A 72,089-nucleotide genomic window follows, 5' to 3' on the forward strand; every position below is an offset into this window, starting at 1 on the left:
GTGTACGGGAAGGTGTCGTCGTTGAGTGACTCTAGGAGGATACAAGATGACTTGGACAGGATTTGTGATTGGTGTAAAGAATGGCAGCTAACTCTAAATATAGATAAATGTAAATTAATGCAGATGAATAGGAAAAAGAATCCTGTAATGTTTGAATACTCCATTAGTAGTGTAGCGCTGGACACAGTCACGTCAATTAAATATTTGGGCGTAACATTGCAGAGCGATATGAAGTGGGACAAGCTGTAATGGCAGTTGTGGGGAAGGCGGATAGTCGTCTTCGGTTCATTGGTAGAATTTTGGGAAGATGTGGTTCATCTGTAAAGGACACCGCTTATAAAACACTAATAGGACCTATTCTTTAGTACTGCTCGAGCGTTTGGGATCCCTATCAGGTCGGGTTGAGCGAGGACATAGAAGCAATTCAGAGGCGGGCTGCTAGATTTGTTACTGGTAGGTTCGATCATCACGCGAGTGTTACGGAAATGCTTTAGGAACTCGGGTGGGAGTCTGTGGAGGAAAGGAGGCGTTCTTTTCGTGAATCGCTACTGAGGAAATTTAGAGAACCAGCATTTGAGGCTGACTGCAGTAAAATTTTACTGCCTCCAACTTATATTTCGCGGAAAGACCACAAAGATAAGATAAGAGAGATTATGGCTCTTACAGAGGTGTATAGGCAGTCATTTTTCCCTCTTTCTGTTTGGGAGTGGAACAGGGAGAGAAGATGCTAGTTGTGGTACGAGGGACCCTTCGCCACGCACCGTATGGTGGATTGCGGAGTATGTATGTAGATGTAGATGTAGATGGGATTCTGACGTCATACTAAGGCTATTCCAGTGTCCCAGGTCTTGGATTCTGACATAGAGTTGCACCAGCATGTTCTAGTTGCCATGTTCCTTGTGCACTTATACTTTATTTTTTAAATTTTCATTTACTTTCTTCAGTACTTCTTCCTCGTAGAAGGCGAGAAACAGTGGTGGTAGTACGCAGTCGTATCTTAGAACCTTTGAACAGGAACATGTCTGTATTGATTTTCTAGATTCATTATTCCCACAGGGGTTTTGCAGATGTCGTACATTATTCGTTTGCCTCAAACTTGTAAGGATTGTGAAAATCTTATTCCGCTTTAAATTGTCGTAGCGTATCTCTAAGTAAACAAACATTACGTAGGTATCCCGATCTTTATGTGTGGTCCTATCTGCTCGTCTGTGTACCTAACGCCTTTAATAAGCTATGGCGCGCCGAGAGATATTAGAACATGATGTGTGGGCAGTTCTGACTGCGTCAAGGATATGGTTTCTCTGTGACAGGTTACGCTGTGTGGTCTACGTTTACTCTTCGATACATCCTAGTGTTGGATAAATGTGAAGGAAATATGAAATTGAATATGCAGAAAGGGATTTGTAATACGTTCTACTTCTACAATGTCGTCCGCAAAGGGCAAGGAGAGCGGTAATTGGAATATGCGAAGCAGCAAAGCGCCGTTAATTTACGGGCAGTTTTCTGGACGTTCTCAGGAGTCGGCGGTAACCAGACGCATAAAAAGTGGGGCATTGGTATTCGAGGTCGGCGTGGTCCTGAGGACGTGATCTGCACGGGAAACCGGCGGCCCACCGCCCGAAGTGAAAAACCGCCGGCGGAGCCGCGAATTGCCGCACGTGTCGCGCGCCTGCCAGCCCGCAACCCGCAGGGCTGACTCAGCCGCTCGCCGACCGCTGCTGTGTTCTGCTCTGCTCCAGCGGCTCACCGCCGGCTGCTTTCGCATCGCTACACGCCTGCGCAAAACCGCAGTCCCCAAATGCACTTCCTCATGTCTGCTCGAAGCAGAGGGACCGTTCCGCTGTATGATTCGCGTTGTGGCCTGATTAACATCTCTCCCTAGATCTGCACTCTGCAACCCATTCTAAACTATCTTCTATTTTGCTACACAGAATCGACTGAAGTAAAATGCTTTGCAAACATCACTTAGTAGTACTGTTACCTGATTTGCGTCGTTTTCTCGATATCTTGAGAATACTTAAACAGCATAAAATTCAAATTTTATGATTTTTTCCGCATTTTACTTATAATTTTCTTTGTCTATCACATATAAACGACATGAGTTCAAAAATTAATATTCTCGACATAATAATATCACTCCTGGCCAATAATTTTAAATCAGAGATGTTACAGTATACTTATTCCAGTACTTCTAGAAACAATACTTTTTTAGGAAAGAAACTTTAATTTTGGTTATTGTAAATACTTCCGTGATTATGTTTTAACAGTCAGCAATAATAATAACAATAATAAAACCGAATTTTCCTCAAAACTGTAACTGATACTTATATTTTACATTAAGTTGTATAGGTTGCCCATTCTTCTTCACATAGCACCTGTAGATTCCATTAGCTATAACTCAATACATTTTGAAGTAACTGTACTGACATAGTGTAAGTTAACTATAGTTTTCTTGTTTTATTATAACACCATACAAAAAGTCGCCTGGTATACGTGTAATCTGTTACTAATTCTAGTGTACTATATGACGTATTTGTTGCTCCATTAGTATTGTTTCATTTATAAACGGATGGGCACGCCTCATTAAAACGCCTGACTTAATCTTTTATAGTCCGAACTGAGTACTGTAAGTTCTAATATTGTATGTGGTATGACGTATGATGTATGAATTTCAGTCCGCTACTTTTAATAAGATAACGCATGTGAAAATAATTGAGAATAATGTACATAATATTCCAGGGAATATGGAGCTAGTAGCTTACCTAATGTTATCGACCAACCACAGATAGCTTCCAAATATGTTCCGTTATATCTTAACAGCTGTGACTGTACTATGAGATGACATATTTCCGTGTCGGCTAATAGACGTAACCATGTACAATTGTATATTGTTTTTATGCCACATACACACAGAAGTAAGACTTATTCATGTTGGCATGTACCATCGATATATTAAAACGTTAAATGAAGTTAGAAGCTTAAGATTCGTAAGTAACTTGCGTTCTAAAGTATACTTTTGTGTGAGAGCATATAGACAATTGATGTATAAACAAGTGTCACCATTTTCGAACGTATTACAGGTGCTTGAAAATAACGAAAGGTCGAAATTGGCCAATCGCATAGATAATACAGTCTACCTGGACCAGTTTTCATTCCCATAAATAAAATTTTAAAATAATGATAAAATAATAATTGCGCCGGCGTAAACTGTCGCCACTACACTGGTAGGCAAAGATGTAGCAAGAAGACCGATAGGCGCTGGATTAAGTGCACATATTAGGAGAGAGGCCAAAGACACACTCGCAAGCAACACACTGCCAACGTCCTCTCGATCACAAGTATTTGGATCTCCGCCGCTGACAGAAGGTCTCAGTCTGAGTCAGTCTCAGTCTCAGTCGATGGCAGTCGCTCAGTCACTAGGTCACTGACTCATCCTAGCTTGGCGTCTGTCATTCATCACATAGTGGGACTTGTACTTCACCAGCAGTGAGACTAACATGGACTGTTACAGACGAGCTTTTACCACAACACAAGGACGCTGTTAAAGTTAAGTAGTAGCTATCGGTTTAAGTAAATAAAGATCCCTGTTAATACATGTGTGCAGTTGTGTTATAGAAAGAGGACACTGGTCATCAAAAAACATCCTCTCCCTTGATCCATATGGTATAAGACTCAACAGTGTCGACGAGGACACTAAAAAATAATAGTGATAGTGATAATAATACTCCAGAGAAAGCCAGCCACACCACTGAAAATCTTCAAGAGACTAAAACCGGACTCTCAATCTCTTACGAAAAAACCTCAATACATAGACTCCAAGAGCCCAAACCTCGCATGAAGTCTGCCAACATAACACATCTTAAACACTTCAGGTACCTAGGTGACGTTATTGAAAAACCTATTAACGAAAGAGTAGCTAACAAAACATGCGCAACTGTGTAAAGCCCAATCAATCACCTGGAATATTTACAACAAGAAATCGTTGTCTATCGAAGCCAAACTTCGTCATTACCACACGGTCGTTCTTACAGAAGTGCCGTACTCTACAGAGATGTCTTCATTAACTGCCAACGTCAAAGACATTGAGAAAATTGGAAGATGAATACTGTGAAAAATATGTGGATGCAAAATTCGAGACCATAGATGGATGCTCAAAACTGTATTCACTGACTGAGCAGTCCGTCTTAGTTGCTCGAAAAATACGTATGAAGTTCCATGGTCATGTAGAACGAATAAATGTCTCTCGTGTCACCAAGAAAATCTTTTACATCATCAACAGAATCCAACAATCGAAAACTCTTTGGTTGGTAGACACCCAAAGTGACCTCACAGGAATCGGTATTGATCCACGGGCGACTACATGGAGAAAATCAGTACGCATAACTTCAGTCCCAAGAACCGAACAGGAAGAAATTTGAAACTTAAAAATGAGTGTACGCAAGAGGTAAAGCCAGTGCTAAGTAATGGAGGTATGTATATATTGAAAAATAATTTTAACAACGAAAATTAAAAATAATACACAATGAAAAACGAAATATACACAACAATTCTGAATCAACATCACTTGAGTATGAACACAGTTTATACATCTATTCCACGCTGATAAGTTTATGTTATTTGTTTTAAATATCAGATGTAAGTGAAATTTTTTTAGATCGTGTTGTATACTAGTCCAGTCTATTACGTTCTTCAGCAGAGAATGAGGGTGTAGCATTGATCAGTGTCGTTACATGATAGTACGGTTTATAGTAGGAGTTGAAATAGTCCACACCAGGTTCAACGCGGAAATCTAACACTCTGGTAGACAATGAAAAACAGATTTATTAATAATAATACAAATTCACTCTTCTCCGTCTTGAAGCATAAACTCACAGGAACACAGAAAAAAATCAATCGAAGTTTCTACTGATAGTTTGATGTAAAGTTTAACTGTTTGCCTATAACGGTTAAGTCAGGAACGATACGATAGAGTCGAAGTCTGGAGGACCATGTGGTGAGACAACTGTCTCTAAACGCAGTAACGTTAAGAAGATACGAAAACCCTGAAGGCCCGAGAATCCAGAGGCCTAGTCTCTGAACAGCTGGCGGTTCCACATAGCTCCGAAAGGCAGCGATCCCAGGTTGACTGGCTGGCTGCAACTACCGGACAAGAGTAGCAGTGACAGCTTAAGGACTGGAGGGTATATGAATTGTGATTCTTGAGTTTCTCTCGGCGTATTTGATAATCAAATATCCACGGGTGTACTTCCGGTCTACAGTGTCCAACGGGCACAATATTTCGGCGATCATACATGTCGCCATCATCAGGTGAACTGACGGACTGAGGTCCTGTGAACGTGCCGGCACGGACATCCGTACGCTATGGCAGCTCAGAGGGAACTGGGTTCGGTCGCGGCGGCGGCCGAATTAAATACCCTCCGCCCGAGGCGCGCTCCCTCCGCTGTCCGCGCCCCGCGCCACGGTCGCGCGGTGGAACAGATTGCGATGACGTCGGAGTGATGGCTCTGTCCGCCATGGTCGTCACAACTATACGTTTGCTCGATTTACTCTTGATTAACCCAATCGCTGGTTCCCACGCCTTGCTAAGATTATAGCCACAATCACGGTTTATGAGGTCGTCATTGGTGCGAATTTCAATGGCCTTTCTAACAACGCTGTCCCAGTATCTCGACGTCTGTACCAGAATCCTCGTGCGTTCATACTCCATAGCGTGATTTTCCGACAAACAATGTTCAGCGACCGCCTACTTGCTCGGATACATCAGTCGAGTGTGCCTCTGGTGTTCACGGCATCGATCCTCGACGGTACGCATCGACGGAGGGTATTTAAATCGGCCGCCGCCGCGACCGAACCCAGTTCCATCTGAGCAGCCATACCGTACGGATCTCCGTGCCGGCACGTTCACAGGAGCTCAGTCCGTCAGTTCACCTGATGATGGCGACATGTATGATCGCCGAAATATTGTGCTCGTTGGACACTGTAGACCGGCAGTACACCCGTGGATATTTTGGGTATATGAATTGCTCGCAAACTGTTTGTGGCTACGTAATGTGGCCGAAGCAAATACAGTGCCATTTGGAGACTTGTTATTACTTTTGCTGTATAATGCACTTCGATTTGCTTGATCAGCCGTGGTCCGGTGCTCTCAGGCATACGAACCAGTGTCCTGAGGAAGTGGCAAACCCGATGGACTCTTATCGACTTTCATGGGGATGTGAATGTTGGTTGTTGCAGAGATGGCAGCCGGGAATGATCTGTGAGTCTTGTGGACACTGGGTCCTGAAGCTCGGGAGCCAGTGGCAGTGGCTGTGGCTCCCAGCCATTGTGTGGATGGGATCCAGAACAGAAAAAGAAGAGAAATCCTCTGCAGAGGGAACCTTGTGAGGGCATACTTGATTGAGTTTCTTGGGTGTGATCTGTCAGCTAGACTTCGACCATTGTCCTGACTAAGAAGCATGTGAGCTGGCACCCCAAGTTGGCGGCCTTTGAAGAGCACTAGTGCCCATACACACCCCTGAAGCGTGTAGCAGTGGTGGGTGATGGTGAGGATCTGAGGGGTGGGGGGATAGGAGAGTTAAAGAATGTGTGAGTGGTAGGACGGATTATGGTGAGCTGGGACCATTTTGGTTGACTCTTCCTACGGTGGGGAATAGAAGGCGGCGAGAAACAAGGCAAGCACCTCTTCAAGACCATGATGCTGGTGCAACTTCCCCTTCTAGGTTTTAAAGTTGCTGCTGAACATTGCAGACAGACCTTTGCAAGCTGGATATAACAATGCTGTGTTGCGGGGTCGGTGTGTCGAACCTGGGACTCCATATGGCAGAGCTGAAGCCGGGACCCATCGCGCTGTATTTTGTGAAGAGGCCGAGCAAGTGCAAGAGCGTCAAGGGGCTGTGTAGAGCGATACAGCGGTATTCAGTAACATTTGTTTATTCAAATAATGTACGGTACTCGAAGGGTGAAGCGTAGCGTCGGCGCGCCGCCCTCATGCTGTCCCGCTGCTACAGCTGGCTCAGTGGACTCCTGGTGTTCCAACGCCACTGCTGCCGTCATCAAGGCCACCCTGCTGGAAGTCGGCCGCGCACTCCCAGTCACCGCCCGCGGATGCGTTGCGAATTGCACCACGCTGCTGCCTGCGATTCCGGAGACTGCTACAGTCCCTGGTCCTCGCCGCCCTCCACCCTGTTTGGCCTGCTCTGTCCGACCGTGGGATGAAGGTGGGTGTACTGGTTACCCGTGGCCCTCGGGCCGCCTCTGCTCCCAGGACAGGACCCGCGCCCTCTTGGATGCTGTGCCGCAACTTTCCACTAGTGGCGCTTGCCGGATGGCAACACCCGCTGCCGTCTCCGGTGCTATTGCAGCGTTGCTGCGCCTCCCACAGCGTATGCCCCGCCCGGACCCTGGTACGCCAGGTGGGAAGCGAACGTGGCCCGTAGACTCCAGTGGAGCCGAGCCCCTCCCGGACCCGCTGAAGACCGCTGTCACTGCCCTCTTTTAGGCAGACCATGCGACCTCCATGTTCGAGGCTGCTGTTCCGTCCCGCCCCGGTGTTGTGTCCCCAGAGGCGGAATATACCCCAAACATGTAGATAGAAAACAGAATACAAGTTTATACAGAATATTTCACCATCTACTAAGACATCCAGTCGTGAAACCCTCAATGCACGTACAAGAATATTTTGTGAGGACACTGCTCCGCAAAACTTAAACTGGGAGCTATACTCCGTTCATATGCGAGTGCAGGCTTCTCGGCGAATTTCATATATGAAGTCTTCACGGGTTGTCAGCCGAGTAGCATCGTCGTCTCGTAGCAACGTTTCGATGGAATGCGTCTCCATCATCTTCAGGCGAAGTGTCGGGATATCACTCACTCACTCACTATATTGACGGGACTGCCTTGGCCCGAGGTGGCGGAGTTTAAGCTGTTTTGAGCTGTTCCTCCTGAAGTCCTCTCGGTTTGGAATGTTTTTCTTCGCGTGTTGGTCTGTCCTCTGGTTTCTGTGGCTGCAGGAGCTTATCTGCCGGCTGATTCCGGCGGCTTCTTCTTCTTCTTACTGCTTCCTGGCTGCCCGAATTCTATTTTCTTCAGGCGGGAGTAGTCCACTGGCGGCGTCTGTGTCCGGATGTACTTGACTGCTTCCTCAGCCATGTATTTCCAGTCCACGTCCGTGAAGATCGGGTGCTTGTTTATGAGCTCCAGATCTCCACGCCTGACGATTTCCCTCCCGTGCAGCTTCTGGTTCAAGGGTTCGCATCCCCAGTGGAAAGGATAAGGTTTGTGAAGAAGGGGAGGGGTGTTATCTACCGTGAAAGGGTAAGGATGATCACGATGGGGGTAGCTACCGTCGCGCAGGGAATCTGCGATCTTGGTGAGCGCCTCCCTCACACAGTTCTTGTTGGGGAGGCACTCGAACGGCTCTTCTTCTCCCTCGGTCTCCATCGGCACTTCCTGTGTCGTCTGCGTTTCCGCAGGGGGCCGTCTCCTTGTTGTCGGCGGTTTTCCCCGACTGTACGACCACCTCCCTAGCAACCTGCGTTGCCGCGTCGGCCAGGGAGGCGGTCGTTTGTGTTGCCGCGTCTACCCCCGTACAGGTGGGGGTCGGTGCCACGTCCGTCGTCATGCGACACGCGAGGTACAAGGTGACCCTTAGTTGTGTCGCCTCCTGGCGCGTCTCTTCGAGTGCCGCTCTCAGGGCCGCTCTCTCCTCCGCCATGGCGGATTTGAGCGCGGTGATTGCGTCCTCGTTGGCTTCCCACAGTGCTTGGCGGAAGGCGTCCACGTCGTATTGGTGGCGCAGCCCGCTTCCCCTACTAAGGCAGGGGGGCGGGGTGACCACCATTTCTTCTTCTTGCGCCACCTCTTCGTGTGAGGTGGCCAACTTCCGCTGCTTCCACGTCTTCAGGTAACTGCAGCTGCGCGCGTTTGCGGCGTGCGAGCCACCGCAGTGTACGCACAGCGCTGCAGTACCCCTTGGTTTGGTGCAGTTGCATGTGTCGTGCGGTTGCCCGCACTTAACACACGCAACCACGCCGTCGCAATCCTTGGCTATGTGCCCAAGCTTTTGACACTTACAGCACTGTAATTGTGCCACAGGCTTCCGCTTCTTCTTCTTGTTGCCGCAACCGTTGCTCCCGACTGCGTTTAGCAGGAGCTCCACAGCTGCAGCAATCTTGCCTCTTCCTCCATTCCTACTTCTCGGCATGGCGTTGGGCTAGTGGCGTTGGCGTGCGCGAGCGACGGTAACGATGTGAGCCGCAGCGAGCCGAGCAGCGGAGCGTCGCGTGCTGCTCTCATCTGTTACTTTCCCCTCTTTGGGGAAGTGTGAGGGGGAGTTTGTAGCCTCTCGGCTTTTACTCCCCTGTGAACGTGTGTGTGTGATTTTTCTATAGTTTTTATGGTGTCTGTGATAATGTGATGATTGTTGTGAGTGTGTCTGGTACTTGCCTGAGGTAGGCGAGAAGATTGGTGTTATGTGGGAAGGAAAAGGATTAGGGATTGGGTGTTGGGATTTTCTCTTCGACTTAGTCGTCGAAGATCGTCAGAGGGCGCTTGTGCTTATCGCGGGACATGTCGTACCGACCTAGGGAGTGGATGAGTGTGTTTCCGGATGTGGAAGAACCCTCATAGAAGGCCCTTGCCAGATCCTGGAAACGCCCTCTCAGGAGTGAGATTTCGGCTGCGGTGTGCAGGTCGTCTGTGGGGAATCCGAGAGGTAGACGCAGTGCCCTTCTGAGGGCGCGGTTCTGCAGCCTCTGGAGTTTGTCCAGGTGCTGCTTTGCCGCGTATCCCCAGACAGGGCACACATACTCCATTACTGGCCGGATCAGGGCCTGGTACACATTTACTGCTACTGGGCAGGGAAGGGAGCTGGTTGTGTTCAGGATAGGATATAGGATGGACATTCTGGCACAGACCTTCCTGTGGACCTCGTCTATGTGGGGTTTCCACGTAAGACGGGAGTCCAAGGTTACGCCAAGGTACTTGGCGGTTCTGCGCCAGGGGAGTTGGGTTCCGTTTAGGTGAAGGTGGAGGGGGGGGGGGGGGGACGTTGAGGAGGTTCACGCCTTCCGAGCCTGCGGGTAATCAGCATTGCCTGCGTCTTCTCAGAGTTGATGGTGATGCGCCAGCGACGGGCCCAGGTTTCTGTGTCATCTAAAACCTTTTGTAACCTACGGATGACCAGGTCCTTGTTCGCGTTTCTCGTGTAGAAGGCTGTATCGTCAGCGTACTGTGCAGTGTGCACGAGGGGGGTCGTTGGAGTGTCCGCAGTGTACAAACTGTACAATACGGGCCCCTGGACCGATCCCTGTGGCACCCCGGCACGAATACGCCTTCTGGTGGAGGTGGCAGTTTCTACTTTGACGGAGAAAGTCCTATTCGTGAGATAGCTCTTAATCAGCTGAACTATGCTCCCGGGAAACCCTTTTGTGTACAACTTGTAGAGTAGCCCTCTATGCCATACTGAATCAAAGGCTTTGGCTACGTCTAGTAGCACTATCCCGCAGTAGCCTCTGTGGTTGAAGCCCTCTGTGGCTGCTTCAACCATTCTCATGACCTGTTGTGGGGCAGAGTGGTTCTGCCGGAACCCAAATTGGAAATCCGGCAGAATTTGCTCTCTGGTAATATGTTATTGTATGGGTCTTAGCAGGAGGCGCTCATAGATCTTGCTGAGAGTTGGCAAGAGGCTAATCGGCCTGTAGTGCTGCGGGAATAGAGGGTCTTTCCCTGGTTTGTGTATCGCGACCACTTCCGCATGTTTCCAGCAAGCTGGGAAAACACGGGATCGAGTAATCTCGTTGAGGACGTTCGCGAGGTGTGTGATTGCTGTGGGTGGGAGATTTTTGACTAACTGATTAGTGACACTGTCGTGCCCTGGTTCCTTTTTTGTAGGGAGGGACCTGATTACTCTTGCCACGTCCTCGGGGACAAAAAGTATGGGTTCGTCCTCTGGGTCCTCCTTGGCATTGAGGAAGACAGTCAGTTGACGACTGACTACCTCTTCATGCTCTTCATCCTGGGGTTCTTCCGCTTGGAACTGCTTCTCGAAGGAGTCGACGAGGGCATTGGCCTTTCCACCATGGCTGTAGACCAGTCCCCGCTCGCCATGCAGTGGCGGCATCCTAGCGCGTCGTTTTGTAAACTGTATGGTCGCTTGCCATAGTGTATGATCGTCTAATTTGAGAGCTGTGAGGCGGTTTTGCCATTGCTGGTTTCTGTGCTCATTGAGCGCAACCTTCAACTCTCTCTGTAGACGATTGAGCAGCCTCCTTGTGGCCTGGTTTCTGGTTATCTTCCACTCTTTTGTCACTCTGTTCTTATGTCGAATTTGAGCTAGCAAGTGTTCCGGGAGCTGTATTCGCGGCGGCGGGCCATCCCTTTGTGGAGGGGTGGCCTCTTCTGCTGCCTGCAGGATGGTACCTGTTAGGTCTTGTAGCGCTTGTTCTACTGTTTCGGCGGTAGGTGGCGGAGCGCGAGCGATATCAGAGGCGACAGTTTCTTGGTATCGCTCCCAGTCTGTACGTTTGTACGACGTCTGGTACCGTGGGAGTGCTACCCATTCTCCCACATCGACCTCCAGAATCACCGGGTTGTGGTCGGAGGACATTCTGTTGATTGTCCTTGCGGCCACAAACCCTGCGATCCTCCTAGTGAGAGCTATGTCTAACACGTCGGGCCTGCCTCCATTTTTTGGAAAATGTGTGGGCTCGACTGGACCCCATGTTTCGAAGTGGTGGGTGCGCGCTAGTTGTTGCAGTTTGGCGCCTGCTCTGGAGGTTACTCTTGAATTCCAATCAGGATGTTTGGCATTGAAGTCTCCCCCTATTATGAGTTTGCCTTCAATTTGCCCTAGAGCAGCTATGTCTCCCTCATCTATCTGGTCATGTGGGGGTCGGTAGACTGCAACAATTGTTAGGGGTCCAGTGGCAGTGGTTACTTCCACCGCCACTGCTTCGATTTTGTTGGTAGCTGGTAAGAATACCTGGTGGTGGGGGATCCCTCTTTTTACATATATGGCCACTCCTCCGCCTTGGGTTGGCCTGTCTTTACGGTAGCTAACGTAGTTGGGAACTGTCGCTTTTATTCCCGGTTTTAGGTGGGTTTCCCCCATCATGCATATGTCGATGCAGAACTCCTTCATGAGTTCTCTGAACTCGACCTCTTGATTAACAATGCCGTCTGCGTTAAAGACGCACATTGTCAGGCCTTGAATATTCGGTCGTCTATTCATGATGGGGCTTTGATACTACTGGGGAAGTCGCAGAGGGGAGCGACTGCTGGACTGTTGCCTGAAGGGCGACGAGGATCTGTGTGTTCTGCTTCTGGGCTTCCCTGAATTCCTTCATCATTTCCATGACGAGGTTCATGGTCTGCACCATTACGCCTAACAACTGATCCATGGGAGGGGAGTGTGTGTCGGGTTCCCTAAAGCTTCCTCCGTCATGGAGGAAGGAAAATCGCGTCGCGTGGGGGGACTTATATCTCTGCTTGACCGCTCGCCGCTTCCCGCGGCCGGCCAATCACGCGCCCGCGGAATCACCCGATGCGCCTGGATCGGCCGTCGGAGGGGGGGACGCGTGCGCGGGGTTCGAGTCCCGGCGTCAGTCTCTGTCTACTCCGTCCGCGGCCCTTGCTGGAACCTTTGTAGTTTGGCCACATGGCAGGGACAAACTGCTAGAGTTCCATCAACACCTCAACAGCATACATGGGAATATCAAATTTACCATGGAGATAGAAGAGAACAGCAGCTAACCCTTTCTGGATATCCTTATCACAAGAAACATGGACGGCACGCTGGGACACGCAGTGTATAGAAAGAAAACACACACGGACCTCTATCTTAACGCCAACAGCTGCCACTACCCTGCGCAACGCAATGCTGTACTCAACACCTTAGTGCACAGGGCCAGGTCCATCTGCGATAAGGAACGCGTGCCAGGAGAATTGCAACACCTAAAGGACACCTTCAAGAAGGATGGATACAGTGAGATACAAATAAGGAGAGCTCTGAAGACCGACCACAAGAAGAGAGAAGAGAGACCGGATGAAGGCGAAGCAATGGGCTGTGCGTTCTTGCCATTCGCGGGTCCTCCGACGTCCAAGATCGCGAGAATTCTCAAGAAACATAAAGTGAAGACCGTTTTCCGCGCAGCAGGAAAAACCAAAGACCTTCTCGGTTCAACCAAGGATCCACTAGGTCTGACGGCACCGGGTGTGTACAAGATCACATGCGAATGTGGGATGCAACATACAGGACAGACGCAGGACTGCATGTCACAGCGCCGCAGTGAACACATGAGGCATGTACGCTTGGGTCAGACCAACACACTGAAACGTCCCCTTAGAACAATTATACACGACTGTGCTTATCCTGACGCACAATATTTTTTAGCGCAACGCAATCTGACTTTCAATAATCTCTACAAGAGAATGGCCCTGACTAACATTAACCTGTACTTTTCACAAATCACTTACCTCACAAAAATCTTGGTTACTCCCACTACTGCAATTCAGCAAGCGCCACTACTGCCAGCTAAATAAAAGATTCAAACTATGGAAGGCACTAACTACTGATAGGGATAGTTAGCAAATGAAAGATATTAATAGAGAACAAACAATGTATTTACCTTGATATCATCATATACATATATATATAGAGCAGTTCATGACAAATTTCAAAACTCCGCCATCTCTCTCCCCACATCCACCACTGCTGGCGGCTCACCTCCAACTGCGCAACGCTACGCGCTGTTCACAGCCAGCTGCCTAGCACTACAATGGTTGAGTATTACAACAATGCAAAGCAGCCACAGACTGCACACAGCACAGCCAGTGATTTTTTTATACAGAGGTGGCGTTACCAATAAAAAAACCTAAACAGCCTACTTACAACATCTGCTGTGGCGGAACATAGTATTGACGAGAAGCACACCTTCGATTTCGAGGACACAAAGAAAATATGCAGTACAAACGGTTTTTGGGACTCAGTAATCAAAGAGTCCATAGAAATACGGTTACACGACAACCTAATCAACCGCGACAGTGACTACCATCTCAGCACAGCCTGGGAGCCTGCAATCAGGAAAATCAGAGAAGAACGTTCCGTCCCAGCTAGCGCCGCGGACGGAGCAGACAGAGACGGACGCCGGGACTCGAACCCCGCGCACGTGTCCCCCCCACCACCGGCCGATCCAGGCGCATCGCGCGATTCCGCGGGCGCGTGATTGGCCGGCCGCGGGAAGCGGAGAGCGGTCCAGCAGAGATATAAGCCCGCGACCGACGAAATCCCGACACTTCGCCTGAAGATGATGGAGACGCATTCCATCGAAACGTTGCTACGAGACGACGATGCTACTCGGCTGACAACCCGTGAAGACTTCATATACTTATAACACTGCTGCCAGACTGGGCCCTATAAGCGAAGACCAGCACAGGTCCATCCCGACGCTCGACTGACTTGGCACACTCTATCCCAAGCTAAAATTGTCCGTGTATTTATATCAGTTTTTCCCTCACTTCTGACATAGTGTCAGAGAGAGACAGAAACTGTGGCAGGGATAAATTCCCACACGTGAGCTACTTACAAATCGCCACTCTTGGCTCTGGCCTTGTCCCCCGCCTCATACATAACAATAACTTAAAGCAACGCTGCAGTTTTCTGCCTCGTTGTTACTCCACTCAAAACAAATTGTGCGTGCAATACTGCCGTCGCAGCTCCGCGCCCGTGACTGCCATCTAGATCTACATCTACATCCTTACTCCGCAAGCCACCTGACGGTGTGTGGCGGAGGGTACCTTGAGTACCTCTATCGGTTCTCCCTTCTATTCCAGTCTCGTATTGTTCGTGGAAAGAAGGATTGTCGGTATGCTTCTATGTGGGCTCTAATCTCTCTGATTTTATCCTCATGGTCTCTTCGCGAGATATACGTAGGAGGCAGCAATATATTGCTTGACTCCTCGGTGAAGGTATGTTCTCGAAACTTCAACAAAAGCCCGTACCGAGCTACTGAGCGTCTCTCCTGCAGAGTCTTCCACTGGAGTTTATCATCTCCGTAACGCTTTTTTGCGATTACCAAATGATCCTGTAACGAAGCACGTTGCTCTCCGTTGGATCTTCTCTATCTCTTCTATCAACCCTATCTTGTACGGATCCCACACTGCTGAGCAGTATTCAAGCAGTGGGTGAACAAGCGTACTGTAACCTACTTCCTTTGTTTTCGGATGCATTTCCTTAGGATTCTTTCAATGAATCTCAGTCTGGTATCTGCTTTACCGAAGATCAACTTTATATTATCATTCCATTTTAAATCACTCATAATGCGTACTCCCAGATAATTTACGGAATTAACTGCCTCCAGTTGCTGACCTGCTATATTGTAGCTAAATGACGGGGATCTTTCTTTCTACGTATTCGCAGCACATTACACTTGTCTACATTGAGATTCAATTGCCATTCCCTGCACCATGCGTCAATTCGCTGCAGATCCTCCTGCATTTCAGTACAATTTTCCATTGTTACAACCTCTCGATGTACCACAGCATCATCCGCAAAAAGCCTCAGTGAACTTCCGATGTCATCCACAAGGTCATTTATGTATACTGTGTATATTGTGAATAGCATCGGTCCCACGACACTCCCCTGCGGCACACCTTCGGAAGACTTCTCTCCATTGAGAATGACATGCTGCGTTCTGTTATCTAGGAACTCTTCAATCCAATCATACAATTGTTCATTAAACGACTGTGGGGAACTGAATCGAACGCCTTGCGGAAGTCAGAAACGCGGCATCTACCTGGGAACCCGTGTCTATGGCCCTCTGAGTCTCGTGGACGAATAGCGCGAGCTGGGTTTCACACGATCGTCTTTTTCGAAAGCCATGCTGATTCCTATTATGTTAGTCTTGCCTTGCCCGCTGGCCGTTGACTGTTACCACACTCTGCCAGCGGCCCAGATTTCATCGCCCAATCGTGCCTTCATTTAATTTTGACAAAATTTCGCTTTCCTTCGACTAGGACTGATACTAGTGCAGCAGGTGCATGGACCAAAGCGATGCCGTTCTCTTCACAAAAATGGCGAAATTACGTCGATTTGAAATAAGGTCTGTTATCTGCTACAACTGTTCCTGGCAAGCCTTGAATAGAAAAAAAATGCATGATTAGGCTTGCATGGGTTTTGAAGAGGAAGGCGATTGCCGAAATGCCCAGCGAAATCCATATGAATCTGTGACCAAGGAGACATTCCCGTGGATATGGGAAATACCAGTGTGTCAGCAGTGCCTTCTTCCTCTGGCATGTCTGACATTCTACGAGCATATGTTCAATATCTTTGTCTATGCCTTTTATTGAAGACACATTGTTGAGTCAGCACTTGGGTGATGACTGTTCCCCAGTGACGTTGGTGGAGCAATATCAACACCTGGTGTTGGAATGTTCCGTGGGTGATGACTGATCTGTGTGTAGTAAGGCGATTCTATTGAGCCTGGATCTTTCATACCGACAGTGCCAATATGCCTGGATCTCAGGGTGCTTGATGAGTTTGCTATCTGCCGGCCACCAGCGTTGCCTAAAGTGAATGAAATCACCGAGGACTGGGTCCTCTGGTGACATGTGGGCTTCATGTTGTCAAAAATACTATGGTGGTCTCCATATCTGCATCTATATGGAAGCAGACCTCCTGTGCAGCTTCAAAGCTGTGATCCTGCCCTATCAGAAGACGGAACAATGCGATCACTTTCATATGGTGTTTTCAACAGTGCAGCATACAAATGGGGTTGCATTTTCCTGTCTCCTGGCAGGGCAGGCACCAAATCTGATGCTGCCTGAGAGGCCTACTTTGCAGAGGTGGATGGATGTCATAATGATACCCCGAGTGAAACAGGGACCTCCGCTGCAGGTACTGGGCAGTCTTGGTAGGTATGTTAGCATGTCCTTTCAATAATGGCAGAAGTGACTTATGGTCTGTTAAAAGAATAAATTGCTTTTTTAGTCCAAAGACGATAGCCAAGATCTCTCTTTTTTTATCTGACTGCACTGTAGCTGAGCTAGTATCAGAGGTTTGTAAAAAAAATTGCAATTGGGTGCTTCACACCATTGGTTTTGTGGGAAAGATCGACCCAAAGGCTACAGTCTGACACATTTGCAGCAAAGATGACCAATTGCGTAGGGTCATAAGCCACGAGGCACATCAGCAGGAACAGTGCCCCTTTTCTGGTCTTGGAAAACCTTACCATTGGTGGGGGATCAATGTTATGTAACACATTTGTGAAGAAGTGGTTTGTAGATGGCCACTGTCTGAGGAATTAATTTTTGGTAGTAGTTCGGCTGACCCAACACTGATTTTAGTTGTTTGGTATCCCTTGGGATTAACTGGTTTACCTGGTGTAGAGTGAGCCAGTCTCTGAATCACTTAAAACATGTCATAGATGTTCAACCTGTGGTACAAAGAACAGAATTTGTCTTTGATGCACTTCAGGTTTGCTTGTTGTAGCACACTAAGTAGGTCTTCCAAACTTGTTGCAAGATCTTCAGTGATATAGTTCAGATAACTGACCACGTGTTAGGTGTTACAAATATCTGTCTGGCATGTTGGCGATGCCAAACGACAAGCAGTTATACGGAGAAGATCAAAGGTCATATTAATGACTAAGATCTACTTGAAGGCCTCATCCAAGGGCAGACAAGTACCTGTGAGGTCGATATTTGTGAATAGCGTACCACCAAAAAGTTTCCCATTAAATTCACAACCTTTGAGATAGGATAGGTGTCGATGACAGCTGTGCATTGACTTTAGATTTAAAAATCCACAAATTCGCAAAGATACAGTTGGTTATTCAGCTATGAAATAGGAGTAGCCCGTTGGTTATTGGCGATGGGAGTCAGAATTGTTTCCTCTTGTAGTTTTTGTAACTCTAGGCGCAGCTTGTGCGGCAATATCTAGGCCTCGCTGGGGATTACGAGGAAAGACGTGCTTCGAAGTCAATGACTCAGGTCCATTGATGGAAAAAAACTGAGGTATACATCGTAAAAAGTTCTTGAAGATAAGTGTCATATAAAAATGTTTGGATGCATTTCGTTGAATTGCGAACTTCCTAAACGAAAGCATTAAAGGGATCTAAATCCGAGATGTTAGCATCTCCCGTAGATTGATGACTGAAATGCGGCACAGACAAGGATGCTGCTCGATACTGCATGTGAGTGCTGAAATGGCCCTTGGCACCAGAGGTGACATTACTGTAGGTTCTAAGCTGCTTGACAAAGGTTGTGGTGAACCAAGACGCCTATATGTGCGGCAATTCACGCACGTCGACCCTGTATCTGTTTGAAAGATAACGGAGATAACGTTGATGACCACCTCTAACATCAGCAGTCTGTCGGGTATGTGCAGCATGGACTGTACATGGAGGGCATTAGGACTGTGTACATAGTCTGCCGTACCCAAATCAGAGTTCAGTACGTCCACAGAAGTACTATCCATATTCATTTTTAATGAGGATTGGCAAACCTTTGCCTCATGTCCACTTTTACCACAGGCTTTGCACTTTGCCTGGAAAAAGTAGCATTGCAGGTGCTGATACACGATAAAACAATTACAGCATGTGGGTAATTTCGGTTGCGACTTCCTGTGTAGAGGGAGACTTGTCTAGTGAAATGCCTAGGATTAAGGGAGGGGAAGGGGGGGGGGGGGGTGACAAGCCTGGACCTTAAGTGCGTAGTGGATGGCAAACATCTGTAAAGGGTCTGTAGGACCTGACTGACTGCTCAACTGCCTGTATGAGGGGGAGGCTCGTAATTATGAGCCATTCAATTAGGGCAGGTCATTCAGCAGCGCATTATTTGGAGAATACTGTAGGATCATTCCCCAACAAATGATTCAGCATATGATTGTTCGCTGTTAGTATTGGAAAGATGGAAACGCCAAACCCAAGGAAGTCATTGCAGTTGTGGTATCCACTCTCTTTAAGACTCTGTTTCCCTATGATAACTAAGAAATTGATGGCTAGTGGCTGCCACGTGAACCTGCGAATCAAAATAGTCCAACAAACACGGTTTCAATAGTTCATGAATTTAAACATCCGGTTCCACTTAAGGATCTGACCACTGCCAGAGGCGACAGACATCAGTGCCTGTGTAAACAAAAAGAAAAAGAGCGCTGACGGGTATCAGTTGATTTTGTGGGCGATGAAGTGTTGTTCGAGGTGTCTGACGCAGTCAGCTCGTAGTTCTGTTTTCCTGTCAAATGCTGGGAACGGCTGAGGTGACGCCTTGAAGCCCTTCACCATGGAGTCGGTATAAGACAGTCATATGGAAACAAAAATGGTTCAAATGAGGTCATCAGTCCCCAAGAACTTAGAACTACTTAAGGGGCTCCGGAAAGGCTCAAAATCATGAAAAGTTCAATTTTTACTTTTTTGCGTTTTCTGAATCTGCAGACTATTACCTTTTAATAAAAAATGGTTCAAATGGCTCTGAGCACTATGGGACTCAACTGCTGAGGTCATTAGTCCCCTAGAACTTAGAACTAGTTAAACCTAACTAACCTAAGGACATCACAAACATCCATGCCCGAGACAGGATTCGAACCTGCGACCGTAGCGGTCTTGCGGTTCCAGACTGCAGCGCCTTTAACCGCACGGCCACTTCGGCCGGCACCTTTTAATAGATATATAATTTATTCAATTCCGAAGACTACAACTATTTTTAATTTTTTTTTGAAATGTGTTTTACATGGGCGTGACCCACTGTGGCGCTGTTAAACTGCTGTCAAATGGTGTTATTATTAACGTCCGTGTTCATCAGGTACATTTTAGTGATGTGAGATAAAGTATGTGTTGTGGCTAACCTGTGATGGTTCAATATATATCGCTGGTGTGATTGTCGATTGTTTCATGTTTATTTACTCTGTCGTTATCTCGAAAATATTCGTAATTAATTCTGTTTCTTGAGTCTCTGTTTTGTTGAAGTATAATAATGAGTAAAAGTAATTAGAAATCCTCTGAAGGCTTTTAAGAAAAGGAGAAATGTTGGAAAGCCAAAGGTATGTGTTATTACTGTAAACAATAAAGACGATGAAAATCCCCAACATAGCTTTTGTCCCAAAGAAGAAGACAGTTGGTGTAAATATAACAAAGGATTGCTAACTGGTGAAGTGTACACTCATAAGCATAGTCTGCCTCATGCAATAATGGAGGTGATAAAACCTATTTTCAGAGACTTAGCAGCACCTGAACTGTTGAAAAGGTGTATTCACGGAAAAACTCAAAACCCCAATGAAAGTGTAAATAGTGTTATATGGTCGAGAATCCCCAAGACTGTATTTGTTGGAATAGAAACACTTCCCTTTGGTGTGTATGATGCTGTTGCGACTTTCAATGATGGCAACATTGTAAGGTGCAAGGTATTTAGAAATATGGGAATGAAGATAGGTTCTAACATGGTACGAGCGATGCTTGCTTTAGACAAGGAACGCCTTCGGGCTGCAGACAGGGCTGTAAAGAGTCTAGAAATACAAGCAAGAGTAAACAGGAGGAGGAACAAGAGGAAGCTGGAGGAGGAGTTTGCAGAGGATGAAGATAATCCATCCTATGGACCTGGAATGCACTAAAAAGTTAATCCAATCTTTGTCGCTCGATTCCCAAAACTTTTATTTTCTCATACTAATTACTAAGGATCTTCCAAACATATTTGTTTCAAACTTTCAGTAAATGTTACACAGTACCTTCTGCATAATTTAACACAGCCTTTTTCCAAGAAACTGTATATTTTTGAATATATAAATAAAAAATTGCAAAAAAATGTTGTGAATTTCCAATACAATTGAAACAAAATCATCTTTAATAACTGAACTAAAATTTTGTAAAATCCCTGTGTTAAGTTGTAGCCCATATTCCAATAAATAATCTGTAAAAAGTTCAACTTCCTACCTCAAATACTTTGTGAGGAAAGATGTAATTTATAAGCGTTATTTTAACATTGCAAGTATAGGGCGTTCCGGAGCCCCTTAAACCTAACTAACCTAAGGACATCACACACATCCATGCCCGAGGCAGGATTCGAACCTGCGACCGTAGCGGTCGCGCGGTTCTAGAATGAAGCACCTAGAACCGCTCGGCCACACCGGCCGACCAGATGGAAACTTTGGATGACGGGGCTATGGCGGCCATCTTGTCCACCATCAGTTCTTGTGCCTACGGCATGGTCTGGAGCACCTGGTGTTTGTTTTGCAAAAGCAATAGTTGAGTAGTCACTCCCGCATCAGCCATGGACATACTGAAACCAAAACCAGGTACAAGTACACCATGTCGCTGGAAAACACTTCAAAAACCGTCCACCTGTGACGCAGAACCAGAGTTCTGACCAAATTCTCATCCCATTCTCGTCGCCAATTGAAGTGGCTCACGTCGGGTACGGTACGGGAAAATTAACACCCAGGTAGACAAAGAACAACAATTATTGCTGATATTTGTTTTATGGGCATAAGACCATGGCATAATCCAATGTCTAAAGTTTCGCCTTCCAGTGCTGGAGGCATCATTAGAGGCTTTAACAACTCAGAAAGGAGTTACAGTGTTAAAAATGCTCAGCAAGCCGAACTGTTTATGGCATGGTGGACCGTGACATCCTTCCTACGCTTTTGGCTCCGAGCTTCAAAGATGTCCTGAATGCTGCCACGAAGTGGCTATGTCTCGCATGTCCTTTGTGGCAGCAGCGAAAGGGGACTGCTTTTTCTGTTATTAAAAGTGATTAAAAGAAGGGAAGAGAAGGTCTGATTCCTTCTATTCAGCAATGGTGTAACGGAATCAGGCCCGGAATTTTGAAAAACGATCATGAATTGGAAAACTCTTGCTTAGAAGGAGTGGGTAATAAGGAATCTTGTTGATATCAGCTGCGCCCCAACACAACTAACCAAGACTAGACAACCGATTTAAAATAATATTCCCATGATGTAATTTAAGTAAAATACGAAAGGACATGGATCTTGTAGTGACTTGAAGATAATGAGTACTGACAGAACGCCGGCCGTTGTGGCCGAGCGGTTCTAGGCGCTTTAGTCCGGAACCACGCTGCTGCTACGGTCGCAGGTTCGAATCCTGCCTCGGGCATGGATGTGTGTAATGTCCTTAGGTTAGTTAGGTTTAAATAATTCTAAGTCTAGGGGACTGATGATCTCAGATGTTAAGTCCCATACTGCTCAGATCCATTTGAACTGACAGGACTATCTACAATGCAAATTTATTACACGAGTAGCATTGTTAAGAACATAAACGAAGAGGAATACAATTAATTGTTACATCAGTGAGACGTACATTGGGAGCTTGGCGCATGGCGGTTCTCTCATACACCTGAAAGGCACTTGTAATATTGTATACAAAATTGGTACACGTGCCCTAATTTGCGTATATGGAGAATAATTTATACAGTAGAGGTAATCCTAAGGGAATGAGCGTGTACGTATGTCCACGGTTAGGCATATGCAGAGCAGACGAGATGTATACACGTCAAATACACAGTGCAGTGTGCAGTCATCTGCGGGATAAACACCCTACCTCCAAAACCCAGAAAGAGGTCCATAAACGTAAAAGCTCAGAGAAAAGACCCTATCCTGATTGATGGCTCATAGCCTCGGAAACCAGAGGATTTGGGGAAAATTTTAAACGTAAAAATGGCTTAAAAATCAATAATCTTCAAAATGAGGCAATTCCGTCAAAATGGCCTAAAGGGTGCTGACACATAAATTCATTAAGTGGAAAATACTGTTATGAAACCTGCTAAACTAATATTAACTCAGTATTGAATGAGCAAGGAACATGTGTTTGCAATCTAAGTGCATGTGGACGGCTAGATTGGAGACTTGCATAGCAAACACGGTCTCAGAAATATCAGTGCATATACCACTAAGCAAGTGAAAAGCTTTTAAAAGCTGATTTGCAGCGTTTTGGTTTAACACATTAGATAATTTTGAATTGGCCAACTAAGTTGTTTAAATGGACATTTCAAATATCATACGACAATTTTCCTAGGGCAACCGCCTATGTTCATTATTTAATCGTCAAAAATCTTTTATGAAATTATCACTGATGAGAGGACAAGCTTGTTAGTGGCGGGGGGAATTATACTTGTACTAATGGCTGGGATGATAATGTTGCAGACATTTTTATTTGTACTAGCCACGCTGTGTTCGATGGTGCCGATGGACAGAAACTTACGTGCACCCCAATAGCCTGCGCCGGGACAGTGAGGCTACAATTTAGTGGTAGCCAAGGAGTACCCAACTGCCACTGCTGGAGAAAAGTAATGCATTTATCTAAAATATATATGTTCAGTTCTTGCTTGTATTCTATACCGAGCAGACGTAGGCGCCAAGACAAGGCTCAAATGTACGAGGGCAGTTCAATAAGTAATGCAACACATTTTTTTTCTCGGCCAATTTTGGTTGAAAAAACCGGAAATTTCTTGTGGAATATTTTCAAACATTCCCGCTTCGTCTCTTATAGTTTCATTGACTTCCGACAGGTTGCAGCACTGTACGGAGCTGTTAAAATGGCGTCTGTAACGGATGTGCGTTGCAAACAACGGGCAGTCATCGAGTTTCTTTTGGCGGAAAACCAGGGCATCTCAGATATTCATAGGCGCTTGCAGAATGTCTACGGTGATCTGGCAGTGGACAAAAGTACGGTGAGTTGTTGGGCAAAGCGTGTGTCATCATCGCCGCAAGGTCAAGCAAGACTGTCTGATCTCCCGCGTGCGGGCCGGCCGTGCACAGCTGTGACTCCTGCAATGGCGGAGCGTGCGAACACACTCGTTCGAGATGATCGACGGATCACCATCAAACAACTCAGTGCTCAACTTGACATCTCTGTTGGTAGTGCTGTCACAATTGTTCACCAGTTGGGATATTCAAAGGTTTGTTCCCGCTGGGTCCCTCGTTGTCTAACCGAACACCATAAAGAGCAAAGGAGAACCGTCTGTGTGGAATTGCTTGCTCGTCATGTGGCTGAGCGTGACAATTTCTTGTCAAAGATTGTTACAGGCGATGAAACATGGGTTCATTACTTCGAACCTGAAACAAAACGGCAATCAATGGAGTGGCGCCACACCCACTCCCCTACCAAGAAAAAGTTTAAAGCCATACCCTCAGCCGGTAAAGTCATGGTTACAGTCTTGTGGGACGCTGAAGGGGTTATTCTGTTCGATGTCCTTCCCCATGGTCAAACGATCAACTCTGAAGTGTATTGTGCTACTCTTCAGAAATTGAAGAAACGATTTCAGCGTGTTCGTAGGCACAAAAATCAGAACGAACTTCTCCTTCTTCATGACAACGCAAGACCTCACACAAGTCTTCGCACCCGAGAGGAGCTCACAAAACTTCAGTGGACTGTTCTTCCTCATGCACCCTACAGCCCCGATCTCGCACCGTCGGATTTCCGTATGTTTGGCCCAATGAAGGACGCAATCCGTGGGAGGCACTACGCGGATGATGAAGAAGTTATTGATGCAGTACGACGTTGGCTCCGACATCGACCAGTGGAATGGTACCGTGCAGGCATACATGCCCTCATTTCAAGGTGGCGTAAGGCCGTAGCATTGAATGGAGATTACGTTGAAAAATAGTGTTGTGTAGCTAAAAGATTGGGGAATAACCTGGTGTATTTCAATGCTGAATAAAACAACCCCTGTTTCAGAAAAAAATGTGTTGCATTACTTATTGAACGGCCCTCGTATTTATTGATTTGAATTGAAGGTTTAACGCTAGTTGAGGAATGTTACGGCGCACTGATTGCAACTGTTTTGAGATAATATTACTGAACTTACCTTACAGCATAGATTCTTGATTTCTGATTTGTATTATAAGTTAAAGTGAAAGGTTGTACTTGTGTAACTGATTTTAAATTTAATAGGCTGAACTTTTTATCTTGAAGTGGTAAAGTTGGCAAAAGTGATAAACAATTATTCTTAGTTAAAGCTAAAAGTTCCGTGAGTGTTGAATTTTATCGATTGTGAGCAGGCACGAATATTACTTGAATAACCCACGCAGTAACCTTAGGAACCATTAGATTAGAACCATACTAAGAATTCTTGCGTGTTGTCATGGGTCTGACTTTAGATCCCTTTAGCTGACGCTGCTCCTTGATCGGTCCTCGAAAGCTTTCGCTTCCATGTTCGAGAGGGTGGAAAGGGAACAGGCTTAATAACACCCAATACAACATCCTCCTCCGGGTGATGAACCGCTACAATCGTAGATTTTATTAGTTACTTTTCGTATAACATTTGTAATGCTTAGATTTGTAGCTTCCATTGTGCAACCTTGAGGTGGAAATTATTTTGGTTGTAATGGCCTTTGTTATACCGGAGCCAAGGTAGCCCCTAAGGGCCGGCAACACATATTACACCACAGAGGATGAGGTTGTCTATGGCGAAGGCGTACCAAAAGCCCCATGGTAGATACCGGCTATTTACACCCAAGATAATTGAAACAGACATTCCGAGCACTACTTCCTGCAGGGGGAGCTCGAGTCACAGCCTGCAGGAAGTATCACTACGCCACAGCCTGACTGACTGGCGACAGCTGTATAGGGGCTAGAACCAGCGCTGAAGTTCAGTTCACGCCGGATGCCAACATCGTATACTGTGACCATTGAAGATTACGTCTTCGTCTCGGAATTGGACTGTTACTAGTGTGAGAGTGTGTTATCACGAACTTTGTGGAAAATTAGAAGTGAACATTTGTTTGCCTCAGTTAGGAGACTCACTGGCATCGTTATTGTTACCTTCCGTTTGTATGTTCAGTCATCCTTGTGAACTTACACCAATAAAAGTTGTGTTTGCGAAAAATTGCGAATTGTCAGTCACAACAGCCTTTGACGGCCATGTTAATCAGGAATTCACAATTGTTCTTGCAGTGATTCAGAGGCTAATCAGTCTCACCAACAATTTATTTGCCTTCGCGATGTGTGGTGCTGCATGTTATTAGTATTATTTGTTTGTGATTGTAGTACTTTCATTTGTTTAAAGACATTTACGTGTTTGTTTCATGTATACCGCGAAGATCTGGCAAGAGCGAATGGCTAAACATAGCGTAATTTGAGCATCGCACACCACCGGATACAAATCGTATCTGGTCGAGAGTCATCAGCCGCAAGAAGAAGCCGAAGCGACAGCACATCTCCTGCAACCATTGTAATGTGCAGTATTGAAAATAAACTGCTGTTCAGCGTGACATACAACTGCAAAATCGTATTCACTTTCGTTCTGGCTCTTGTACTGTAGAGACATTTGGTTTGTGAGGCCTACTCGTCGCCATTTAATAGTTCAGGTGTGTAGCGTTCACGTGTTTCATTTGGCAAATTGGTGAACTGGTTTAAGAGTGTATTCAGCCGCGCAGGATTAGCCGAGCGGTTTAGGGCGCTGCAGTCATGGACTGTGCGGCTGGTCCCGGCGCAAGTTCGAGTCCTACCTCGGGCATGGGTATGTGTGTTTGTCCTTAGGATAATTTACTTTAAGTAGTGTGTAAGCTTAGCGACTGATGACCTCAGCAGCTAAGTCCCATAATATTTCACACACATTTGAACATTTTTTAAAGAGTGTATTCACTCCCAGAAAGACAACATTTATTTGCTGTAATTAATGGAGGAACGCTATTTGCTTGAACATTCTTACCAGAAGTTTATTAGAAGTTATCGAAAGTTGAACTACTTAATATTACTATTTAACTTAACTGAAGCATAGACTGGATTTGTCATAGGAAAAGATATTACCACGGATTCTAAACTGATGAAAAGTATATATTACAGATAGAGTAAAACTACTTTGAATGAATATTTGAAGAGAAATATTTTGTTTCTATTTAAGTTGCTATAATAGAGATTAATACTTTAGTGATAGTCTTAAATGTCTGGCTCAAACCTTATCGGTGGTTCTTGGCGTCAAGGGTGATAAACAGTTGCGTTTACGACGATTATTGAAAGTTATATTCAAAATTTCCAAAGTTTCTTCCTTTCTACAGCGTTATTTACCCTCGAAACTAATGACGGGGCTAAACAGAAGCTCATAACTTACACTGATATAGAATTCCGGCGACCAATACAAAAAGGTGTTTCTAATAATAGAAATATATACAAATTACAAAGGAAAAACAATTATATTTATCATTTATGTAACTTTCAAAAAACTGAGTTGAAATGATGGCCTGTATTGGTTCAAAAATGTAAGAACGTCACTCATCGAGTCATGTGCTCTGAATACCAAAATGTATATAAACGCTGCTGTCTGTAAGAAGCTGTCGGTTTTAAATAGTCTGCTCTTTATCAACATTACACCAGTGACTGGCTGAAACAGTAGTCGCGCAATTCGTGCGATATTATGTAAAACTTAGTATAGACTTGGTATAGACATCACCAGATACAAACATACTCAAGAGCAACTCCTAGAACTCTTGAAAAACCTTTACAAGGACAATAGTAGGCGAAGATAACGTAAACCAGAAATCAGGTGTGTCTGTTCGCAATTCGAGAATGTGCAACACTTGTAAAGGCAAAACAAAGATTTGTACAAATTAAAAGTGAAACTTTGTCTGTTAATTGTGATAAATCCTTAAATCCTCATAAATTACACGTGTCAAGTTATTCATTTTGTTTATAGCCAAGTTTTAATACCTATGACTAAGTGAAATGTGAAACAATTGGAATGATAACAAAAACAGTGAATAAAACCATACATTATTAAGGAAATCGTTTTATAAAAACCATCTCAGTGGTTGGGGGTCAGTTAACTGCACCTCCTCGTGGGGCGACGTTCTCTCACGATGGTTGCTCGTAGGTTGATAATGACTACCTGCCGTGCTCAGTGCTGCTGGCGTATTTACTGTCTTGAAGTGAGCGTGTTTACCTTGTGCACAGGAATGCGTGCGTTACCCACATTTGTGGGATTCTCGATTATGAAAGTGGCTATAATCATCGTGAACAAGACCGCGGCACTTGGCGCAGAATATGCTCAACGTATTCTACTTTCAATGAAAGTGAGACTTTTCGTACTGAAACTGCTTTAATTCAGCGGCACTCTTTAAAACGCTGGGTAATAAAACCACTGAGGTAACTTCTCCAGAAGTTGTGCATAAAATAGAGCACAAGAGACGGGTAACTGGCACCCGACAGCAGTTCACTTCCGTTTCCTCTGTTGTTTCTACACTGCCGTTTATTAATGCACCAGTAACTCCCAGGTATAAAACAGCATCAAACTTCTGAGTTAAACTGTGAAATATTTGATTGTAAGAATGTAAGGAAGAAAAAGTTTAGGGAAGGTTTGTAACTATGTTTGAAGTTTCTTGGAAGTTGCTAAGGGCTCTCATTACGAAACAGTGGATGAATATAGTGTGGATAATTTGCACAAGGCAGTGTTTCACTCCTCTCACTGTTTATAGCGTGGTGCTGTCTGAAACACACTAAGGTGACAAAAGTCATGGGATACTCCCATGGCGGTAGGATCAGGTACCGAGGCGTTAAAGGGAAATGCATCGGCGCAACTGTCATTTGTACCCAGGTGATTCACGTGCTAAGGTTTCCCACGTGATTATGGCTCCACGACGGGAATTAACAGGCATCGAACGCGGAATGGTAGTTGGAGCTAGGCACATGGGACTTTCCATTTCGAAAATCGTTAGGGAATTCAATATTTCGAGAGCCACAGTGTCAAGAACGTGCCGAGGACACTAAATTCCAGACATTGCCTCTGATCGTGGCGACCGAAAACGACCGAGAGGAACTGTGTTTACTTGGACTTGTCAGTGCTAACAGACAAGCAACACTCAGTGAAATAACTGCAGAGATCAATGTGAGGCGTTGTGATATTCGCTGTTTTTGGCTTCTTTAAAACAGCAAATAGTTAATACTTTCAGCCAGAAGGCAAATACTTGTTTATAAAGAATGATTAATGTATAATAAGGCGTCGCATAGCGATGGTGGAATTTCCTAAATAATGTAATTCGTCGTCTTTGAGCGGCAACATAAACAGTAGAATACGGATGGATATGCGATGCTTCACTATTTTGTTCGCTGGAGAACAAATGAATCCTTGAGCGCTAAAGACTTGTACTGTTTTTCTTAAGTAAGACGAACGTAGATTTGTGGCGGTCTGTTCTAACGTTTTACTAAATGTATAGAAAAGTGTTCCGTCTAACTTTGAGTGATGTGTAAAAAGAAGAACTGTTATAGCTTTCGTGACGACGCACGAGCGACTCAAAGAAGACAATGGCTATATAAAAGAGCGCTCAATGGACATGATACGGACATAAAAATCTACCGTCATTGTAGTACTAAGCTTAAGGTACGATATATGTTTTAGTTATAATAAATATTTGTTCTGGGAATACTGAATCATTGAGCAGTGCTCATTCCTATCGTCTGCTCAGTATTATTTTCATTTTAATTATGCATTTTGCTAAGATTGCAGACACCAAGACCAGCAGTCCTATGTGCGTGTTACATTGACAGAAAGAAAACTATTTTATCGTCTTCTTGCATCAGCTTTAATATTGAATTTCCCTTTTGTTTGACGTTACAGTTGTTTTTGCGCCCTTAAGAACTTTCTGGTCCCTTGGGAAATTGTTTTGTCATAACAATAACTTCATGACCGGGTATGATCGTATCTACGATCATGAAGTAATTAGAAAGACGATAATGCAATTTCTTAGTCAACACCGCGCTAGCTGTGACTGCTTCAAGACACGCGAAACTGCAAGTAAAAACTATTCACATTTCATAATGCAATATTTTATCACAATGCTCAATTCATTATTCTTACGCCAATTGTGATTGATAAAACAGTATGCGAAATCTCAGTTTCCAACTTTTCCATTGAATAACAACATAACTTTTATTTTGTAACATCACAACGTACGACGAACACATCAGTTAGGACAGTGCGGCGAAGTTTGATGTTAATGGGCTGTGGCAGCAGACGACCGACGCGATTGCCTTTGCTAACGGCACGACATCGCCTTTAGCGCCCATCGTGGCTCTTGACCGTATCGGTTGGACCCTAGACCACTGTAAAACCGTGATCTGTTAGAGATGAGTCCCGATTTCAGCTGGTAAGAGCCACAGAGACATTGACCCAAGTTGTCAACTGGGCACTGTGCAAGCTGGTGGTGGCTCCATAATGGTGGGGGCTGTGTTTACATGGAATGGGCTGGATCCTCTGGTCCAGCTGAATCGATCATTGACATGAAATGGTTATGTTTGGCTGCTTGGAGATCATTTTCAGCCATTCATGAATTTCGTCTCCCCCAAACAACGATGGAATTCTTGTGGTTGACATTGCGCCATGTCACCGGGCCACAATTGTTCGCGATTGGTTTGAAGAACATTATGCAAAATTTGAGCGAATGATCTGGCCATCTATCAAGCATTTATCGGACATAACCGAGAGGTTAATTCGTGCACAAAATCCTGCACTGGGAACGGTTTCGCATTTATGGACGGCTGTAGAGGCAGCATGGCTCAATATTTCTGCAGGCGACTTGAAACGATTAGTTGTGTCCATGCCAAGATGAGTTTCTGCATTACGCCGGGCAAAATGAGGTCCGACACGATATCAGAAGGTATCCTATGACCCATCACCTCAGTGTACGTGTCGCGCAATGACATAATTTTGCTGCTACATAGTGACACAAGTGAACCTTCTTCTTCTTATCGTGCCTGTCCGCTTCGGACGTTGGCGATCATCATGCCTATTCTGTCTTTATCACTTGCAATGCGAAACAGTTCTTCAGAGCTATTATTAAACCAAGATCTAAGGTTGTCGAGTCAGGAAATTCTTCTTCGTCCCGGAGGTCTCGACTTTTCCTTACAGGATACGTTGAAGCAGCTCATATCGTTTTTGATCCCTCATGAAGTGACCAAGGCATTGTAGTTTGCGACATTTGATGGTGTTGATCAGCTCTGGGCTTTTGTTAACTCGAGTGGAACCTCGGCGTTTGTCACTTTTTGAGTCCACGATATTCTCAACATTCTTCTGTATAGCCAGAGTTCAAAGGCTTGGAGACTGGCAGTGGTTGCCCTTGTAAGAGTCCATGTTTTCACACCGTAAAAGAGAACTGAGAACACATAGTACCTGGGGATCCACATTTCCGTGTTCGTGGTAAGATCTTGATTCTTAAACACTGAGTTCATCGAGTTGAAAACACACCTCACCTTTCCGATGCGACACTTTATCTCCTGCGAGTTGTCCCACGCTTCGTTATTGATGGTGCGCAGATACGGCTATTGTGAAAGTCGCTCTATGCTTGTGCCATTGATGTACAGATTCACACCTCGAATGTTCTTCCTGCTGATGATCATATATTTTGTTTTGTTTGTGTTGATGTCCAAGCTGCTTGTCTCAGAAATTTTGTTTACCTGCTTCTGCACCCATTAATTTGTATCCACAAATACCACGGTGTCATCTGCATAACGAAAATTGTTGAGTGTAGCCCCATTCACTGAGATTCCTTCTTCCAAGTCCAGTAAGGCTTCTTTGAATATGTGTTCTGAATACGCATTAAAGAGTATCGGTGATTTTATACATCCTGCCTAACGCCACGTTGTATTCTCAGTTGTTCTGATTGGTCTTGATCTATTCTCATGACTGCAGATTGGTTCCAGTATAAATTGGCTATTATTCTTAGATCTTTCCCATCAATTCCTGTTTCCTTTAGTACTTATATCATTTGTTCATGCTTCACACAATGAAATGCCTACTGATAATCAATGAGGCAAGAAAATATATCACAATTGATGTCCCTACATCTTTGGAACAATACTTGTACACTAAATACTGCTTCTCTTGTGCCAACTGCATGTAGAAACCCCAACTGGTTGGGTGCTATTTGGTCTTCACAACTATTATATATCCACAGTTTTAGCAGTTTCAGCAGTTGGCTCATAAAAATGATGGTACGGTAGTCCCCACATTCTTTGGCATTAGCTTTCTTAGATAGGGCAATTAACTCTGATGTAAGCCATTTTGGAGGGATTTTGCCCGATTAGTAATTGTGGTTGAATATTTCTGTGATCATTTTTACTTTTTCTTTATTGAGTAGTTTGAGGAATTCTGCTTGTATGCCATCTGGTCCAGCTACTTTCCGTTCCTTCATTTGATGTAACGCCGCTTCCACTTCACTTACTAGTATATCTGGTCCCTCTGTGTCTAATATCTCTGGTTCTTGCCTCCTCTGGTCATCTTTGAATAACTGTTCGAGATACTTCTCCCACGCTGTCTTTTTTTCTTCCTCGATTATGATGTTGCCACTGACATCTACTAGCTTCCCACTGTTTGATTTGTGATATTTTCCTGTTGCTCTGTGATCTTCCGATGCACGTTAAAATTATCATACCTACTCTGATAAAGCTCAGTTTGTGCACATAATTCAGTTTCTTCCTTCTCTTTGGCTTCTCTGATTTTCTTTCTGATTGTATTCTGTATCGCTTTGTATTCCACCAAATTACGTTTTTTCTTCTTCCATTCTTCCATGAGGTCCAGAATCTCACTTGTCATCCAAGTTCTCTTCTTTCTAAGATCCTGTCTCAAATACTCTTCTTTGACTCCTTGTACCGCTTCTTGTAAGTTTATAAGTTTTTCATTGGTGTCATCCCCACTATCTCCATTTGTTGTTTATGGCCGTCTTCAATGTCTGCTGTAAGGTAGCATCTTTCAACTTTCTCAGGTCGTATTTTAGTGATATTTTGGAGACAACACTTTTCATTCTGATTTTGAAAGCTGCTACGAGTGGGATATGGTCTGATAGTATGTCTGCTCCTGGATACCGTCTGACATTTGTACAACTATATCTGTATCTCTTGATCACTACCATGAAATCAATCTGATTCCTCACAATTTGTCCTGGTTCGTCCAAGGGCGATTTCCATGTGTATAACTTGCGTGGTTTGTTTCTGTAAATACTTCCAAGTCATCTACTCTGGTGTTCCTTATCCCCTACACCAAAGGGTCCATCGGAGCTTGATGTTTTTCCTAATCAAAGTTTGGCCGGCCGGTGTGTCCGTGCGGTTCTAGGCGCTTCAGTCTGGAACCGCGTGACCGCTACGGTCGCAGGTTCGAATCCTGCCTCGGGCATGGATGTGTGTGATGTCCTTAGGTTAGTTAGGTTTAAGTAGTTCTAAGTTCTAGGGGACTGATGACCACAGATGTTAAGTCCCATAGTGCTCAGAGCCATTTGAACCATTTTTTTTAACCTAATCAAAGTTTTGCGTTAAAGTCACCTATGACTAAACTCAGGTCTACTCTTTTTAGCTTGTTCAGAATATGGTTAATGCTATTGTAAAAATTTTCGATCTCCTGATCTGGTTTGTCTGCTGCAGGTGCGTAGACTTGAATAATGTTCAAGTTAACTGGTCTAACTTTGATTTGGACTAACATAACTCGTTCTGAGACTGCGATAACACTTTCGACAAATTTTCCGATTCTTTTGTACAGTATGATTCCAACTCCAAGTTGATGCATACCATTGTCTGTACCTGAGTAGTAAACTAGGTGATCATCTATGTTGATGTTTCCAGTTACTGGACATCGCATTTCACTTATTCAGAATGTATCTATTTTCATTCTTGTCATCTCCTTTATTCCATTGTGAATCTTTCCTCCCTGTCTCATCGTCCTGACGTTCCATGTTCCAGTTTTGATTTTATCTTAATATTTCAATCTTCCTATTTCTGTGCTTGTAACTGCCCCTCCCGGAGATCCGATTGTGAATCTTACTCCGAATGCTAATTTAGCTGCAAGCATAGCCACAGTGATTACTAGGATGTATCCATTCTGGATCTTTAATGAGGTGGGTGCCCAGTATGCTTCCTCATCCTTATGCCGTTGACCACATTCTGCAGTTCATCTGCGTTCGGAGCCAGTTTCCTGACTCCAGCGCAAAAGAGTACCCTTCTCTTGTTGGCTCACCCATCTGAAGCTGTTGTGGACTATACTTGGCTTCCCCTCACCCCATAACAGCCCGCAAGCAAGCTTCCCCAGTTAATCGTATGGTTCATTGGGTACTGAGCCCTCCCACGACGTCAAGGTGATAGTCCCTGGAAGGGACACAAGTGGATAGTATTTCAGTTTTTAGATACACAAGTGGATAGTATTTGAAAACTGTGTTGAGAACAGAGGCGATAAGAAGTAAGTGCTAAATGAAAGCTTCTTGTCTGATGCTGAAGTTTGCCTGCATGAACAGCGGGAACGTGGTGAGCGATAATCTTGTTTCTTTCGTCAGCTTGTGGGAAATGTGAGCGAGAAAAATATTCGAAAAAAGGTTTGAAATTGTGTGTAAAGTTGCTTGGAAGTCGTTAAGTGCTCTCATTCCCAAATACTAGACATTTGCGCGCTGTCAGTTACGCTAACTCAAGGCAAATACAGTTTCTAACTGTTATACATCTGTTATCTCTGACATTTCCCGGCGTATTTATTCTTCCAGTAATTTTCGGGTTTGCAGCCGGATCCCATCAATATTCTGCCACGATATTTCGGCCCAGAGACGTCTGGCCATCATCAGGTGAGCAGAGGAAATACTTCTATCAATAGTTAGTCTAGATACCGAAAATCAAATTTTTGTTGCCCCGGAAGACCTTAGATAGGCAACCAGCAATTTGTATCATGTTCAGGGATAGCGGATTAGTACCGTAGATACGTTTAAATTGCAAGATAATTAAATATTTGCAGAGGATCTGTTTTTACTTGTAGTTATCGTGCAAAGTATGAATAAAGGGAACAGTTTCAACAAGGACATAAACATACACTGGCGGAAGAAAAACGCAACACCAAGGAGTTGTGGTACATAAACGAAAATTGTTAGGCGTATTTCTGCATTTGAAAGATGACCTCTATTCAAATTTCGCTCCAGTCGCATAAGAGTGACGCTAGTAACGCTGCTACGACGATTCAAATCAGGGTTGCTTTAAATACGCGCTGTAACAGTCGTTAGTGTTTGCCTCGGGATTGAACGTGGTGAGTTGATGTTAGCCAGGAATGCATTTAAGGTGATAAAGCTGCCATTATCAACACCTCACTGAGCTTGAACGAGGTCGTATAATAGGGCTACGAGAAGCTGCAGAAGGGCTTGACAGGAATTTAGCCACTACACGTGACTGGTGGCAGCGTTGATCACGAGAATGTACGGCCAGGAGAACATTGGGCTCCAACGGCCACTTGACATTGCCGAGGGAATAAGACCATCGGGTTCGGCGTGTGGCTCTGTCTCAGCCCACTGCCTCTGCAGCAGCGATTTGAGCAGCAGTTGCACCACAGTGACACAATGAACGGTTACAAATCCGTTACTTCAAGGACAGCTTCAAGCCAGACGCCGTGTAGCGTGCGTTCCACGGACCCCAAACCACTGCCATCTGCGATTTGAGAGGAGAGCTAAAAATGGTTCAAATGGCTCTAAGCACTACGGGACTTAACATCTGAGGTCATCAGTCCCCTAGAACTTAGAACTACTTAAACTGAACTAACCTAAGGACATCACACACATCCACGCCCGAGGCAGGATTCGCACCTGCGACCGTAGCGGTCTCGCGGTTCCAGACTGTAGCGCCTAGAACCGCTCGGCCACTCCGGCCGGCTCAGTGGAGAGCCCACTGGAGGGCGAGGTGGAAGGCTGTTGTATTTTCCGATGAAAGCTGGCTCTGCCTCGGTGCCAGTAATGGCCGAGTGTTGTTCAAAAACTGGCACAAAGCACTATGGGACTTAACATTTGTGGTCATAAGTTCTTTAGACTTAGAACTACTTAAACCTAACTAACCTAAGGACATTACACACATCCATGCCCGAGGTAGGATTCGAACCTGCGACTGTAGCAGGAACGCGGTTCCGCACTGAACCGCCTAGAACTGCTCTGCCACGGCGGCCGGCCGGCCGAGTGTTGTTTAGCAGGCCAGCTGAGGGCTGCAACAACCTGTCTGCGTGCTAGACAAACTGGACCTACACCCCGAGGCGGTCCGACGTGCGATTTCGTATGGCAGCAGGACACTCGAGTTTAACCACCGCACCTTGACAAAAAAATTGTACGTAAATTTGGCGATTCGACCTACTGTACTGCCATTCATGAACAGCATTCCAGGAGGTATTTTCCAAAAAGATAACCCTGGCCCACATTACGCTTTTGTAACCTAACACGCTCTACAGAGATTCTACATGTTTCCTTGGCCTGCTCGATCACGAGGTACATATGGGACACATGCGTATGGTAAGTGATCCAGCTAAATGACAAATTCAGAGAAACGTTCCAACTTTTGTGTCTGATCAAGCAGATAATAGATTAGATAATTATAATATAAAGTTAGTTGTTGCATTACTAAACGCCATTCTCATGAATTCATATTCTTATAATTATAAGCATAAAATGAAGTTCCTCCACGGGCCTACACAGGTTTTAAACAATGTATCAAAAGCATCACATAAAATATTCTACCCTCATAATTATTTACATAAATCCATATAATCTCACAATATTTTCTATAATTTAGCTCAAAAATGTCATATAGCAGCAGTTTTCACAAAAGTTTGTTTACTACAATAAAATAGATGTTTTTTCAACAGCAACAATCTCCCATTTCACTTTAACATTTTTTTTAGTTTCAAATGATCCTCATTCCCTGTCATGCTCAATTTTACATTAATTTGACTTCTAATGTGTCAGAGATTTGTTTGAAAAATTGTAGTCAGATAGTAATTATTTATACTCAGCTACAACATTTTGCACAAATGTTCACATAGTCCAGAATTTTTATTTCCTCATGCCAATAACATAGCAAATTGAAATAATGACATGTCAGATCCACAGCAGCACATCACAGAATCATCAAAGCATTAACAGGTCAGCTGACTATAGTCATAAAAGTACAATGGAAATTTTAACAAACCTGATTTACTATTTATCAGTAAATCTTCTAATAAAAATCCAAATTAACTTGAAAAAATGGACAATAGTTCCACAAGAGAGTCAAAATTCATAACCATCTACTTTTATCTGTGCTATTAAAACATAAACGCAAAATACCCCATCCTTGTTTAAATAATTCAGAGCAGACATGAATCATGTTTGAAAAGAGCATGGTGGTAGCCTACTTGCAACCAAATTTCATTCTTGTAAACTTCATAAAATTCAGACAGAGCAAAAAGAGAACAAATGTTATTTGATACACAAATAGATTATTAACATAGACAGTAATAAAAGCTTCTCCTTGAAAATCCTAGAAAAATCTTCACATTAAACAGTCACAAATACAATTAAATTTTTTGGAACATTGTTAGGTTACTCTTTATTTTCTTCACTTGTAGATCTCTTACAACAGGAAAATGCACACTTGTAACAAAGATATTCAATTCCTCCATGTTGTTAGTGGACAAAAGACATATGAACTGCTTGCTAATTGCAGAGGCATACCAAATATGATGTGTCTCTGTGTCATGCGAAGTATGAAGTGAACTCTATGGTGTATCTTCAGTGATATTTGTAACTTTATGGTACCAATAGAATATTCTGGAATATTTTATCAGATTATTTATGATATAGCACCCAGTTTTAATAGGAGTGACAGTTTGGATAAAATTATATGCATTTCATGATTTGAAAACAAAACAGTTAAGATATTTTAAACAGTTAAAATTAAAAATCGAATCTTCCAAAGTGTTCAAGGTGAAAAACTTTTTTATGTTGGAAAATGTGTTAGTTTTTGTATAAAATGAATTTTTTTCTGGTAATGTTAACTGTGTTTTCAGAGCAGAATGATGGCTATTTATCTACTGAATAATAAATTACAATTTGAGACAAGGTAACTATGGAGATCAGGCTATACATGCCATTTGTTATTAACTGTATGCCTGAAAGGAAAGCAAATTACGTTCTTCACAGGCAAAAATTCTCCTCTAATTTACATTTCTATTTACATCAATCAACAGGATGACTATCCTTTTGTGATTCTATGTTTACACACTGCAGCTCTACAAAAAGTTGCTTTAGTATACAAACGAGTATGAAAAATATAGAACTCAAATACACATCAAGGTATTGGAAACTAATATAAAATCTGTATGTTGCATACATTATGTCTAAAATAGGCTCAAGTTGATTACATGTTAAAGTGGGCTCATAAGTCTCAGTTGGTCTAACTACATTACTCTCGGTTTCTTCAAATTATTTTGAAATAAATTTAAAAGCAGGGTGTCTCCTACCATTCATAATATTCAATGAAGAAACACTTACTGCAGGAAACGTCATAATGTAATCACACAGTGGCGGCCCTTAAAACAGAAGTGTAATCTTTATTAAGGATAACATCTGTAATTGTTCTCTAGGAAATGTTCACTTGTCTGGTAAAGCAGTAATAAGTATATTATTTACAGTCTCCTCATTGGTTGAAGTATCTGTAGTCAGTGATGTATCTCCCATGTGCTCTACTTTTATATTTATAGTTCACAGCACACACTCAGTGTGGAAAATAGTCCAGTTGGTAAATACGTTACTCAATTGTCGAAACAGTGTAGCGTTTTACTTACTTTGTGCAATATTAGACCATGACAAGAAACATACGAAAAGCGTCCAGTTGGAAAATCTGTGTCTTTAGTGTTCCGATTTTATGGCTTTCATATTATTATTTTCTCATACAAGAGTTTATAACGAGAATCACTTTCATCTAAACACCTATTAAGTTTACAGTATGAGATTCGCGCCGAAAACAGCACACAGCAGCAGATAAAGAAAAATAACAATTCTGCAGCAGTTACAAAACGCAGCAGAAAGCAATTAAAAGCTTCCACTATTGTAGTTCCCGTTGGCATGAAAATAGAAGAAAAACGAAAGGTAAAAAGAAAAAATTAAAGTGGACCATAGTAGCATCTTCACAAAATATATGTCGCTACGCCACAGTAGGACCAAGAAAAGTGATCTGGCTATACTTACTAATACAACAGGTGTACGATTGTTTCCTTTTTCATATTAGTGGTATTTGGAGATGTGGTAATGGTTTTGCGCTACGATAGTTAAACTGAGTCAATACTAAACACCTCTTGTGGAAATAAATGCAAGGAAGACATACTTTAAATACTTTTCAGACAAAAGGAAGTCGTCAGTTGCACCAGTTAAGCGAAATAAATTTCGTAATCGTGCAACTGACAGCGGAATTTCATTTCTAAATGTGTACCACAGATGCTGAGAAAATAACAGCTACGAATAAAATCATTTAATTACATTCCTGCTCGTGGTGCATGCAAACCTCTTATTTATTTTTGGCAGCAAATTCCTCGTTGAAGTTCGTTGTTCACAACAAATAAATGTAATTAACACAAATTAATTTCTCAAGCTATGTAATATAATAAATTCATCACAGTATAAATAGCGCTTTAAACGGATATACCAGTTGCATACTGGCTAAATCAGTATAAGCGTGATTATACTAGCAATGCTGATTCCACTCTACCGGACCACAGATTAATTTTCCTTCTGAATAGAAACGATAAAATTCTTGGTATCACGTTACAAAACTGCCAGATTAGTATTCGTGAGAATGGTGAAACATGTGAAATGATACGTAATATTGTCAATGATGAAGTGGTGTTCACGGTTGGTGGCAAACTGTTGCTTTCATACCAAAAACAATCAATGAAAGGCATTTCAAAATCGTAATTTTTCTGAAGCTGAACTGGATGTAAAGCAGAACACAGTAAACCTCAAACAAGAAAATAAGGTCACTAGCAGTCAGTACAGTAGTTATCTCTCTCATCTCCCCACTCTCTCCCTTCAGCAATGAAACAAGAATCGAAATATAAAATATATCGCGTACAAGCTGGTGTAGTATTTTCATGGTTGGCTCCCCCAGAGAACTTAATAGTTCAGGAGGAAACGCCATCTACTGAAGTGGACTTGGCTCATCTTACGTCTCTCAGAGGTCTTTCAGTTTCATCTCGCAGTATCGTGCCTCCCATCTTATCTTCATTTGATTCCTCTTCTCTTTCTTTAATATCATTTTCAAGTTTGTCTGCACTATGTAGATTGTTTATGCACACTTTCCACCTTTCGGCCTTCTCTTCTTTGCTTAGTACAGGCTTCCTGTCTGTGTCCTTAATATTCAAGCATGAGCTTTTATTTTCTCCAAAGGTATCTTTAATTTCTCTGCATCCATTTCTTCCCCACTCAGGCCAGCTTCAACATCCTTGTATGTCTAGTCTAGCCATCCCTGTTTTGCCACTTTGCACTTACTGTGACTCTCATCTTTTAGACATATGTACTTCCTTTTTACTAATTTATTAGCTACTTTTTTATATTTTTCCTTTCGGCAATTACATCTAGTACTCTTTCGTTATCCAAGTATTTCTGCTGATCTTTGTCGTTTGTGCCTGTTTTGTCCCTCAAGGCTGTCCATTAGTCTTCTGCTGCGGCCCTTACCCCTGATTCGTTGCCTAATGCTCCTGCTGAAACTCTCAACAAACTCTGGTTCGTTCAAACTGCGCAGTTCTCATATTCCTTAATTTAAAATATTTATGCAATTTCTTCAATTTTAATCCGCTGTTAAAAAAAACGTTATCATCAGAGTCTACATCAGCCACTGGAATGGCTTACAGTTTAAAACCTGATTTTGACGTATCTCTCTTGCCGTTTTAGAATTACTCTTAAAGTTTCCACTGCCTCCAGACATTTTCCACGTGTGCAACCTTCTTACTGACTCTTAAACCATATGTTAGCTATGGTTAAATTATGCTGTGTGCAAAATTCTACCAGGTGGCTTCCACTTTCATTTCATTTTCGCATTCTAGTTATCCAACTTTTCTCTTCCTGTTCCTACTATCAAATTCCAGTGCCTCATCACAATTAAATTTTCATCTTCCTTTAAAATGTGAATAATTTCTTTTACTCATCATACGTCCTTACGCTCTCGTTTCTTCATCATCTGCTAAGCTAGCAGCCATATAAACTTGTAATCCTGTGGCAGGTGTTGGCTTCATGACTATCTTGACTACCATAATGCAATGACTGTGTTGTTTATAGTAACTTATCTGCGCTGCTACTTTCTTATAGATTATATATCTGTTGCTGCAGTAACCCTGTTTTTGTTGGTAACGCTGTACAGAGTTTATTAATTGTAAGTGTTACGTAACAAATGCAATGTTTGTATGCAAAATGCCAATTTTTTGAGCACTACAAATGTGTGTATTTGCATGTTTTTTATGTTACATGAGGGACACCACAGCTAAGTGGCAGGTGACCAGATTTTCAACTTTGTACAAAACGTTGACGGCGCCGGCTGTAGACTTCAAATAGCCGACTCCAGTGCCCAACACGATGCCGATGTTAATAAAACAACGTAAAACTGTTTCAAAATGAAAAATGAAACTAAATATGTTCAGTTCTGTGTTAGTCGTAGTTTGATGGCCACGCTTGCAGACACATGCGAAATTACTCTCGTGGCGGTAGTTTGTACATAGAGTCCCGAAACGAAAAGTTTTGCGACTTCGGAAAAGAATGAATTATTTTGGAAAATACTGAATCCAATTTATTTGTACTATTATGCGTTTGAAGATCATGAATAAGAGTCGTTTTTTTCTGGCTGGAAATGTATGATCTTTTGCGAAGTGAAAGCAAAGTGCTAGTTGATCTCTGACTTACCGAGATCCAGAAAAATTGTTATAGAGTGTGAATACTGAAATATTTTTGAAACTTGTAGATCTAATAGTGTATATCTATGAAACGTGACTAGTTTTCTTAGTCAGTAGGCGGCTAAAGGGGTCACAAATCACGCAAATAATAATTTACTATATTTGAGAGTTTTAATACGCCAGCCAGAGACAGTTGCACTCGCTGATCTTGGTGTTAACGGCAATCCTGGCTCGGCACAGTAACCAAAATAAGGAGACAGAAAGAATCTTTGGTTCAACTCATGTAATTACATTTTGAAGATAACGTTTTAAAGTACGAGTATGAAAAAGTGCCCACAGTTCTACTGCTGGGCCACAAGAGAAGCTGCCCAAATAATATTGCGAATCTTCGAATGTATATGAGTGGTTACGTGCGAAAACTGGAATGAAGACAGCGTAATTCAGTTGTACAAAGGAGCTACATAAGACACACTTGGAAAGAAGATTACATAATCTACTATTCCATTGTAGCCCTATAAAGAGATTTCGACGTAAATCCGGCCCGAGAAATATCTCAATCGAGACAATGGAAACGATGGAAATTGTGGGCACTAGGGAAAATATAAGAAAAAGTCATTGGCGGAAAGTGAGACCTACGAAACGGAAGGTACATCCTGAACAAAGAAGACATCCGGAAGAAACAAGAGATAAGTAAGAAGACGAAGCGAAAGCAGTCAACGAAAGCTCAAGAAACGAAGTAGAGACCTTTTAGGGGGACAGAGAGAGTTATATTTATACAGGTGGAGTTGTGAGGTCGACGGGTCGAGCAGTTTCCAACACCGAGCAGTCACGCACGCTACGTGTTACTGCCGTAGCAACCTGCAGTTGATATAGAGCTACTCGCAGCATGACGTAGAGCGATTTGCAGATGATGCAGAGAAACTTACAGGTGCCGCAGAGCAACTAGCAACTGACGCTTAAAACGAGGCAGCCGAAGGACTTCGCCGCCTACAGACTGCCACTGTTGGACGGTCTCGTAGCAGCTAACCCCAACGTAGACAATAAACAGATGCTGAGAGTCGTATTAATAGCTGGAACGTTGATTCATGAATGTCTTTGGGAGTGTAAGAGTGGCAGTGGTGGAACTGTTTAATTTGCCATTTAAAAACAAAAAAATAAATCAATAAATTAACTGTTATATTATCAGTGGGTGGTAAATTTGATACAGGACTTAGTTAACATAATAATATGCCATGCAAACCAGGGCATTATTGTCAGACTACTCCCTCGTAATGTAACATTGAGGAAACGTTCACACTAATAATGAGAAACTAGATAACATTAATGAAGAAATCGAAAGCTTTTAGATGCAGCTAATAATAACAAATAACGGTTTGCAAGGAGTAAGTAGTCGTATAGATGCAAGTAATGAAGAATTAAAAATTATTTTGATGCAGCTAACAATAAAACAGATATCGCATTGCAAGAAGTAAATAATATATGCGAGTGCAGGCTTTCTCGGCGAATTTCATATATGAAGTCTTCACGGGTTGTCAGCCGAGTAGCATCGTCGTCTCGTAGCAACGTTTCGATGGAATGCGTTTCGATGGAATGATGATGGAGACGCATTCCATCGAAACGTTGCTACGAGACGACGATGCTACTCGGCTGACAACCCGCGAAGACTTCATTTAAGAAAATAATAGTTTAGATGCACGTAATGTAGAAATGAAAAATCGCTTAGGTGGAACTATTAATGAAATAGATAACGGTTTGCAAGAAGTGAATAATTGTTTAGATGTAAGCAACGAAGAAATGAAAAATCATTCAGATGCAACCAATAATAAAAAAGATAACGGTTTGCAAGAAGTAAATAATTGTTTGGACGCCCCCTTTTTCTACAGTACATACGTCGCTCTTAGACACCCGACCAGTTGTAAGTATGCTGCTTAGGTTTTTATGCTGGTAACGCCACGTAGCGCTCTCTATTAAAATCTCTAACTGCGCTGTGTGCAGTCTGTGGCTGGTTGGACTCGTTGTTGGAAATTATTCGCTTGTGTAGTGTTGGGCAGTTGGATGTGAACAGCCCGTAGCGTTGGGCAGTTGGAGGTGAGCCGCCAGCAGTGGTGGATGTGGGGAGAGAGATGCCAGAGTTCTGAGATTCTAATATGAGCGGACGATCTGGACGTATGTCCGTCAGAAAAAGGAAATTTGTTAAACTGGATGTCACGAATATTCGTGACATCCAGTTTAACATGTAGTAAGGGCATAAGAGATGACCAAAGTAAAATTAAGGTAGTTATTATATATATATATATATATATATATATATATATATATATATATATATATATAATGAACTGTGAACATTATTAAGGTAAATACATTGTTTATTCTCTACCAAACTCTTTCATTTGCTAATTATATGCCTATCAGTAGTTAGTGCCTTCAGTAGTTAGAATCTTTTATTTAGGTGGCGGTATTGGCGCTCGCTGTACTGTAGTAGTTCGAGTAACGAAGATTTTTGTGAGGTAAGTGATCGATGAAGGGTATAGGTTATTGTTAATCAGGGCTATTTTTTCGTAGGGATTATTAAAAGTCAGATTGCGTTGCGCTAAAATATTGTGTGTCAGTTTAGTGATGATCAGAATAAGTAAAGAGAAAACAGTCTCAGTACGTTCAGTTTCACTTTGGAGTTTGAAAATCAAGTAACTCAGAAGTTTTACTAGTACAGTCATTTTTTACATTCAAAGGGAAGTTTCACAGTCGACAAGACTCAATGGAGGAACAACACCTCTGAAGCTGTCCAGTGCAGTTCTGGACGAAACGTTAGGAACACAAGTTTCATGGGCCACGACCTTATACCTCGAACCGTTTACCAGCAGGAAAGTCATCCGGTCGTCAAATGCTGCTCGTCGCCTACCATCTGCTGACGGAGGAACTGTCTGCCAATACCACACTGTATAGTGCTCCCAATACTGGGCCTCTTGGGTTATACATTCCTGTTCAACACTCAGACGCCTTCGGTTGCTGAAACCGACCAGGGATAGGGAGAACATCAACCGACCGCATAACTACTGACGCCAAGTACATCGCGGATGGCTCATCCTGCTATTGGTGGGTCACCAAAAGAAACCGTTGAATTCGGAGTGGGGCCGAGTACACTTCAGAAGCCAGGCCGAAACGACCGCGCTGCTCGAAGGCAGCGTGATGTGGCCCCAGGGTCGCTGACACCTTCTCCTGGACGCACAACCACTGCGCCGACTCGACGTACGTCCACTATAATCCAACACGCAGTTAATGACCAACAGCCGATGCTGGTGCGAAGTAACGACGACTTGTAAGCATTGTGAATAAATGACTGAACTCTAAGGTTTAAACGCTTCGAGGGTCCCAACAGGTACCCTGCCTTCATGCACAGGTGTCTCCGCTCGGCCCTCTATGCTGTATTACCCCTTAGGGTGGATATGTCTTCAAGGATTTTCATGAGAGCATTAGACCAGGGCCGGCCAGTGTGGCCGTGCGGTTCTAGGCGCTTCAGTCTGGAACCGCGTGGCCGCTACGGTCGCCGGTTCGCATCCTGCCTCGGGCATGGATGTGTGTGATGTCCTTAGGTTACTTAGGTTTAAGTAGTTCTAAGTTCTAAGGGACTGATGACCACAGATGTTAAGTCCCATAGTGCTCAGAGCCATTTGAACCAGCCATTAGACCAGGCTCCATATCCAGATCACACACAAAAGATAATAGCATGCAGATAACATCCTAATTATTACGTGACCCTGGTGTGAATATTTTGAGGTGTTGAAGGAAGTGTCGGACAAATTCTTGGGAAATGGTATTACCGTAAAGCAGAGTAAATCATTGGACTATCTAAAGTTGAGTATTTAGGAGATACCGTAAGTGGTAAGGGAATAAAAGATGACCAAAGTAAAATTAAGGTAGTTATAAAATGTCCATATTTAATGTGTACGAAGCAACTGAAATCCTTTGTTGGGTCTCTATAGAAAATATAATAGAAGAGTTTCACTAAGTTCTGTCCCACCAGACATAATAAGCTTAATGATGCAAACTAAATGGAAATGGGATGAAGGGGAAAAAAAAAGCTTTTGAGGATCTTTTTTACTCCATCCAAGTATGGATGAGGTATTCGAGATGCCATTTGTTGCCTACTATACTGCAAGGTTCTTCAGGGGGATTTCAAGAACAGTGGTAACCATAGCACAGGACTATAGCCTTCGCCAGCTGACTGTTGAAAAAATATGAAATTAATTGTACAATTATGGAAAGGTAAGGTTAGGTATCGTTTAGGGGTTTAAGAGATTTCTGTACTCATTAGCTGGACAGAAAACCATACACTGATCAGAAAGCGATCTTTAATTATGAATACCAAACTATCACAGGATCGTTTAAAAAAGTTTGGGACTTTTTTCTCCGTGAATTTAACTTCGAGGTTGTATATGTGGAAGGAAATAAAAATTTGGTGTCAGATATATTCTCACGCTTACTAGTGGAATTGGAAGCCCATCGTATAAGAAATGCCTAGGGTTAAATACATAAACGAAAAAGTGGTTGCACAAGTGGTGCTGAATTAACAGAGTACAGATCCATATTTGAGCCAAGTCAATCACTCCTTGAGAAAGCTCTAGGAGCAGAGTGATCATTGGTGCATACTTCAAGGTGTACTATGTTGGAGAAATAATATTAAATACAATATGTGGAGCATATGTACACCTTCTGATATAGTGAAACAAGTAATTCAATAAATTCACTTTTGTATGGTTGGCTCTGAGCACTATGGGACTTAACATCTGAGGTCATCAGTCCCCTAGAAGTTAGAACTACTTAAACCTAACTAACCTAAGGACATCACACACATCCATGTCCGAGGCAGGATTCAAACCTGCGACCGTATTGGTCGCGTGGTTCCAGACTGAAGCGCCTAGAACCGCTCGGCCACACCGGCCGGCTTCACTTTTGTACAAAAATAGTTTAGTGCATGTGAATAAATAACTTGAGTAGACTGAGACGAGTAAATATTAAATTATGTTTAGTTTGCTTGAGGGTAAAAGATTTTAATCGACGAGCTAAAATGTGATTATATTCTATCATTCCAAAAGGAACCTGGGATTGACGTGCCACACATTTCTATGGACCAAGTTCCAAGGACAGCACTGGTATGGAATATACAAGGTGTGATCAAAAAGCAGCGTGAATTTTTTGATTTCGCAGGCTTTCACATTCGGCTTTCAAAATCTTTTCAATCTTCTTGTTACACATGTTCCTGGTGCATGTTTGGATTTTCAGCTCTTTTGAATTTTTAGTTTATTCTTGATTATCGAAAAGGCTATTCGTGTTTTTGAATACTCGGCGAATTTTTACTTTCTAAAAGATGACTAAAAGAGTTTGTATTAAATTGTGCTTAAAAAATGGAATAAAGTGGAGCACCGCATTCGAAATGTTGACTTTGGACTTTGGTGAATCTACTAAGAGTTGGAAAAGAGTTTATGAGTGGTGTAAAGATCTCAAAGACGGTCGAGAAGACGTCGAAGACAGAATCGTCCTGGACGCCCTAGCACATCAGTTACTGATGACATATATATTAAAAAAAAATGGTACTGCAAAATCGCCGAGTCATCATCAGAAAGGCTGTTGATGATGTCAGAATATCATTTGGCTCATGCCAAGCAATTTTTTCGGGTGTTTTCGGCATGAAACGTGTGGCAGCGAAGTTTATTCCGAAATTGTTGAATTTCAGCTAAAAACGACATCGCGTAGACATCGCTCAGGAATTGCTGAATGAAGTCGAGACGGTATGAAAGTTTATAAAGGATAGGTATACGGGTGTGACGTCGAAGCTAAGGACCAGTCTCCCAATGGAAACTGCCTGAAGAGCCAATACTGAAAAAAATTCGAGAAGTTCAGTCACATGTGAAGGTTCTTCTCACTGTTTCCTTCGATTACAATCGGATATAGTGCATCATGAATTCCTGCCTTATGGTTGTACGGTGAATAAGGAATAGTACCTGCAAGATATGCGCCGTTTGCGAGAAGAAATCCAGAATTGTGGAAAAGCAACTCGTGGAAATTACATGACGATAATGTTTCCGCTCTCACCTCAATGCATGTTCGTGACTTAATGGAAAAAAAAAACGAAGCCGTTATATTTGCTTGGACACCGTATTCGCCGGCCGGTGTGGCCGAGCGGTTCTAAGCGCTTCAGTATGAAACCGCGCGACCGCTACGGTCGTAGGTTCGAATTCTGCCTTTAGCATGGATGTGTGAGATGTCCTTAGGTTAGTTAGGTTTAAGTAGTTCTAAGTTCTAGGGGACTGATGACCTCAGATGTTAAGTCCCATTGTGCTCAGAGCCATTTCAACCATTTTTGAACACCGTATTCGTCAGACATGGCCACCTGCAACTTCTTTTTATTCCCGAGGCTAAAGAGAACCACGAAAGTACATTTTTCCACTATTGATGGGAGAGAAACAGAATCCCTGAAGGAGATGAACACCATAACGGAAAGTGAGTTAAAGAAGTACTTACAAGCTAGGTAAAAGTGCTGTCCCCAGTGTATTGTATGTGAGGGTAATTAGTCTGAAGGAGACAAAATTATGTTGATAAATAAATAAAGAATTTTACAGAAAAACGAAAATCCCCAGTATTTCACGATCACACCTCGTATATTTGTCGTTAAAACGTTGCTCTAAATCCGTATGCTTCTATTGGTTAAGAGCTGTAACAGCTACCAGCACTAAACGGTGTTTAAAGACAGTTTTTTTTCGAAAAATATCATGTCCCTCAGCATATACTACCTGACAACGACAGACAGTTAAAAGGAAAGAAGTTCACTCAATTTTTAGAAGATTATGGAATTAAACAAGTAAAAATCTCGAAATTTCATCCCAAGGGAAACCTGGATGCACGTGTAATGAAAGAGATAGGAAGATTATGTAAAAACTATTGTGCACAAATGCGTAGCAAGTGGGTTGAGTACCTGAAGGATTCTGAGAGTCCAATGAACGAATTACTTCATGTAAGTACACGATTTACCCCTTTAGAAGAAGTGTTGAATAATCGGGCGATAGTAGGGCCAATATCAGATGTGCTAAGTTGACCCCATCCCCCTCAAACTCAGAGGAATATAGACCTCACACCCCTTGTAGTGCAGAACGCTGAACGGAAATTAAAGCACAATGCATTAGATTATTTACCAGAATTTAATATTGGGGACCTATTAATAGTTAATGCAAACAAATGTAGCTCAAAATCTAAGAAAAAATAAGAAAATCAATGGACTGTGGAAAATAGCTGAACTCGAACACTCCAAGGCCGTGGTACATAAGGACCCTAATACTGACGGCAATGAACACATACGTAAATGGCGAATACTACAAAAGAGGCTAGAAACGTGTAATGTAAATTTAAAGAGAATGGGAAAATTAATAAGAGAGAAAATTGACTTATTAACTATACTACTAGTGTAGAGGGGATGAGTGAGATTCATCAGGGCGAAATTTTCAATGCCTCACTCTATTAACAATAGAAAATGCTAGCTGAAATGTAATGACTGGAAATATATAATTTAAAATCACTAAGATCGACGGCATCTTGCGACGATTTATTAGAAGCCAAATTGTTTAGTTACAAAGCTTATGAGGAACAACTAGCTTGAGATGTAAGTTAGTAGTATATATTTAAATGCTTTAAAAAGCAGCAGACATTCAACAAAAATACTTGCCTTATAGGTCAAAAGCCTGAAATGCAGTTCATGGCACAATCGTTAAAAATGTATATAGAATTTTATTATTAGTTAATAATAAAGATATGTTTTTGTAAAATATATTAGGAAAGAGATGGAAATCAGGCACATAAGTCCATTGATATAAGGGCTGTGTAATTAAAAAGGATATAGTCATACATAAGTGACAAGGAAAAGGCCAAGAGATGTTTAGTAAATATACAGGCTGCTCGCAGAAAACATTAAGGATGAAATGAATGTAGATCCAAGCACAAACATAACAAGATGTGATTATGCTTACAAAACTTTACGTAATTTCAACGGGACATAAACAAAGGTGCTTTGAAAATATCATGACAAAGCAATACTTCATGTAGAGAATGACAGATCAGAGCAAACCTGCTAAACATAGACATAATGAACCAACGTTGGATAAATTTATCTTTAATTTAGTTTAAGAATACAAGAGTGACAAAAGTTCGCCTCACTGCGTATATACTTGTGTAATCTTTCAGAAATATGATATTATGTTTACTCAGTGAGCAAGACATTATAATGCTTGTAGTAAGTCTGATAAAAAGTGATGTTTAGAAGCTATTAAGTATGAGCTGAAATGATAAAATTTCTTGCTAACCACATATGACTGAACTGTAAATAAAATTTAGTCCATGATGAGTAATGTACATACATAGACTATACAGTCCTAAATGCTATTTGTCACTAATGGATAATTGCCAGAATGGGAATGAAATTTTTTTATCACATTGGTGATGTTAGTTTTTTGTATGGAGTTAAGATAGATAAAACCATTTGTCACTGTGCTGAGAATGACCTGACGAGATGATAGAGGACGGTTTTCTGTAGCAGATATCACGGCAACAACATGTGGTAAGTGACTTCCCAGGTTTATTAATTGTAAGTATTATTAACAACTGCAAAGTTAGTATGTATAATGTAAATTTTTTGAGAACTACAAATGTGTGTATTTTTTTATTTTTCATGTCGCATGAGGGGCACCGCAGCTAAGTGGCAGCCGAAGGGATCTTCAACCTTGGGATGGCACCTTAAGTAGACTTCAGAGAGCCGACGGCCGCGTGCAAACGAAGGTGCGTGAAGTTTTCCTTAGATTTAATGGCCTAAGTTAATAAAACCATATAAAATTGTTTAAAAACTAAAAATGAAATGAACTTCCAGCATGCTGGAGTAATGGTAGGGCTGCAACTTGTGATAAAGAAAACAACACAATAACATCCATAGTTGCAAATTTATCTTTTATTTACTTGATGATTAGTTTCGGGTCGGGATTCATTTTCAAGTCATCCAGAAAGTCAAAACGGTATTTCCCAAAATACAAGAACCTGTTATTTGTGTGGTTTGTCGCTGTTCTTTTCCACTTCATTATACCTATTTATTTGTTATCTCGATACAGTCCTTATATTTTGCGAAATACTGTTTTGACTATCTGGATGTGGTGAAACTGAGACCCGACCCGAAACCAGTCATGAAGTAAATAAAAGGAATATTTTCAACTTCGTCTGTTTTTTCGTTGTACTGAAAAATGAAATAATGTATTTTTAGGTCTGTGGCAGCAATTCCGTGAGTCATTCTTGTTGTCTCATGTTTGTTACATTACTCTCGTGACAGTAGTTTGTACATAATGTGCCGAAATAAATCTTTTTTGTCCTTGAAAAAGAAGATAAAACGATTTATGAAATTAATTATTTTGGAAAATACTGAATCCAATTTATTTGCACTGAGATATGTTTTAAAGTCGTCAATAAGAGTGATTTTTTTCTGAATGGAAATTTATAATCCATTTCGAAGTCAAAGCAAATCGTTATTTACTCTCTGATTTATGGAGCTCAAGCATAACTGTTATAAATTTTGAAATCTGAAATATTTTGAAAACAGGGATCTCAGAGAGTTTATTTATATATCAAGTTTTCTTTTTCAGGAGTTGATTAAAGTGATCGCAAAGTAAGCAAATAATAATTTCCTCTAGCTGAGAAGTTTAATACGCCAGCCAGAGATAGTTGCACACTCTGATCTTTGTGTTAGCAGTAATCTTTGTTCGGCGTAGTAACCGAAATAAACTGACCGAAAGAATCTTTGATTCAGTTCACGTAATTACATTTTGAAGATGATTTTTTGTAGGGCTAATACGATTAAGTGTCTACCGCTGGAACAGAGAAGAAGCTGCCTAAATAACAATATTAACAATGTACGGTAATATATGTGTGCTTAGCTGCGATCTCTGGAAAGAAGGCAGTGGAATTTTGTTTGGCAAATGAACTACGTAAGACATGCTCCGCCAAAATATTACATAAGGTACAGTTCCATAGCACGATATAAAGAGATAGAGACGTAAATCCACCCTGACAAATATCTCAACTGACCTGTCCAGAAGTCCTGTTCTCTCTGCCCTCACACTTCAGTAAATCTCTCTGTAGCAAATTTTAAGCGATCGTTTACCCTTTTTAAGTTCTGTAATCTACCCAGTCGATTATGGCACCTAACATTCCACGCTCTGATTAGTAGAACGTCGGTTTTGTTTCCTCCTGCTTACACTATCCTCCGTCAGAAGATCCTAATGTGGGACTGACTTACCTCCGGAATATTTTACCAGGAGGATGTCATCGTCATTAAGCTATAGAGTAGAGTTGCACGTCCTCAGGAAACGTAACTACTGTCGTTTGATCTTGCTTTCAGCCAATTATAAAACCAATACAGCAATGTCGTGTACTTATAGGGACAGCTCAGTGAATCATCCAGACTGCTCCCCTTTACATAGATATCCCTTCGATGTGGTTGCATCTACGATACGGCTATCTGTATCGTATAGACAGACAAGCCAGGCCACCTCCACAATTTTCGTTGTTCGTGTGGTTTGTGTGTGTGTGTGTGTGTGTGTGTGTGCGGGGATGGGGGGGATATATCACGTGCAGTTATGTAATAGGCATGAGAAATACAATCACAAACCATATGAACACAAACAAAGGGGTAAGACATGGATGTTGTATTTGTGCGACACTCTTCAATATATTCACAGAGGAAATGATCAGTAAATGGAAATTGATGAACTAAAAAGTCAGTGTTTTTAGATCGTGACACTGACTAAATGTAATTTCATGTGCAGGTGACCTAAATCTGATTGCAGAGACTGTAGATGACCTGCAGTTGTAGCAGTCAGTGTCAGATTGCAATCTGAAACCATCTGTAGATAAAACGAAAGCTATAGCATTTAAAGGCAAACAACTAGTAAGATCAAAGGTGGTCTCGAGTAATTAAATGTTAGAGCAAATAAAACATTTTAAAATTTAGGGTACTGCATCATGTATGTATAATACCATGAACTGGATGAAAAATTAAATAAACTCATTCACATATGTGGAACGATCATAAAAAATATCTCAGAATAAAGCTAGGTACGAAAGGAAGATGAGGTTTTACAAGACTGTGGCAACGTTAACTTATGGAAGTGAAACATGGGTGACAAGACAACAAGAAAGTAGAATAATGGCCCAAGAAATGAGGTTTCTAAGAAGAGAGAAAATATATAGACGAGGACATCGTACTGTAAATGGAACGAGGATATAACGAAAGATTTAGGAGTACATATCCAAAAAGAAAAATAAAGGAAAATAGGAGAACTGGAAGGAACATGTAAACTGTATGGACGGAGAAAGACTAGTGGCTAGCACACTGAACTCGCATTCGGGAGGACGACGGTTCAATCTCGCATCCGGCCATGCTGATTTAGGTTTTCCGTGATTTCCCTAAATCTCTCCAGGCAAATGCCGGGATGGTTCCTTTGAAAGGACACGTCCTTCTCTAATCCGTTGAGAGTGAATACCTGTCTGGTCTTCTTCCCCAAACAACCCAACCCCAACACCCAACAGAGAAAGACTCCTGGTAAAAACTCCCAGTTATACAATAAGAAGACAAAAGTCATGGGATATCTTCTAATATCCTGTCGGTTCTCCTTTTTCGCGGCTATTGCAGCAGCTCGACGTGGCGTGGACACAACAAGCCGTTGGAAGTCACCTGCAGGTGGCGGGTTTTGTGCACGATCTGATCTCTCGATAATGCCCCATAAACAACCGATTGGATTTATGTCAGGCAATCTGGTGGCCAAATCATTCTCTCGAATTGTGCAGAATGTTCTTCAGACTAGTCGCGAACGGTTGTAGCCCGGTGACAGGGCGCAATGTTATCCATAAAAATTCGATTGTTGTTTGGCTGCAAATGGTCTCCAAGCAGCTGAACATTGCCATTGCCAGTCATCAGCGATTCAGGTGGACCAGAGGGCCCTGTCCTCTCCATGCAAGTACAGTTGTTGTTGTTGTTGTTGTGGTCTTCAGTCCTGAGACTGGTCTGATGCAGCTCTCCACGCTACAGTAAAGCTGCATGCCCTCGGGAAAAATGACGGCCGTAGCTTCCCCTTGCTTTCAGCCGTTCGCAGTACCAGCACAGCAAGGCCGTTTTGGTTAATGTTACAAGGCCAGATCAGTCAATCATCCAGACTGTTGCCCCTGCAACTACTGAAAAGGCTGCTGCCCCTCTTCAGGAACCACACGTTTGTCTGGCCTCTCCACAGATACCCCTCCGTTGTGGTTGCACCTACGGTACGGCTATCTGTATCGCTGAGGCACGCAAGCCTCCCCACCAACGGCAAGGTCTATGGTTCCATTATGGAGTCACTACCAGCTTGCACAGTGCCTTGTTGGTAACTTGGGTCCACGTTTCCTAGGGGGTCGCGTCACACTGGAACCCAGCCATCAGCTAACTGAAATCGAGACTCATCTGACCACATCACAGTCTTGCAGTCGTCTAGGGTCCAGCCGAAACAGTCACGAGCTCAGGATAGGCACTGAAGGCGAAGTCGTGCTATTAGCAAAGACACTCGCATCTGTCGTCTGCTGCCATAGCCCATTAAAGCCATATTTCGACGCATTGTCCTAACGGATTCGTTCGTCGTACGTCCCACATTGATTTCTGCTATTATTTAACAAGACCTCTTTGTGTGTGAACGCTGAGAACTGTATGCATACGCCACTGCCCTCGGGCCTTAAGTGAAGGTAGTCGGCCAGTGCGATGTCCGTGGTGAGAGGCAATGCATGAGATCTGACATTCCTGGCACACTCTTGAAGCTATGGGTCTCGGAATACTGAATTCCGTAACGATTTCCGACATGGAATGTTCCGTGCATCTAGCTGCAACTACAATTCCGCGTTCAAAGTCTGTTAACTCCTGTTGTGCGGCCACAACCACGTCGGAAATCTTTTGACCTGAATCATCTGAGTACAAATGACAGCTCAGCCAATGCACTGCCCTTTTATGTTTTGCGTATGCGATACTACTGCCATCTGTACATCGCTGCCCCATGACCTTTGTCATCTCTGTGTAAATGCATAACACATGAAGAAGAAGGAAGTAATATAATAACACTTATTTGTATAATATCACGTAACAAATCAGTGGTATGCAGCTGATTTCAGTCCTTTACATCTGTCTCGGTATTACAGTTTCCACAGTCATTGGTGAACATGCACTACTGGCCATTAAAATTGCTACACCAAGGAGAAATGCAGATGATAAACGGGTATTCATTGGACAAATATATTATACTAGAACTGACATGTGATTACATTTTCACGCAATTTGGGTGCGTAGATCGTGAGCAGTCAGTGCCCATAACAACCACCTCTGGCCGTAATAACGGCCTTGATACGGCTGTGCATTGAGTCAAAGAGAGCTTGGATGGCGTGTACAGGTACAGCTGCCCATGCAGCTTCAACACGATAACACAGTTCATCAAGAGTAGTGACTGGCGTATTGTGACGAGCCAGTTGCTCGGCCACCATTGACTAGACGTTTTCAGTTGGTGAGAGATCTGGAGAATGTGCTGGCCAGGGCAGCAGTCGAATATTTTCTGTATCCAGAAAGGCCCGCACAGGACCTGCAACATGCGGTCGTGCATTATCCTGCTAAAATGTAGGGTTTCCTAGGGATCGAATGAAGGGTAGAGCCACGGGTCGTAACACATTTGAAATGTAACGTCCACTGTTTAAAGTGCCGTCAATGCGAACAAGAGGTGACCGAGACGTGTAACCAATGGCACCCCATACCATCACGCCGGGTGATACGCCAATATGGCGATGACCAATACACGCTTCGAATGTGCGTTCACCGCGATGTCGCCAAACACGGATGCGACCATCATGATGCTGTAAACAGAACCTGGATTCTTCCGAAAACATCACGTTCTGCCATTCGTGCACCCAGGTTCGTCGTTGAGTACACCATCGCAGCATCTGTGATGCAGCGTCAAGGGTAACCGCAGCCATGGTCTCCGAGCAGACAGTCCGTGCTGCTGCAAACGTCGTCGAACTGTTCGTACAGATGGTTGTTGTCTTGCAGACGTCCCCATCTGTTCACTCAGGGATCGAGACGTGGCTGCAAGATCCGTTAGAGCCATGCGGATAAGATGCCTGTCATCTCGACTGCTAGTGATACGAGGCCGTTGGGATCCAGCACGCCGTTCCGTATTACCCTCCTGAACCCACCGATTCCATATTCCGCTAACACTCATTGGATCTCGACCAATGCGAGCAGCAATGTCGCGATACGATAATCCGCAATCGCGGTAGGCTACAATCCGACCTTTATCAAAGTCTGAAACGTGATGGTACGCATTTCTCCTCCTTACACGAGGCATCACAACAACGTTTCACCAGGCAACGCCGGTCAACTGCTGTTTGTGTATGAGAAATCGGTTGGAAACTCTCCTCGTGTCAGTACGCTATAGGTGTGGCTACCGACGCCAACCTTGTGTGAATGCTCTGAAAAGCTAATCATTTGCATATCACAGCATCTTCTTCCTGTCGATTAAATTTCGCCTCTGTAGCACGTCATCTTCGTGGTGTAGCAATTTTAATGGCCAGTAGTGTATAACGCATGAAACTTAAAATTAAAGGCTGTGTTGTCCTCCATCAGCATGAAGTTATGCTGCACGTGAAACTCTGGGGAGTGAACGGAGCACGTGCCAAGTTTTGCCACGTGGGGGAGGTGGATGTGGAGAGAGTGGAGGTGAGATTATGCCGAGGGCGCTGCAGTTGTGACGCAAATGATGGGGCGGCTTACGGCTGGTGGCAGGTGGCTGGTGTTGGTGACCGGGCAGGGAGGTAGGCAGTCGCGCGTGGGTTGCTGGGAGCGCACCGCCCAAATTAAAACGAGGCGCCACTGCCGGACAAGTTTGGGCACAGCGGGCTGGCGCCAGAGAAGTAGTACCAGTCACGCTGTCTGTATAACGACGGAGGGCGGGGTTCAATTGCGGGTGTACTACCTTAAACTTAACCGGGTTCACAGATGTGCGAAGGGTTTCCACGGCCAGAGACTATTCCTATATTACTTTTCTAAATTTCGACCAAGTCGTACTTTAAAACAGACAAACGTTTCTCCTCAGTTGCAGGTGGCCTCTATCAGTATAAGTTACACATTCTTGAATCAATGGCACTTGAGTTCTAATAATACTCTCAATAAAATGTATGTTTTTTTCGTTATTAAAAAACTTTCCTAGTTTTTTGTGCACACTTCAGATCTTTTTTTTTACGGAACTTTTCCACTACCCCACAGTTTGTGAGTCTATCACTTTAGTAACATTTCTAGTAATTATGCGAGGGGCATTCAATAAGTAATGCAAAACATATTTTTTTTTTCCTCGACCAATTTCGGTTGAAAAAAATGCGGAATTTGTTGTGGGACATCGTGGAATATTCCTGCTTCAGCTCCTTTAAGTTCGTGAAGTTTCGATATGTGGTGACGCTATACGTAAACGCCAAAACGGCGTCTGTAACAGGGTTGTGTTCCAAGCAGAGAGTTCTGCGTTTCTTTTGCCGCAAAACTAGAGCATCGCGGGTATTCACAGGCAATTGCAGAATGTTTATGAAGGTCTGGCAGTGAACTAAAGCACAGTGAGTCGTTGGGCAAGGCGTCTGCCATCATCGCAAGGTCGCGAAAACCTGTCCGATCTCTCGCCTACCGGCCTGCCGCTCGGGGCTGTGACTGCTGCACGGACACAGATCACAATCAAACACCTCGCTGCTCAGCTGGATGTCTCTGCTGGTAGTACTGACACTCGCTTACCACTTGGGATACTCAGAGGTCTGTGGTAGCTGGGTGCGTCGCCGTCTAATTCAAGACCATAAAGAGCAACGAAGGTCTATCTAAATTGCAGTTGTTTCAAAGAAAATTCCTTTTTTGCATGCTGCACATCGAAATTTCTATTTATGTACCCAGACGGGTTTCGCCTTTTTTACAAGGCATCATCAGAGGGTGACATCAAATATTACATGATTTGTCCATTTTTACACATAGGTTATGGTTTTTACATCTACGTTATAGTTTTAAAAACAGTTTCTTAAGGGTTTTTTATGAAATGGAAACTTACTTACAGGTAAATTCTAATTCATTGCATCTAAGCAAACTGCTTTTTCTCATGTGGCAACCAGGTGGACATCTCAAAGTTCATATCAGTTCACTGTTTACATTACACATCACTGTAACTGTCATTTTTTAAATACAGAGTTTCATTTGTTTTTCTAAGTGTTGCCAACATTCTCAGTTTTCTGCATTCAACTGTTTTGTGGATGTGTGTGTGTGTGTGTGTGTGTGTGTGTGTGTGTGGGTGTGTGTGTGTATGTGTATTAGAAATGGAGAGAGACATTTTTTAATAAAATAAGATAAAAATGATTTACTTTATTTTTATTACTATTTTTATTCATTTATTTATTCTTAAAAAAATAATAATTACTATTATTATATTTTCCTGTATACACTTACGAGAGGAATCAGATGTGTAATAATTTGTTGGGATTTCTGTCTATTATATGGTCAATCCGTGTAAACAGCGAGTTGTTAGTCATATATACTTGGTCATTTAGTAATTGTTTCTTTTCAGCCTTTGTTTTGTATATATGATAATTTTCCTGTAATGTTAGGAGATGCCTTTCATTATTTATTCTAATTATTTTCATATCATTTTCTCTTGTAGTACGTTTGTGGTTATTTTCTCTCAAATTTTCTGCAAAAGTTGAGTGGCTCGTTCCATATTTCCATGCTCTGACATGTTCTTTGTACCGGCTGTCAAAATGTTTTTCTGGTTTGTCCTTTATACCTTCCATCACATGTGTTGCACTGTAGTTGGTATATTCCTGCTTTTTGGTAGATGTATGTGTTTTTTTGTTATATTTGGAATGTGTCCTTGGACTGAATTGTCTGTTTTGAATACTGTGTTTATCCCTTGTCTTTTGAAAATGTTTGTTATTTTATGTGTGAGTTTGTGCTTGATGTCATTGTGTACCATCTTGAATCTTCTTTCTTGACTTCCTGTATTCTTTGTGTCGTTATTGTTCTGTCACTGTTTGTGCATGTTTGTGTAGTGTTTTGTTGTACTGCTGTTTGTGGGTGTAGAGGTATTAGGCCTAACTTTGGGGAGGTAATGCAAGAGATCATCATGTTGTCTAATCTGAAAGCGTGCTTATTAGCCCTATTATCTGTCGTGAATTAGACACCCTCCAAAATAATACACTCCTGGAAATGGAAAAAAGAACACATTGACACCGGTGTGTCAGACCCACCATACTTGCTCCGGACACTGCGAGAGGGCTGTACAAGCAATGATCACACGCACGGCACAGCGGACACACCAGAACCCGCGGTGTTGGCCGTCGAATGGCGCTAGCTGCGCAGCATTTGTGCACCGCCGCCGTCAGTGTCAGCCAGTTTGCCGTGGCATACGGAGCTCCATCGCAGTCTTTAACACTGGTAGCATGCCGCGACAGCGTGGACGTGAACCGTATGTGCAGTTGACGGACTTTGAGCGAGGGCGTATAGTGGGCATGCGGGAGGCTGGGTGGACGTACCGCCGAATTGCTCAACACGTGGGGCGTGAGGTCTCCACAGTACATCGATGTTGTCGCCAGTGGTCGGCGGAAGGTGCACGTGCCCGTCGACCTGGGACCGGACCGCAGCGACGCACGGATGCACGCCAAGACCGTAGGATCCTACGCAGTGCCGTAGGGGACCGCACCGCCACTTCCCAGCAAATTAAGGACACTGTTGCTCCTGGGGTATCGGCGAGGACCATTCGCAACCGTCTCCATGAAGCTGGGCTACGGTCCCGCACACCGTTAGGCCGTCTTCCGCTCACGCCCCAACATCGTGCAGCCCGCCTCCAGTTGTGTCGCGACAGGCGTGAATGGAGGGACGAATGGAGACGTGTCGTCTTCAGCGATGACAGTCGCTTCTGCCTTGGTGCCAATGATGGTCATATGCGTGTTTGGCGCCGTGCAGGTGAGCGCCACAATCAGGACTGCATACGACCGAGGCACACAGGGCCAACACCCGGCATCATGGTGTGGGGAGCGATCTCCTACACTGGCCGTACACCACTGGTGATTGTCGAGGGGACACTGAATAGTGCACGGTACATCCAAACCGTCATCGAACCCATCGTTCTACCATTCCTAGACCGGCAAGGGAACTTGCTGTTCCAACAGGACAATGCACGTCCGCATGTATCCCGTGCCACCCAACGTGCTCTAGAAGGTGTAAGTCAACTGCCCTGGCCAGCAAGATCTCCGGATTTGTCCCCCATTGAGCATGTTTGGGACTGGATGAAGCGTCGTCTCACGCGGTCTGCACGTCCAGCACGAACGCTGGTCCAACTGAGGCGCCAGGTGGAAATGGCATGGCAAGCCGTTCCACAGGACTACATCCAGCATCTCTACGATCGTCTCCATGGGAGAATAGCAGCCTGCATTGCTGCGAAAGGTGGATATACACTGTACTAGTGCCGACATTGTGCATGCTCTGTTGCCTGTGTCTATGTGCCTGTGGTTCTGTCAGTGTGATCATGTGATGTATCTGACCCCAGGAATGTGTCAATAAAGTTTCCCCTTCCTGGGACAATGAATTCACGGTGTTCTTATTTCAATTTCCAGGAGTGTATATCAGAAATTCAATGACTACTAAATGAAACAGAAGTCGCGATTAATTCAGTTTATTACGTTAAAGTGACTCATAAATCATATGTCAAGCAATAATAATTCTGAAGCAAAACTTTGGCATTAATGATAAAAGGATGTGTGGTAAGATTCTAGCAATCGCGTATAAGACTAAAAAAAATCCTGTCGTGAAGTTGTACTGCGATTGTCGTGATGTTGGTATGAAAGAGAGACAATACTAGAGGTGGGAATGCGTCACATTTGTGGACGTAAATGGGAGCAAATTGCTCATTCCACCCTGAAAGCAAGGCTTCAGAGTGAAGCCTGGGGTTAAAGAAATTCTATAAAAATGACTTCAGTGTTCCTACATACCATCTCGCCGTCGTGGATCGATCTCACCATATCAGTCTTTAGGTGAAATCTGAAGCGGCTGAGAATCAGTCACTGGCGGCGCATCAAAGACCTTCACCTGTGACTTAAATTCGAGTCATCTTGAAATCGCGCCTCAGTTCATTTGCTCTGAAACGGAACTTGGTGGCAGCGACGGCCGATGGAGGAGATGGCTCTAGATGACCAAGAGAAGAAGAAGTCGAAGATTCGAATGCTGAATGTCGAATGAATTTGTATCGACTGATTCTTACAAGATAAATTCGTGTTTGTGCGTTTTGCGTTCTTCACTCTTGATTGGCGGCGCTACAGACATTCTGAGCGCTGACCTGTAAAAAATTCCTTGAAAGATGCTGGAAAGTGCTTGCTACCATATAGTGCTGAAAAAAGGCACCTCACACTCTATCTCTTTCTGTGGCCAGTAAAGTGGGACCTCGGCAGCACAGTCGAATTTTTCTCTCTAACTTCCAGTTGATTTATATTAGCCAAACCATGTAGTTCTTATACTGTGTAAACATTTATTTTTTTGTGGACGTAACTTTCTGTTGCGTCCCAAGTTTACAGAGAGGTCCCAAACTGTGCGCTCCATTTTCTAGATGTTATCTGTGGCGTCTCCTGCATCCCGAAGAAACACAGACTTCTACGTTTTGTCCACTATAGTGTGTGTCCTAGACCTTATCAAAAGAAGTATTTACCCTCTTTCCACCTTCGAGTCGTTAAACAGTCACTGCTAGAGGCCTTAAGCCACTTGGAATTTTATTTGTGTTGGCTGTCGGGTGTCTTGCATACAGTACCGGAAACTAAAAAGGAAAGTCTGGTCAAGTGAGTGGCATTACCTTTGGTCCATCTGGTGCGCCCTGATTCACCTGGGGGTGGGCTCTCTACCTTTTACGGAGCCTCATTTCTTGCCAGCACTGGCAACTCATCCCAGCGTCCTTCCAAACGGCTTCATAGCTACACACACAGTGCAAATCCAAATTAAAATGTCAATTATAATAATTAACTACCTACAATCACTTTTACTAAAATGAATTATTTTAGTATAAAGGGTCCTTATATGTCGATTTTATATAAATTACGCGACAGTTTTGGAAAAAAATGGTTGCATAACATCAGGCCATCCTGCTGTTTTTCGAAATTTATTTGGATGCACTTGTGCTCAAAACTTCTCAAAGCACATGTGAATCAAAGAAATTTAGGACCTACTTCTCATCGGGATCATATGCTCAGTTGAGACACTGTTTATTATTTGATTTTGCCGAAGTTCTAGATACTACATTTTAGTTTTGAACTCCTAATTACTCTAAAAAGCATCACACATTCGTTCTTCTATCTTGCTGACGTAAATTTAACTTGTTCGTTATCAAACATAACAGATCTGTTATTGCAATAGCTTACACTCACCCACTATGCTTTAAAATTTAATGTGCATTCTTACTAACAGACTTTTTAAACTGTATGTTCCATCTTTTGAACATCGATTGTTTCTGGTTCTTACCCCAAACAATTTTTGATACTAATGTCATTCACACTCTTCAAAGGATATAAGATGTAGGAACATGACAAAACTCAAAATTTTTTTACATCAACACATAATAAGATAGATACCACAATCTACTAAAAAGTGAACGCACTTATAGCAACACAAAATAATTCAAAATTCAAACACATACTTGATACAATATTGACATAAAGCAGAATACATAGAATAATAAGCTCACATCGAATATTAACAATTTAAACGCAGTCCGCCTCCGTAACGTAGCGGCAGCATTATCGCCTACATGGGTTCGATTCCAGGCAGGGGACTGTGTGTTGTGTGTCCACCATCATTGACAGGAAAGTCGCCGAAGTGGTGTCAACTAAAAAGGCTTGCATTACGGCGGCCGAACCCCGAACGGAACATCCCGGCCAATAAATTCCATACCATCATTTCATTTCAACTTAAACGCGACTATTAAATTTATCGTTACAGCTTGGAAGTGCTGTAACAAGTGTGTATGAAAAGGCAGAATCGCGGTTTGGGCGTTTCTTGGTGCTCAGTTCCTATTTAAGCTAGGAACATGGGGTAATAAGTTTTGGGTTTAGGCTGGACCAGTGTCCATTTCTATAGCCATTCGAACATGTGTCTTGCTGTAATGGTGTTACAGTGTATTCAGCAAGGTTCAAACGACGAACTGGTGCTGGTGCCCTGGCAAATTGTACTAATCGATTAATTCCTTTTGCAAAAGATTTTAATTGTGATGAAATTAATGTTCAGCTAATGGGACCATTTGTATTTGCACAATTCGAATTTTCCATGGAAAACATTTACTTTCGTTCGAATTTTACATGCAAAAATAGTCATCCTTAAATAATTCCGGACTGGTGCGAGACTGATTGTTCACATTTGGTCCACTGGTGTTTCGGGCACTCGGTCTAGGTTTTAACCATACGTAAAAAAGACAATTTTTTCCGGGATGTTTCTGAAACGCGCCACTTCTATGCTTCAAACTTGTTTGAATCGATTCAAACTTCACTCGAAGTTAGGTAAATGGATAAAACGAAAATAAAATTTCCTTACCCAATAATTTCTATCTGTTGTCGAGATACGATGGTTTAAAGGCAAACGAAATGTAGCACGTAAGATTTGTTCTTACGTGAATTGAATTCGCGAAAACGGTTTATAGTGAATCAAACAGATAAGAAGGACATTAATACGATAAAAATGAAAACTCGCTTTAAAAAATCTAACTTCATTCGGACTTTGCATGCAAAAAACCTGTTTTTGGTGGTTATTTTTTTAGTGTGCCACTTTTACGTGCGAATAGGATCAAATTTTGTAAAAGTAGACCAATGTAGTTATTAATGGTCGTTCTGTTGTTCTGTTAAAGCTTTACCCATTACCACGATATGGCGGCATAAAGTTGCACACAAAATGCACGTAAACTCCGGTTTTACGCGAATCATATGCGCCGAGACGGTTTGAAGTGAAACAGATGATAATAAAAAATGAATCCTTACGGTAATTGCAAGAAGCGTTTGCAAAAATCTTTCATAGTTCGCGATTTATGTGCGAAAAACAACGCGCTCGCACACGAAACTGTGTTTCGTAGAAATACGCTGCATTAGGATGTAATTTAAAAAACTAGTTATTACTGTTGATTATTGTTTCGTTGTTTATATGTTAATGATTTTATTCACCAGTGTCTTAAAATTATCGAAAAATCTTTGGAAGTACAAAACAATGCACGTACGAAACGAGAATTATAACGAATCCTGTACGTAATGATATACTCTTTTATCGAGCGTTAAAAGCTTTATCGATGACCCAGAAAATTCAGCTAACCCGAAAATTGTTTTACAAATAAGTCTCAGAAAGGAGGTCACCTTATTTATAATGAATAGAAAATATTTTACAGTGTTTTCTTCAAAAACTACTATGCTGTCACGTAGAAAATTATTTTCGGGCGAAACAAGCTTAAGTTCGCCATTTTCGTACAGGGTTGAAAAACTGGTAATGTTTTATCGTGCATACATTGTTTCGCTGTTCTTCTCCTTACTTCAGCCGATACTCATACTTATCCGTATTGGTTGTTGCAACAGTCCGTGGCAAAATTTTCATGTGAGTTTTTCCAGCGGCGTTTTCTTAATTTTCAATTTTTATTAATGCATATTTTCGTCATGCTGCTGTTAAATTAGGCGAAAGCCTTTTGCTGTCCAAACGTCATTTGGCTTGTAACCTTCTTTAACAGCTGCATGTGGGTACAGAAAGATCAGTACAGTTTCCTAAGTTTCGAAGCCGCTGCTTCACGTGAACCATGTGACCCTTTTTTTTGTATCACCGTACTACACTTTTGTTTGCATCATATGGTTATCTCTGTGATAAGGTCGTATAGTAAGTTTATCTGGGTAAAATGAAATACTTAACTGCATTATTATCGTAAACTTCGTCCAATATCTAACATTTCGTTCGGTATCGTATTTATTTTTCCTGTTATTTTGTGCACTGTATTAAGTATTTACGGTTATTTTTATATGTTTGTGTTTACAGTCTCATGCGTGCATGAATGAAGTTTGTGCAACTATAAAATAAAAAAATTAAAAAAAAAAACAATAAAAATAAAACAAAATTAAAGTTAAAAAATATAAAAAATTAAAAAGCAGGAAAAACTTTTAAAAAATTAAAAAATTGAACAAAAAACCACCTGCGGGTATGTCTTTTTGACGTGTTGGTGAGGTTTGTGTGCTCTGCGAATACAATAGGTTATACTGGACAGATTCAACCATACCAGGCTGGTAACTGTAACGGAGCCAGAATAACGATACCCAACGCAAGCAACATGATTTGAAAGACCATAAAAAAACTATTACCGGATCCATTGTCTCCCGAGCCAACAAAAATTTACATCGGTTGCCGAACTATGGCGGTCTGATGTCAAAATTATGATAGAGTAAATGGCGGGAAATCAGAAAAGAAAACTGCTCCTGTAATAGCATGAGAAAACCGAATATTTCATGTGCAGAGTTGGGGTTATAAAAGAAAGGAACTAGTTTTCTGACTTATGTGGCAGCTTCAGAAACATCTAAATCAAAACATCTTGACATATTCCTACTTTTTTACGAGTTAACCCCACTTTCCCAGTACAGTGAGCTCTTTTAGCTGCAAGGCGTTGACACACGTGCATCTTACAATTTCTAGGCGCCAAATTCCAGAAGATTCGCCAGCCATAGTAAACAATGTATAATATCATATGACTGAAGAGCATATATTTAATAGCTAAAAACGTTTTTCCGTGGGATAAAATTTCTGGGGGTGGATTTGCTCCTGGGGGGGGGGGGGGGAAACCATTTTTTTGATAGCTGGGTGGGGAGGAGGGTGATTTTCTCCCAGAGGGGAACATTTCTCTCCCAAATCCACCGCCTTTTACATGTGTGATGAGGGTGAGGGATGTAACAACAAACAGACATAAATTTATGTGCTTCTTGAGAGTTGGGCGCATTTATGATAGGAAGTATCCGAGAGTGGGCGTGCATGATATGGGTACTAATACTCCCTTCTTTTACTTCCATAACTCTGCCCAGGACTTATTCACCTTTATGTGGAATGATAGGAACATTTTTCATTCTGGTTATTTATATAGATAAAATACACTTGTGCCACTGTGTGTGAAATGAAGTGCAAGTCTGTAAACAAGATTTAAATAGCTATGTTTAGTTTGAAATTATAGTCTAGTAAAGCTGACCATTTCCGCATGTAGATTCTCTGCAAAAGATCATGATTACATAAGATAAAAGTGACAAACTTCCGCAGTTCATTGATAACGTCATAAGTAAAATCTACAGGCCAGTCTCTGTTCCACAAAAAAGTACAAAAGGCATATTCCCTGAAAGACAATTGAAATATGATAGGCTTAGTGTGAGAACTACACGGTTAATGTCGATGATCACTGTTTATGTGAGTACTTTTGTTTCGTTGTATCGAACTGGTTTGGCAAAAGGAACATTGTCAGAAATGCAAGATCGTCAGTAGAGTAATATTTTTCCTTAGTATCATTGTCTCTCTCACACCCACCCACCCACCCACCCAACCACCCACCCACCCACCCACCCACCCACCCACACACACACTCGGATGGAATTTTAAGTTCAATTATTCACAGTGCTGGTAAACGTAAAACATTTAAATCAAGTCTACGTTCAGAACACAGCTGCACACATTAAAAGTTTGAAATGCAGGCTTTGGAATAAGTTGAAACATTGTCTCTTAATAGAGGGATTTTTGTCCTTCTACGATCGACATTGTGGACTGTAACCAGTGTTAGTGTAAGGAAGGAAGTGCTCTGACATCTGCTCTCAGTCAAAAGTTTGTAAATTGATTCGATATGAAATCACAGTCTCATTGTTTCTTAAGCATGTAAAGACAGTCTCGTATTGCCTGGTTAATAAACACTGGTTTGACGACACGCGACGTGAAGTTTCCCCTCCATATCATAAACGGTATGGTGCTCGCTCGTTCGCGTAGGCGTCGAACCGGTTGGGTTCTGTCAGTTCCTTGGGGTGCCGGTTTGCATCGTGACATTCCCTTCTCTTCACCGAGCGAGGTGGCGCAGTGGCTAGCACACTGGACTCGCATTCGGGAGGACGACGGTTCAATCCCGCGTCCGGCCATCCTGATTTAGGTTTTCCGTGATTTCCCTAAATCGCTCCAGGCAAATGCCGGGATGGTTCCTTTGAAAGGGCATGGCCGACTTCCTTCCCCGTTCTTTCCTAACCCGATGAGACCGATGACCTCGCTGTTTGGTCTCTTCCCCCAAAACAACCAACCAACCAACCTTCTCTTCACTGGTAGATGGACGCTGGCAGGCAGTAATCTCAGCCACGCACTTCAGCTGTCGAGTCTGGTGGCTTGGTTTTGTATCGTCTGCGTGTGTGAATGGATGATGGCTGTTCTGCCGTGATTCAACGTCCATCCATTCTCTAGTCCCACCTCCGGTCCACATATCTCTCATATCTCCCTCCTTGTGTGAGTGTTGTGACCTCAAAAACGTTTACAAGGTATTCACCAACAATACAATTTACATAAATACAAAGACTAGCTGTTTGTGCGATTCTTTTCCAATAATTTTTTACCATGATTTTACATCAGTATATAACTTCTACTTTTAATGAACTACTCAAATATTAACTTAATTTTATCCCTAGTTATGTCACTGCTACTTTCATTAAGTTTACTTAAACCATAAATTAAAGTCCATTGCTAAAACTGTAAATAATTATTAGCTTTATCTCTATAGTACTTGATTTTTGCAAAGTTAAATTACATTCTTGCTAAAACTTCACTCCTAGCATCTTCAAGATTTATGGTGTCTTATGACAATTCAAAATCTCTTAGAAAGTTTTTAAAACACTGAACAAAATTCTTCTGGTGGGGAGATCAGGTTAGATTGCAGTTATCTTTCGATTTAATGCACTACACGTTATACCAGAGAGGTCCATCAATACTCAATAACCCTCTCTCAATTACGCATGCATTAGTATATAATATCCTTTACCCCCTGACTACTGTAGCCACAATACAATTATTCAATTTCTTATTCTTTACTGATATTTAAATTCATTATTTTGTCTGAAAACTGCATCTTCGATCCATCCATAACAGAAACTCATTGCATATTGTTGGTTCCCTTAAAATTGTAAACGGCAAATGTATTGAAAAGAACATAATTTGGCTCTCAGCACATACAGAATTTATTCTACGTAGTTCACTTTATTTTCTATTTCCGTAAACCATAGAGATTCTTTACCTTACCTATCTATTTTCATTCTTTCATGTTACATCAATGCACATTTTACCATGTCTCTCTATTTAGCTGTAGATCCAAAATTTTTAAATTTTTCTTCCTTCAACATAGATGGCAACCTCTTTTATTCTCTCTCATACCTTTGCCTTCGACATGGTTACTATCAATAATTAAGTTCTCTATCCTGTCAACAGTTCATGGAGATACATAAAATCATTACATCACTCTCTCATCAATTCACAAACTACTCATCTAAATCAGAGTATCAAAAGTCTCACTTTTAATTCACAAATGGCTGCGTCCCCTGCTAATAAACCTTAAAACTTCTTGAATTTTTGCTCAGTGCCATACCTCATCTAGCTTACCTTCAAAAATTAAACCTCACTTAATTTGAATCTCTCCATCAGTGAACCAAGTGACATGTGGAGCGAGGAGTGGATGTCAAAAGGCTCACTAACACTTTCAAACGTTTAGTAAAACTAAATACTAATTACACTCTTCTAAATTTTTACGTCGAAGCTTCCAAATCAAGACCATGAAATGAAAATAATTCACAAAAATCACACGTTTAAACTACAAATCCTTTTAAAATTTTCATACCTTGAAGATACTTTCGTAATACAAACCCTTTTTGAAATCATAGGATAATCTTTTAAGCAAACTCAGTGGATGTAACAGACGTATGGGTCGGTAATCCATGATCTATTAAGCAATTAAAATTTATGACACTATTTACAAACCTTAAAACAAAGGAAATATTGGAAACATAAGATGGAATCAAAGGCAATACAAACGGTTTAAATCAACTGTAAAAAAACGAGGCTTAACACAATGTCACGTAGGTTTCTGTGACTGAATCTCCGTCAACACAGTCAAGGGTCCCCAATCCATTGCAGGTGCAGTATTTCTAACAGCCATCACTTCACAGTCAGCAGCAACTGATATCAAGTCGTTTCAAATGTCAACGTTTACTGGATCTCCTGTTCTCATCCAAACATCTCAAGAGTAAGACACATTTCTTCATACAATCTGTAAACAACTAAAATTCTTGGAAACCAAGACGCTTACAACCGATAACCACCAGAAGTACCCAGCCATAAAAAGCTACAATAACAGCATTTACGAGGCTTCCCTCATTCTCAAATTCCCTCATCATAGTAATCAGACGACTGTCTCCATCATTATTTAAATACTCATATAATGTTAACACCTTTCGATAAGTCTATACAAACAAAAGCGTACAGCGTTAAATCGAACCCAGACGCTGCAATTCTTCAGGGATCTTATGCTTAACTGAACTAGTGAGAACTTGTCTTAAATATACTTAATAAACTTCTGTGCCCATATCTCAACAAAGTAATACAAGGCTTCAGATTAACAATATTTTTTCCACACACAATACCATATGTCTCATCTGACCAACAAGACGCGGCCTGTGTGATAAAATTCAGGAATACCACGGTGAGATGAGAACAATATGAGGTAGCTCAGAGTAACATCACAGACTTATACTGTCAATTTCTTGACACCACTACGTCCATTGAAGGTAAGTTTCATGAAGGCAATAATTTGGCCCTTCAAATACACCAGTAACTTAAGACACCAAAATGTCGGACATCTTTAAACACAGCTGAAGTAACGGAGAGAGAGACATACAAGTTAATGTATCAAATCAACCCCTTGCTGGCCACAAATATGTCATGGTTGTTGTTGTTGTGGTCTTCAGTCCTGAGACTGGTTTGATGCAGCTCTCCATGCTACTCTATCCTGTGCAAGCTCCTTCATCTCCCAGTACATACTGCAGCCTACATCCTTTTGAATCTGCTTAGTGTATCCATCTCTTGGTCTCCCTCTACGATTTTTACCCTCCACGCTGCCCTCCAATGCTAAATTGGTGATCCCTTGATGCCTCAGAACATGTCCTACCAACCGATCCCTTCTTCTAGTCAAGTTGTGCCACAAACTTCTCTTCTCCCCAATCCTATTCAATACCTCCTCATTAGTTACGCGATCTACCCACCTAATCTTCAACATTCTTCTGTAGCAAGACATTTCAAAAGCTCCTATTCTCTTCTTGTCCAAACTATTTATCGTCCATGTTTCACTTCCATACATGGCTACACTCCATACAAATACTTTCATTAATGAATTCCTGACACTTAAATCTAGATTCGATGTTAACAAATTTCTCTTCTTCAGAAACGCTTTCCTTGCCATTGCCAGTCAACATTTTATATCCTCTCTACTTGGACCATCATAAGTTATTTTGCTCCCCAAATAGCAAACCTCCTTTACTACTTTGTCTGATTTCCTAATCTAATTCCCTCAGCATCACCCGACTTAATTCGGCTACATTCCATTATCCTCGTTTTGCTTTTGTTGATGTTCATCTTATATCCTCCTTTCAAGACACTGTCCATTCCGTTCAACTGCTCTTCCAAGTCCTTTGCCGTCTCTGACAGAATTACAATGTCATCGGCGAACTTCAAAGTTTTTATTTCTTCTCCGTGGATTTTAATACCTACTCCGAATTTTTCTTTTGTTTCCTTTACTGCTTGCTCAATATACAGATTGAATAACATCGGGGAGAGGCTACAACCCTGTCTCACTCCCTTCCCAACCACTACTTCCCTTTCATGCCCCTCGACTCTTATAACTGCCATCTGGTTTCTGTACAAATTGTAAATAGCCTTTCGCTCCCTGTATTTTACCCCTGCCACCTTCAAAATTTGAAAGAGAGTATTCCAGTCAACATTGTCAAAAGCTTTCTCTAAGTCTACAAATGCTAGAAACGTAGGTTTGCCTTTCCTTAATCTTTCTTCTAAGATAAGTCGTAGGGTCAGCATTGCCTCACGTGTTCCAACATTTCTACGGAATCCAAACTGATCTTCTCCAAGGTCGGCTTCTACAAGTTTTTCCATTCGTCTGTAAAGAATTCGCGTTAGTATTTTGCAGCTGTGACTTATTAAACTGACAGTTTGGTAATTTTCACATCTGTCAACACCTGCTTTCTTTGGGATTGGAATTATTATATTCTTCTTGAAGTCTGAGAGTATTTCACCTGTTTCATACATCTTGCTCACCGGATGGTAGAGTTTTGTCAGGCCTGGCTCTCGCAAGGTGGTCAATAGTTCTAATGGAATGTTGTCTACTCCCGGTGCCTTGTTTCGACTCAGGTCTTTCAGTGATCTGTCAAACTCTTCACGCAGTATCGTATCTCCCATTTCATCTTCATCTACATCCTCTTCCATTTCCATAATATTGTCCTCAAGTACATCGCCCTTGTATAGACCCTGTATATACTCCTTCCACCTTCCTGCTTTCCCTTCTTTGCTTAGAACTGGGTTTCCATCTGAGCTCTTGATATTCATACATGTGGCTCTCTTATCTCCAAAGGTCTCTTTAATTTTCCTGTAGGCAGTATGTATCTTACCCCTAGTGAGATAAGCCTCTACATCCTTACATTTGTCCTCTAGCCATGCCTGCTTAGCCATTTTGCACTTCCTGTCGATCTCATTTCTGAGACGTTTGTATTCCTTTTTGCCTCCTTCATTTACTGCATTTTTATGTTTTCTCCTTTCATCAATTAAATTCATGGCGTTACTCACGTTAAGAAGCCGAATAATCTTCAACGATCTCAGTCCACAGATACAAGGCATATCATAACACAGTTTAAGCGATCAGTACGGGCATGCACTGGCGTATCACCTAATCCAAACCAGCAGCGTGCACAAGACGATCAGTTTTAAGGCGCCAGCACTGCTCGTATACCGCGGACATCACTGCCTCGCCACACCGGACTCCAACACTCGACTCCGTTTTGCCTCCGCGCTCCTTTCCTTTACGACTCTCGAAAGCGTCACAACCGCGGATCAGGGAGGCGAGAATTTGCAGATCTGCTACTCATCGGCGAATCAGGGCGAATACAGTCAATGATATGCTAAATGCACCTCTTCTCAGAATCTCCTGCACCATCTTTCTTACTCCTGACGATATGCACTTGTTCCATGCAAAATTGCATTTTTCACCTACATAGTCCTTGTATTTGATAGGATTTTGGAGCAGAGACTTTTC

This window comes from Schistocerca nitens, chromosome 6, assembly GCF_023898315.1.
Source record: "Schistocerca nitens isolate TAMUIC-IGC-003100 chromosome 6, iqSchNite1.1, whole genome shotgun sequence".
NCBI lineage: Eukaryota > Metazoa > Arthropoda > Insecta > Orthoptera > Acrididae > Schistocerca > Schistocerca nitens.